The following is a 72089-nucleotide window of genomic DNA, read 5'->3' as shown; positions in this document are numbered from 1 at the left end:
ATATATTATTTCTAATCGGACACTCACAAAATATAATGTAAGCTCAGTATCAGTACAAAAATGAGCAGATTTTATTTATCTTCTTGTTCATTCCCTTCAACAGCCCAAAACATATTCCTGTTCCAGGATGGACATAAAGTCATCGCAGTGGGGGATAGCTTATATATACCAAAAGTTACTACCAAAAGTTTTTGAACAGTAAGATTTTTAATGTTTTTTTTTTTTTTTTTTTTTTTTTAATGTCTCTTCTGCTCTCCAAGCCTGCATTTATTTGATCCAACATACAGCAAAAACAGTACAATTGTGAAATATTTTGCTGTTTAAAATAACTGTTTTCTATTTTAATATATTTTAATGTAATTTATGTGATCAAAGCTAAAATTTCAGCATCATTACTCCAGTCTTTAGTGTCACACGATCCATCAGAAATCATTCTAATACACTAATTTGCTGTTCAAGAAACATTTATTATTATTTATTTATTTATTTATTTTTGAAACCATAAGTACATTTTTTCAGGATTCTTTGGTGAACATTAAAATCAGCATTTATCTGAAATAAAAAGCTTTTGTAACATTATACACTATACCATTCAAAAGCTTGGAGACAGTATAAGAAGTCGCAAGAAATGATAGAAATTAACACTTTTATTTAGCAAGGATGCTTTAAATTGATCAGAAGTGATGATAAAGACATTTATAATGTTACAAAAGATTTCTATTTCAGATAAATGCTGTTCTTCTGAACTTTCTATTCATCAAATAAACCTGAAAAAACTCCTACTCAGCTGTTTTCAACATAATAATAATAGACGTTAATAATAAAATCTGAATATTAGAATGATTTCTAAAGGATCATGTTACTGGATGACTGTAATGATGCTAAAAATTAAGCTTTAAAATGTATTTAAATAGAAAACAGTTATTTTACATTGTAAAAATATTTCAACATTTTACTGTTTTTGCAGTACTTTGGCTTAAATAAATGCAGGCTTGGTGAGAAGAACAGCCTTCTTTAAAAAAAAACAATAATCTTACTGTTCAAAAACTTTTGACTGGTAGTCCATGATATTTTGAAAACTATAAAAACATAATTATAAATGTAGAAAAAACATGTTTTATAAATATTAGATATTAATGATCGGGATATAAGATAAGTACTGTATAAAAGAAATAAGTAATTTTACTTGTAGCACCGCAGTAAAAAATGAGCACTGCTACGAAAGCATATTTTTACGTCTAAATGTCCGCTCCTCCCAGCCGTAGAGTGGCGCTGTACTCCCGCGGATAAACGTGTGGCGGCCGCTCGGCCATGTTGAAGTGTGGAGGAACTGCAGCCCGCCATTGTGTGTCTGATCTGCAGCTGTAGCGAGAGAGAGAGAGAGACACGGGCGCAAAGACTCTAAATACACACACATTTCCCGTTGACTTTAACCCGCAAACAAACGCGCAGTCTAACACACAGGCTCCGGGGAGAGAGAAATGTCAGCCAGCAGCCTTCTGGAGCAGGTAAACAGAGGCACTTTGTGAACATTGAGCAGAAGTGGCGTCGAGGCGGGTTTTTTTCTCTCTCGCAGCGCGAGTTCAGGCCTGAGCTTCATATAAACCTTCACTTATTCTCCCTCTTTCCTCTCCAAACTCACTCCTTCATGAATCACCTGGACCCAATCCAGAGACCGAAAGGCCAAGCAAACAAAGGTAGGTGAAGTGCTGCTGTGCCGTTTTTGTGCTGTAATAAGAGTCTAGAGTCCTGCTGTTAGCAGGCCGAGTGTTCACACCGACCCCGCTATTAATTCAACCAGTCAAACCTGCTTAAGACAGCCCTACGTGGAATCAAAATACAAATGGGTTTTACAGTAGACAATCTGGTTGCGTTTATTTTCTCAAATATGTGAGGAGAGCTTGTGTTTGGAGTCCACGCTTGTTAGCCGCCTAGCACACTAGTGAGGCCGAGTACAGCTGAACGCGTGACACACACTCCAGCACCTGAACACCCACCTACACTCTATTTGAATGTTGTTTTGGGGTGTTTTCTTCTAATTTAGACCTGTGGATGTCTCACATATACTTAAAATCATCATATCTATCGGTGGTCAAGAGGCAGGGGTGTAAACATGCTGCCAAGAGGAACCTGTTGAGGGGATTTTCAGCACCACACTCAGGGTATCATCCTTTCACAATCCACTTGCGTGTTGAATCACTGCGTATGACCACGTGGATATAATGTGAGAGCTTTTAGTGTTATATTTCAGTCCTTTTTTAATTTATCAGTGCATTACTGACGTGGTTTTACATACGTTATTAAATAAAGACACCTTTAATCGACACAGCGACAATAAATGGGGAAATAATAAAATGGGGCTAGTATGAGCTTAATTACTATATGTTGTGTAGATTAAAGCTTATTCTATTACATTTAAGACATTAATGACATTTAAGACTACATTGTTGTACTTATGAAGTAACTATATGGACTATAATAACTAATAATAACTAGTATGAAGATCAGCTCACAGGGTGATTTCTGATGTTCAAATAAATTAGGCTGTGATAAATGAACGTCTCTTTAGTGAAATAAAGTGACTGTACTATTAGTATTAGAGGATTTGTCTTTGCTTTGAAAATAAATGGTCAGATTGTATTGTTTAAGATTAGGTACTTTCTGTTTTTGTCTAGGTAATGTTAATTCTGACAGTGTTTTATACACATGTTGATTACAGCAGCAGGTGCGCTGACCTGATGACGTGTTTAAGTCATGTTAAATTTAAGTTAAAAGCACATGAACACCACCAAAGTTGTAGTTATGAGTGGGAAATTAAAGGGTTTTCTTTCAATTTTGAGTTTCAGTTAGTGTCAGTGAGAAAACATGGTAGACAATGGGAGCAGTGTCTGTAAACTAATTTGTTAAAATTTAAATTCCTTTTTTTATTTACAGTCAAACTAGCTATATTGCATGTGCAATATGGAATTAATATTGGCCACTTAAGGTAGAAAATGTTTAAGAATTTAACTTACAGCACTTTCCTAAATTGAAAATGGCATAAAATGCAAAAACACACCTTATGCACATTCTTTATTCATCATTTTGTTAAAAATAAACTTGCTGTATAATGTCGAAGGGCAAATCCAGCATTATGGATGTGACACACACATGCTTAGAGAATGAATGTGCTACCAATATACAGAACCATCTGTTTATACTTTAATAAACCCTTGTTTATAGAGTCTAAACATAAGAAAAATATCAGTCTATGTTTTTTATGTTAAAAAAGGGAAATAATTATGTGTTATGTGACACAAAAGGACACAGTTTTTGAGAGACTAGATACTTTGTAGGATTTCTGCTAAATAAAATGCACAGACCAGACTCAATAATACCCAACAAATAGAGAAGCGAACAATATTTTTTAATTTTGATCTCTATTTATGAGGAATATGTACTGTTATGGATGTGACAAGCCTGAAAATAGCACTTACCAGACTATGGAAAATCATGCACTAAAAATAAAAAAAAATGCTTTAAAAACTTTGAGACCTCACATGGGTATTTGAACCACCAAATGTTGACATCTATGCTATCAGTATAGTAAAAACCGTTCCAACCAAAGGGATTTGAATGCACTTGCCGTTGCAATCAGGACTTTCCAGCTTGTAAAAATTAACGTCCTTGGGGTATATGAATGCACCTTATCTAGTTTTGTGCCTTGGGAAGCTCCCACACGTTGAAAAATGTCCAGATAAAACATTCACCTTTGGTGTAATATTACAACGATCACGTCCTTTTCATTAGACTGCTGTAAAAAGGCATTGATTATGTTCTCTAAGTTTCTGTATCTTTTGCTTTCCAGTGCAAAACGGAGCTGTTACCCAAAAGGATACTTTGAACGATGATGAGTTCGAGCCTTACCTGAACGCTCAGCCTAGACAGGTAGGTCTTGTTTCAGAGCTGAACAATAGAAGGAACCCATAGAGACAAAGAGCAGGGCAATTGTTTTTGTTGCCTATTCTCTTGAGGATTCGTTATGGCCTGTAATTGCATCCTGGTCTCTGGGCTTTGTTTTCTTATTAGGGTGTCACTATGGCACTCTACGCTGCAGCCAGAGACTGTATGAGAGTTGTTTAAAGAGGTGTGTGGAGTTACTTAAGTTATCTATCATACATATTGACATGGGCAGATATTTAGTAGCTGTCTAAATTTTATTGTGTGTTGATGACTCATACGAAATTGCACAAAATGCAGTAGAGCTGTTTACCGGGAAGTGATGAAAGGTGATTAAGGGATAAAATAATTAGCAATAATTGCGTCTCTGCTCCTGTGGAGACTTTCTATAATGAAATTATTCAAATTTAAAATTCTCAGATTTGTCAGTCCTAATATATGCTGAAATAACGGTTGTTCTGGCAAAGGGTGTCTTGTGAGGAAAATGGGACACAGATGAATAAAGGGTCTAGTATTCACCCTGTCAAAGGAATGCTGGGTTCTTTTGTGGGGAATCTGTGCCACTGTTGCCCTCACAAAGCTGATTGCTGGTGTTGAAAATATGAGCAGGCTGTGTGCCTGGAGGGGGGCCTGGTTCATGACCAGTCCCAAATCATCTTCTCAAAGCTCTCTTCTCAGCATTCAACACGTCAGAGGTCTTTAGTACAAAGTTTCAGTACACTTTTGAGGTTATGGTTAGCATGGCTGAACAATAAACATGACCTGCTGACCTGAGGTCACTGTGAAAGAATTTAAGTTTTTTTTTATTTGATTTTTTTTTTTATCAATAATACAGTAAAAATGGCAAATGTTTGAAATTGCAATTTAAAATAAGAATTCTCTTCTGCTCACCAAGCCTGCATGTATTTGAAAGAAATTATAGAAATTAATACTTTTGTTTAGCACTGTTGCTTTAAATTGATCGAAAGTGGTAGACATTTATAATGTTACAAAAGATTTCTATTTCAGATAAATGCTGTTCTTCTGAACTTTCTATTCATCAGAGAAACCTGAAATAATTCTACTCAGCTGTTTTCAACAATTTTCAACTTTAAAATTACAGGAATGCATTACATTTTAAAATATACAAATAGAAAAGTTATTTAAAATGGTAAAATTATTTCAATTTTACTGTTTTTGCTGCACTTTGGATCAAATCAATGTGGGCTTGGTGAACAAAAAAGACTTTAAAAAGAATTTTGAGTGATAGTGTATAAAGTTTGCATCAATTACTGTATTGGCTAGTGAAATTTTGGCAATGCAGGTAGAAATCTGAACTTCAAGCAGAAGAAAACCTTGTTGTTAACATTGCTTTATTTTCTTTAGCTCAGTTTTCTTTCAAACCAGCAATAATGGCAAGGGAAAGTAAAGCGTGTTTAATGACAACAAAGATAATTGAAATAGTGCTGCTTCCACCCTAATGTTGTACTTGTAAATATTTTAGTCCCACATGCATTAACTTTTTAGTTGTTTGCTTTTTCTGAGTATGCTACTATTTGTGCTTAATATGAAAACTTACATATTGTTCTTGTTTTTGCAGAGCAATGCCTATACGGCCATGTCCGACTCCTACATGCCCAGTTACTACAGCCCCTCGATAGGCTTTACCTATTCGCTGAACGAAGCGGCATGGTCTACAGGCGGTGACCCCCCGATGCCTTACCTGGCCTCCTATGGACAGCTTAGCAATGGGGAGCACCACTTTCTCCCAGATGCCATGTTCGGCCAGTCCGGGGCACTGGGGAGCAACCCTTTCCTGGGACAGCACGGCTTCAACTTCTTCCCCAGTGGGATTGACTTCCCCGCCTGGGGGAACAGCAGCTCTCAGGGACAGTCCACACAGAGCTCAGGTTACAGCAGCAGTTACGCCTATGCTCCTAGCACGCTAGGAGGTGCTATGATCGACGGACAGTCTCCCTTTGCAGCCAACGAGCCGCTCAACAAGGCCGTGGGAATGAATAGCTTGGATCAGGGCATGGCGGGGCTTAAGATTGGGGCTGGGGACATGGCACCCAAAGTTGTTGGTTCTGGACTTCCTGGAGGGCCGTTGAGTCAGGTGTCTGCAGCTCCTACCATGCCTCCCGCCTCCATGGCTCCTGCAAAAACGGCGTCTTGGGCGGACATTGCCAGCAAGCCGGCCAAACCGCAGCCTAAGCTGAAAACCAAGGGCGGACTTGGTGGGACGAATCTGCCGCCGCCTCCGATCAAACATAACATGGATATTGGGACTTGGGACAACAAGGGGACTATGCCAAAACCAGCAGCCCCACAGCAGACTTCTCTGCCCACTAATGGACAGCCGCCCAATCAGTCGTCTCCGCAACCGGGTGCTACTGCCAGCGGGGTGCCGCAGCTGCCCCTCAGCAACGGACAGCTAGTGCCTCCCACTGGTCAACTCGGCCAGCACCCTCTTCCTCCAGGTGGCCAGCCTGGTGCTGTCCCACCTCCACTCTCCCAGGGCCCTCCCGCTCCCCAACCCTCCCAACCAACCCGCTGGGTGCCCCCGCGTAACCGTGCCAATGGCTTTGGGGACGCGGCGGGTGGACCTGGCCAATCCCCTCCCAATTCAGGAATGGGTGGTGTTGCTGTGCCATCAGAGCCCCACCCAGTTCTGGAGAAACTGCGCATGGTGAACAACTACAATCCCAAGGACTTTGACTGGAACCCTAAGCACGGTCGTGTCTTTATCATCAAGAGCTACTCTGAGGACGACATCCATCGCTCCATTAAGTACAATATCTGGTGCAGCACAGAACATGGCAATAAGCGTCTGGACGCTGCTTACCGTTCGCTGGCCAACAAAGGGCCGCTCTACCTGCTCTTCAGCGTGAACGGCAGCGGGCACTTCTGCGGCGTGGCCGAGATGCGCTCGCCTGTGGACTACAACACTTGTGCCGGCGTGTGGTCGCAGGACAAGTGGAAGGGCCGCTTTGATGTGCGCTGGATCTTTGTGAAGGACGTTCCCAACAGCCAACTGAGGCACATTCGTCTGGAAAACAACGAGAATAAGCCAGTGACCAACTCCCGTGACACACAGGAGGTGCCGCTGGACAAAGCTCGTCAGGTTTTGAAGATCATCGCAAGTTACAAGCACACCACTTCCATTTTTGACGACTTTTCACACTACGAGAAACGTCAGGAAGAGGAGGAGAGTGTAAAAAAGGTAATCTGCCATGGCGTTGCTCCATCTGGAATATAAATCTGATTATTTTTTTTTTTATTTTTATTTTTTTTCCTCTCCAGTTCTTCACAGAGTTCTTTTGCTGATGTCAGTTTTGAAATGTTAGGACCACTGTTGTTCAATATTTTGTCCTTTTATATATTATGAATCAGAAGTCATGCTTTATGCCTTTAGACCTAGAGTTGTTTACTTTGACTTTATCCAATTGAAGAGCATAGTAAGATTGCTTCCTCTGTCACTTTCCCATTTACATAAGGATATGCTGAATTAAAAAAAAAATGTTTGGAAAATGCAACCAAATTTTGCATATTGTTGCTACAGGTAATGGAAATGCAAATTTTATGGTTTGTTGCATAAATAGCTAAACCATAGAGAGCAAGATTATAAGTGTACCTAAGAGTCACTGTACCCCAGCTCCCTTCACATGAAAATTCAATTTATTTACTCATGTTGCTCTAAACCTGTGTGATTTTCAAGTTAAACAGACAATATTTATTTATTTTCCATTGTGTTGGCAAAATTAGGTGAAAATTTGAGAAAGAGAACTATCCCTTTTATATGGAAGCCTGTTTACCCCACTAAATAAAATAAGGTTGTTGCGACTATCTCACAATTCTGACAATTATAATTATATCACAATTGCAAGTTATAAAGTCTTTTTTGTTGTTTGTTTGTTTGTTTTTTTTTAAGAGGATCCCATACGGGGAATCTTTAAAGTGGTGACGTCATGCATGTGCATAGTACGTGTTTGGTATGTAGATGTGCGCAGTATGTTGATTTTAAAGGCAGGCACGAACAACTAGCGCACCAACTATTGGTCTGACATGCGTAATACAGCGTTTTTGCAGATGTGTAAACATGAATCATTTTGAAAATGTTGTCGTGTATACATGAAACTTTTTGAAAATGCAAGGGAAAAACTTTTACGTTTTTGACTGCATTGTTGTGTAAACGTAGCCCTAATGCACAAGTACATGTTATAAAATCAGAAAGTCAGAACTGTGAGTTTGTCCCGCAATTCTGACAATTCTACATGTTTCTTGCAAATGTGAGTTTATATCTCACGATTCTAATTTACTAACTCACAATTACATGTTATAAAGTCAGACCTGCTAGTTTTTGTCTCACAAATCTGACTTTGTCACATTTGTGAGTTTATATCTCGCAATTCTGACTTCCTTTCTCAGAATAGTGAGTTTAAATCAGAATTCTGTGGAAAAAATGTCAATTGCGAGATATAGACTCGTAATTGCGAGGAAAAAGCCAGTAATGTGAGATGAATGTCGCAATTACCTTTTCTCCTGGTTTCACAGACCAGGCTTAAGCCTAGTCCTAGACTAAAATGTAAGTCGGAGCTGTTTCTTTCTTTGAAAGAAACTTGCACTTACTGATCTTAAAATAGTAGTGGCTTTGTTTTCTCTCAAGTTGCACACCAGTAATGTTTTTTTCCTAAGGCACATTTATAAAAATTTTAAAAATGTCCTAATTGAACTATGATCTAATCCTGGCTTAGGCTGAGCCCTGTCTGTGAAACTGGGCCTTTATTTATTTTTTTTATTCAGTGGTGGAAATGGGGCTTCTATACTTTTACTGCAAGCTGTAGCGTAAGTTTAATTAAAATTAAATACAACTTAAATCTAATTTTTTTCTGTCAGCTCTTGTTGTGTGGTTGGTTTTTTTTTTTTTTTTTTTTTAAATTCAGTAGGGTGACATCTACCAATCTGAGTCCATATAAGTTTTTGGTTTGCCCAGAATGTTAGTATGTCAAATGAAAAACATGGGTTAAAACCACCTTGAGAACTTCAACCACAGGTGTGCTGGGGGTTTTGTGTTAACGTGCATCACTGCAAGAGAACATCTGTGTTTGTTTTAAGGTTTTTGGGTTTTTTTTCCTCAGCCTCATCAATTCTCAAGTTACTTGAACAACATTTTGATGTTGCATGTCTGAATTTCAGATTTGACCGAACCACCTGCATACTACAGTGTTTTGTTTGTTCTTTTTTTTTTCCCACACAAGCAAATTAGTGTGAAAACTTAGTGTGAAAGTTCTCCATATAAAGAACTACTTGAGTAAAATATGGGTGTGACCATTTATTCTGCATTTTCTTGAATAATTTAGTGTTTTTATGCTGGGTCTTTAGTGTATAGTGCGTGTATGTTTTTGGCTTGGAATTACGTGGTATACAACGCACAAATTAAGCATGTAAAGTGTATTTGTTTAGTGTGGTAAACAGCATTTCTAGAGTTACCTGACAGCACGTAATTATCTGTTAAATGAAAGCCCAGATATCCACCATTCTGCTTTGTATGGTGTCGGCACTAATAGTTTTTCTGCCATGTGATTGTGTGGTGCCGGTATTTTTAGAGAATTCATTTCTTTACCGTGGTTATGTGGACGACATGAATTACGGCTGTAAAGCTCCAGAATAGAGTTCTTATTACAGTTCTTTCTGCATATGTGGGCTGACATCACCCGTTTAGCTCACTGAATGTTTTTAGCAGGACGGTTCTTCTGTTTGAATAAGATGTAATTGCTTTATTGTGAAGTATTGCTTACTAAAATGATGCGCAACAAAGAGAACACTTTCAAGTGGGATTGTTCAGTTACATCTTTGTTTACCTTTATTGTCCTTTTCCCTAACAAATGCTGGCACTGTGATTTCCCCTCATCTCCCTACAGTGAATACAGACTTGTTTAAGATTGGCTTTGCAAACCAGAATTGTTTTAGTGTGGAACAACTGTCTGAATGAAAAAGTACAGTTTCAGAGTTTGTCCTTCAACACTCTTCAGTCTTCAGTAAATCTTAGTGGACATCATTTGTACATTTGATTTTATTAACATGTTGCAGAGGTAGTTATAATATGACTTGAGAAACCTAGCAGAGAGAACTGTAATTTCAGAAAAAAAATCAGAATTTCTGTAGTGAATATAGATTGTTTGTGGTTACGCTTGTCTTGAAAAAATGTAAACTTAAGGAATGATCACTCTCATATTCTTAATATGCAATTACTAATATACAAATGTTGTTATTCTCTGTAATTTGCATTTGAGTAATATTTTAAGAGGAATTGATTAAATGATATTTCTCTTTTGGGCAGGTGGAGGTTCAGGGGAGTGACCCATACTCCAGTAACTCCAGTCGGAGCCACTACAGAATGCAGGTGAAGCATTTTACAGATCCAGCCCTTGTTCATACTGACCTCCATCTGTCAGCATGCTTGTAAATTAGAGTTTAGAGCCCTACAAAATGTTTTTATTTTTCCCAAATTCATTGTTTTGTTTTTTTTGTTTATTATTTATTTATTTTATTTTTTTCCATTTTAGTCTTTCTGGATTTTTTTTTTTTTTTTTTTTTTTTTTTTTTTTTTAACCCCATTTAAATTTTTCTAGACCGTTTTAATGGTTAAACTAATAAATATTAATTAAAATGCATTAATTGAGATCATGAAACAGCAATTAATAAAAGGTTTAACAAACTAAGGATCTATGTAAATACATTTTATATATATATATATATATATATAATATTATTATTATTATTATTATTATTATTATTTTATTTTATTATTTTTTTATTTATTTATTTATTTTATTATTTTTTTTTTTTTTAATGAGCTGTGTATTTACTTTTTTTTTTTTTTTTTTTTTTTTTTTTTTTTTTTCTGGTGAAAAAAAAATTCTGGTAATTTTCCATCACCACTTCCTCAAAAATAATAAACTGCAAAATTGTATTCAGCATTTAAATAGAAAAAAATATTTTAAATTGTAGTAATATTTCACAATGATGCTGGTTTACTGTATTTGGTCAGATAAATGCAAATCAAGTTACCCCCAGCTTTTGATGTGTACTTCAAAAAAGACATTCTTTAATAAATATTATGTATGTTTAATGTTATTTTGGGGGGAGGGGTGCAATTTTTCTAAAAATGTTTATAAAATTTATCAGATAGTTTAAAGATCCAATGTTTTAGGGAATTTGCTTTCAAAATGTCCTCCAAGCATGTGTTGTTTACAGTTGTTTTATTCATTCTCTCTTCCAGGATCGCCAAGGACGTGTGAAGTAACAAGCACTGCTTTGGGCAAAAGACTGACAGGCCCTATTTTCTCTCCCCAATCTTACAACCAGATATTTTCAGAAATTATTTTGGGGGAAGATTTAACCAAGGATTCAAAAAGAGGAAAAAAAGAAACTAAATGAAGACTCTTCTTTGATTTCTGTTGACCTAAAAGACTTACTTCGAACTTGTAGTAAAAGAAATGACACGATTATTCATAGGACTACAATTTAATTCTATAGGATTCTAATAGTGAACCCAGTACTTCTCACTTTTTTTTTTTTTTTTTTTTTTTTTTTTGGTCCCGTTTTTGTTCTGCTGCCTCTTTCTCCTAAATTTTTTTTTTTTTTTTTTTTTTTTTTTTTTTTTTAGAAGAAAACATCTGTTTTTACAGTCCAAGCACATGGCTTTGCTTCTCTCTTACTACAATATTGAGGGTTTTTTTTTTTCTGTATTCCTTTTTTTGTTTTTTTTCTTTTAAAAAAATTGAGTTCTAGTGCCCGGATCCTGTATAGGCAGTTTCCCCCCCCTCATTTTTCTCTGTTAACCCCCTCCCTCCTCTTTACTGGAGCTGAAACCATCCAGTCAGGACGTGCAATGATCGTCGCCTTCTCAGTGGATGTTCCATTGTTGGTTAATTGGCCACTAGTCAGTACAAGTCTCATTACCTTCTGAGGAAAAAAAAAAAAAAAAGTTTACCAAGTTTCAACCAAGATTATAAAATGGAGAGAAATTGTATTTCAAAAAAAAAAATCTAATGAATGTTCAGGAATGTCCTGAGTTTTTTCTGTTCCTGTTTTGTTTTTTTTTGTGTTGGTAACAGAGGGTGTTTGGCGGGGGACAGTAAACGGAGAAGCCGATTTGTTGAGTTGAGGCTTTTGCTCATTGGATCAGTTTTATAGTGTACAAAAGGGGGCTGTGTTTGAGAGTTGTCAGCTTATTTTCCATTTACTCCTTTTCTTCTGCAAGTTAACGAAAAATTGTTGCTATGGGCTGCTCTCGTCCCGTCATTTTTTTTTTTTTTTTTTTTTTTTTTTGTTCTCGTCTTTCTCTTCCGTTTCTTAAGTCTGAGGTGGGCCTTGCACCCTCTCTTTCTCATAATCAGTTCATTAAAAATAAATGTGGTATACTCGGCAGAACTTGTGTGTTGCATTTTCCCCTTGTTTGACTAAATACTACATCATGCACTAACCTGTGTCCCAAACTGCCTGGTCCCCCTTCCACCCAGCACCTACACTCCTCTCCTACACTAGCTGCCTGCACACTTCACCCCTTCTTCTACTTTGTTCATGTCGGTGCATTAAACGACTCCTGCAAAACTGCTGGCATTTAGCAGTGTCAGAATAAAGATGCTGCACAAAGCTTTAAGTGTGGTTGCTTTCTGAAGAAGTGAATTGATAGTATGACCAATAATTAGGTTGGGCTGTTCTTATTGGCATTTTGAAGGTTTGTTTTACCTGTGTCCATTGCCATGTTTAATTTTCAAACACAATATGCCTGCCTTGTAAGAATGCCATCTTTAAAGTAAGTGTAAAGCCACCTTAATAGTGAATGAACAGTTGAGTCAAGTAGAGTTAGACATACTTTAAAAAATATATATATTGCAAATACATTAACCCATAACTTAATGCTTAAGTCAGGTCCGAAAAAAATGTGTGGTGATAAAATGCTTTGAAGATGAGACTTTGCACAAGCTGAAATGTTTTCTGATTCTCTGGTTTGACCAGCTTTTCTCACACTGACTCACCTAGGTCATATACGAAATGGTTTCGTTATTTAAAACACTGTAATATGACGTTCTTTAAAGTGTGAGTGATCGTATGGTTTTATTTAAGATGTTGATTTACTTGTTTACTTTTCAGAAGCACTTTCTTCTTCAGCCTCTCGGTGGCGCCGTTTCCATATCTACCCTGAACGTGGATACGTTTTACCCTGACGAGTGTGTAAACAAAGCTTGCGTGTTATAAATTCGCCAAATTCCTGCATAAACATTGTGTGAAAAAAAGAGTAATTTTACCTTTATCAAAGCTGCATGTCAGTATCCTAAAATCAGTGGGCTGCCTTCGACAATCTTCGACGGAAGGACAGGTTTAAGCCTAAAATGGCGGCGCTATGTGGAAATGAACATGTTTGTCCAACAGGGGGTGTTAAAACTTTATTTTTTCCCTCCTCCCTAAACTGACATGAACGAGCCGTTTGACAAAATGAAAAGAATAAGGTCGCATTTAATTTGATTTTGAAACGACGTACTTTTCATTCCGTTCATTTGTGATTATATCTACGTTTTTTAACAAATGGTCTCACCAATTTAAATTATATAACTATATCAAGTTAAAGGCATAGCTCACTCAAAAAAACAAAAAGATAATTCTGTCTTCATTTTCTCATCCTTGTGTTATTCTAAACTGTATGACGTTTTTTTCTTCTATGAAACTTTAAAATATATTTTGAGAAATGTCTCGCATGCTATTACACAAGGAAGTCATACAGTTTTAGAATGGTGATAAAACGAGTATAAAATGTTCTTTAAGATCTTTAACAATCCCTTTAAAAAGCGTCCCATAAAATAATTGACCCCATATATATTCACATGCTCAGAATAGATATGTAAATGTAATCTTATAGAAACTGGTAAAGAAATAAGCAAAATGTTTGTTTTTAGTATATAAACATTTTTCTTTTATTATTTTCACTTAAGGGAGTCACACAAAATATTGCCGTGGATTACACACTCATAAAGAATCAAACATGGTCCACACAGTGAAAATTTTGTGACCATCCTAGTTTGTATTGTATTTCAGTGTGCGCAACATTAAACCTTGCACTTTATTTTATGACTTAAAATTACAAAAGACATTTCACACTGAGTATATGACACATTTTACATTTTACTATCCAACGGTTTGGGCAATTTGTCAAGGGCCGCTGTGTCAGTGAGGTCACAGCCATCAATCAATTAAACCTTTTAATTGAAGACAGTGCGGTAGAGCTCTGCCTCCTTAAGTACTAAGTCCAAGTGTTTACAAAAAGCCTTATATGTGTATGAATCAGCTCTCGCCTGATTTGTGTATAGCTATAGTGTCTATGTATTTACGACCCTGGACCACAAAACCAGTCATAAGTAGCATGGGCATATTTGTAGCACTGTAGGGGTCAAAATGATTTTTTTATGCCATAAATCATTAGGATATTAGAGATCATGTTTCATAAGGATATTTAGAAAATTTCCTGCTGCAAATATATCAAAATGTAATTTTTGATTAGTAATATGGATTGCTAAGAACTTCGTTTGGACAACTGTAAAGGTGATTTTCTCAATATTTTCATATTTTTGCACCCTCACCCTTTCAGGCATATATTGTGCTATCCTAACAAACCGTACATCAATGGAAAGCTTGTTGAGGTAATGTACAAATCTCAGTTTTATAATATTGGCCCTTATGACTGGTTTTGTGGTCCAGGGTCACATTTGTATCTACTTTAGAGCATAAGAGATATTAAGCTATCAGTTTGGGTACTTGTGTGTTATTGTGTGATTGTGTGTGTGCGTGCATTGTTGATACTGGGGATGTTTTACGTATGAGGGGGAAATAAGATGCAGCACATGGCTCAACCTCCCGTCTGTCTATATCATGCCGCCTGAGGGGCCCTTCTCTGACCTCGGCCTCTCTCTCCCCAGGGACCCCAAAACCTCTCGGGATCCCCAGACAACAGGAAGGTGGGGAGGGGAACGGCACGTGTCTCTGAGACCGTTGAAGCGGTGTGTGTTTAAGACAGATGCAGTCTAGTCTGTCCATGTGTCTACTGTCATTCTTCTCTGAAAATAGAGCAAACCAAATTGTGTACGTGCCTTACGTTATGATTCACTTTTTTGCTGTTAAAACTGTAGGTTGCCTTAGCTTTCAAAGAAAATCAGAACCTCAAACAATTGCTTGGGAAAATTCTTATTAAACCATTTCACTTCAGCGTGAAAAAGACTAATATATAGGTTTATCTTGCCCACTTTTAGATCAATGCAGGCCACAAGAAAGTCTACAGCGATTTTCAGGCTTTTAGATCATATCCGTGTGGCCGCTGATAACAGGCTGCACCTGAATAACAAAGAGATGCAGGCCTGAACTCAATCAGTCTCGGGTTTAAGAGCAATAGATGTTGTGAATTTCCGATTTAGGTGGTTCTTGTACCCCAGACAGTATTATCGCTTTTTATCCTGCTGCCGTTGCCGTCCGGATTGTGTGCGGGGTGAGGGGCGAGGAGCGCACACTCCGTTTATCAGTGTGTTGACAGTCGAGCAGCGGCGTGCGTTCAGCGCATTATCAAGAGCGCGCCCGTGTATTTTTGCCATTAGTAACGCCTGGCCATGTCTGCAAAAGATGCAATTTACATAATAAAATCATTTCTGTACTACACCAAGGGACCGATTTATTTCAAACGAATATGTATATATGGAGGTCGAACGAAAATATGAAAGGGGGCCATTTAAATGTCCATTCAATTACATAAAATCTATTTAAAAAAGTTAAAAATAAACCAGATAAATAGGACGAATTTAAATAAAACATAAAGAAAAAAATAATCTGAATTTAGGCTAATTTATTATATACTTATGCAAAAATCTTGCACATTTAATAATGTCTAATTTACTAGATTTAAATGATCCACTTGTTTATAAGCACCGGCTGTTTGTATATTTATTTATATAGCAAAGATCCAAATTAATTTTATTCAAAATATTCATTAATTGTAATTTCGTCTTATTTTTTTTCTAAATGATGTTTTCTACTTGCTAAATCTTACGCATATTTGTCATATCTGTGCTTTTTTCCTCTTTAGAGAATTTTAAAAGACCATAGGCCTAAATGTAAAACAATAACTATTTTTTTTAAATCTTAAAAAATAAATTAACATTATTTGTTAATATCTTTTCCAGAGACGGAGTATTAGTCATACTGAACCTGTATGCTGTTTTTCGAAACTTTTTAATTCAAATGCTTTTTGTTTTATAATTAGCCTCCATTAATCTTTTAATACAAATTAAGATTATTTAACGTCTAATTTATTTGACTTCTTCGTGTTTGTTATAGGTTTGTGTTATGCAAAAGTGTGACGCGTAGCCTAAACATTGTTAAACTCCAAGGTAACGTTCTTCCTCTCAATCATATTTAATTTTAAAACATTTTTTAAATACGCAAAAATGCTATGCTGTTGTGCAAAACTGTCTTTCGTCTAGTCTGATCGACTTGTCGTTTTCTATTTGAAGTCGTCATAAGGACAAAAGTGTGGACAAGTGTGAAAAAAATAAATACGTCTAAAAGGTTTGTAAGTTGTACGACCAAAAATAGTCTTTGTAATTGTATATAAGCTTAAAACGCAGCACCAGTAACGTCTGAATGTCTGTCAGAGTGATTAATATTTGCTTTTATTGTCTTCACAGTTGTGTGTTCCGTCGACGGAAATCTAGCCTGAGGGGCAGAACCTCATCCCAGACCCTGTTTGCCTTTCTTTTGTGAGTAAAATTCATCATTAGTCATAAATAAATACGTAAACTTTGACCTCTCTAAACATCTGCGCCACGTGCCTAGAGCAGATAGGTGATTTATTACTGCCAGTTTGAAGGAATATGATTTTGAATGGCAGAAGCATGATGCTGGGCCTTGTGTGTTGGTGTTTGTGCTGTTCTCCTGTTTAAAATCTGCAGTGGCTGCTTGTAACAAACCTTAATATTACCCTACTAAAGATTTTCTTAACTTAAGGGGGTTTGTTGCAACGGGCCACTGATCTTCCTCTAAATTCACTGCGTCACAGTCGGAATTGTGAAATATTGTAGTACTTCATGGGTGATTTTTAAAGCCCATAATCCCACACTCACTACACTCCGTTTGCATATTACACTCCATTGCTTGTAATGATGGCTTGTGTTGTGAAATGTAGGTCATAACGCAACCTTTGCAGTTTTCGCCTGTTTCGCCTCTTTGCTTTTTGCCACTAAATATAATCTCATGGTTTGGGAGAGAAACAGCCATGCCTTTCGTAAGTCATTATATGCATATTAGGCCTGTGTTCATGTGTTTTTGTTTCAATTGATGAATATTCGATGGTCTATGTAAGTGTATAAAGGGATTAGCTGCTTGCATGATATCGACGTGAATCAGATTGGCAGGGGTTGGCAGTGTGATGGTGCAGTGTATTATTTTATTGTGCACGTATGATGATGAAACCACAGTTGTAGTGACCGCACTTTGTCCCGTCGATCGTTCGCTCAGGTGAGTGCTGCTGTTGGCTTCTCTCTTGGCATTCACCGCGTGCCTTAATTGTATTGAAATTAAATCAAGGTCCACTGTGAACACAAAGAGCAAAAACCCAAGTTTCCGAACGTCTTTTCCCACAAGCTCTCTCCGTTGCTCTTCTGCGGTCTGGTCTGTTCTCACGGCTAACGGTTCAGTCGTGCACTTCAGCTTCCCTCGCTGTCTGTATTTGCTCCCTATGCAGTCTGCACATCCTGTTCTCGTCCTTCAGTACAATACCACGTTTCCGTACTCATCTAAAATCCCTTTCTTCTCACCTGTCCTCCTCCTCCTGCATCTGATGTGGGCTTCGCTGGTGTTAGTGCAGTCCAAACAAGAAGTCCTAATCTTGCACAATCACACACACACACACACACACACTTACAAACGCACTATCGCACATCCTTGCGAGGATTCTCCCTGTGCGTGCGGGATTTAAATCGCATAATTCCCCTCTTCGATCGGCCTAGATGTGTGGTAAGAACAAAACATACATGACAAAGCAGCACAGTGTTTCTCATGGTCATATTTTACACACACATATACACAAAAAACATCCCATTCAAAAACATTCAGACCTCCACAATTCTAGCTGAGCCGAATGCGCGTCTTGAGAATTTACAAGAGAGAGGAGACGGAGAGATAAAGAGGATCTACCTTTTGTTGTACCCCTTCTGCAAGAAGCCCTGGCACCTGCCTTCTGTTTCATTCCAGCAGACCTTTTCCCTCTCTCGGCCAAACAAAGAGGAACAGCAAAGCTGTGAGCGAGGGATGTGCGAAGATGCAAAGCTATGCACTGCTCTCCCCCTCGTCCATTCAGCACGTCCACCGCCATGATGAGACGGCTGCCAGCATCACAATGTAAAGCTAGCGCTTCCCTATGACAGTCTGTTCTCTCCCTCTCTCCCCCCACCTCTCTCTCTGTCTTTTATTTCTCTCACTCTCTCTCAGCATACGCGCACCTATACGGCAAGTAAAAACAAGTACGGTTAAAATCACATCACATAAATGAGTTGAAGCTGACCATGACAGTTGAAATAAATGCATACGTTACAGAGAACATGTACATGTATTTAGGGAAATAATAATAATAATAATATTCCAAAACATATCAGTTACAGCCACAAGCATCAGATCACATACAACAATTACCCAGAAGCACGGTCTATTTCTTCAAAACTACTGACATTATGCTTTAGCTTCGTTCTTTTTCCTCGCATTCTCGCTCTAGCGGAGAAAACAGAAGCGTATATCCCGTTTTTTCCCGTTCTCTTAGTTCCGTCAGTTCTCGCTATTCTCCATCCAAGGGTGAACAGGGGGTCCAGCCGAAGCTCTCTGCCCCAGCTGATGCTCCTTTTCCTGGGGGCTGGAGAGCGGGATTGCAAGGGAAGATGTTCTGGGGGTGGGGTGGAGGGGGTTTAGGGGAAGAGGTAGGCAGGTAGGAAGGTTTTCACGCATGCAGGAAGGGAAAATCAGGTGCTGGGATGCCGCAGCCGCTTAAAAACCAAAACCAAAACAACAACAACAAAAAAGAGGAGTAGTATTCTCCCCCGTGAGAAAATCAGCCTGAGAAAATCCAGCAGTGCGCGCCACTAAAAAAATGCTTTTTAAAAACAAAAAAAACGAAAAGCTGAGAATGCGCATATACATATATAAACACATCATATATGTATACATATCCAGAGGAAGAGGGAAGGAGCAGGTATGCAAGGGATGAACGGTTCACACACACGGACACACACACACTGCGCTGCGCACACGCTCGGGCTACAATTTATGCTCTCCGTTTGACACCACCCCCACCTCCCTGGGCACATACATACGCGCTCACACACACACACACACGTGCGTGTAACGTCCCAGCTGATCGTGGTAGAGAGATTAGATTGTGGGGACAGCTGGCAGGGATTACACACGCAGGGGGTTGACTGAGCAGGGGAGGGGAGACCCTCTCTGACCAAGATGTATACACACACACACACACACAATAAAATGCAGGAAGAAAGTATGCAGCATCACTTTACCTAGAAATACACCAATATCACATTAATGGCTGCTATATTTGGAAATGGTAAACACACACTCATAAACTGAATGCAAGGCGCACATAGTGCGCATCTAGACGTCGAGGGTTAATGTATGGTAATACATACTGACTGCTAGGGGGTGGCGGGGTGACACAGTTGACCTTTGACCCTGGACCACTCCATCTTTTCAGGGTGATCAGCTGATTGCAAAAGGGGGGGCCGTGGGGAGGCAACCCAATATGCTCCCCTGACACTCACGCACACGCTGAGACGATACATCATGCATGATATAACACGAGCCGCTACTTCGCTAATGCGCAATATCACTGCAAATCAGCGGGACGGGGAGCTTCAAATGCAAAAGAAATTTTCATTTTAAATCGGGTTTTCTTCGTTCGTCTGCATCACACTTGATGGTGTTAAATCTGGAAGCATTTCAAAGCGTGAAACCCCAGTGAACTAGCTGTACAGAAGAGATCAATACTGTTTAGTCTTGGATTTTGAACAGCGTTTGAACTATATCTGACATTTAAATCAATTCTATGCTTCAGCATTTTCTGCTGCGGACGACTGCAAGAACATTCTGTTCTTTGAGAAAACATCATTTTAAATTTTTTTGCAAAATACTATGTAATAAACATTTCTTATGAATAGAAATAATATGAATTAACGTCATTAAGGAAATTATATACATGGAGTGTTATAATTATATTAAATGTACTCATATGCAGTCAAACCAAAAATTCTTCAAGCACCATATAATTTTTTATATTTTTTTGCTAGTGCTTGCAGGACACTATAGTTCATTTATGTAAGTTAGCATAGCGAAATAAAGTAAACTGTGACATTTTAAACCCAAAAAATTCTTCATACAGCAGGTGTTCAGTAAAACTGATAAAACTGAGAGTTGTTGTAAATATATTATTATATATTACAGTTGTCTGAATTTTTGGTTGATTGTAATCCATTACATACCTTTCTATCAAAGTTATCTGAGATTATCAAGATAAATTTGTTCTGACACAGTTTAAGTCTGAGTTCTTGTCAAATTTGACCATTTTCTAAACTACAGTGTGTCTGAATAAATTTCGGTTTGACTATAAATACATACATTTTGTATAATACTAAACGATTAACAGAATGTCATGTTTTTAATAGAGCTAAAACATAACAGAGAATATTGTGTATGTGCAAACACCTACAATTGTCTTTAAATCTGTGTGTTTGTGTGTAGCATGCTGAAAATGTGTTTTTGCTCTATTTATGTCTTTGTCAATGTGTGTATATTCCTGCTTGAGATCATTATTGTATATTTTTGCATTTTATGTTTGTATGCCCCAGGCAAATCAAACAAAAATGAAGTGTATGTAAATGGAAGAGATTAGGGCCAGTGTGTGTGTGTGTGTGTGTGTGTGTCAGCACTAGCATAGCCTGCATTCCTCCTAGCAATAGCGTCCTCTGAGTGCACTTTAATCTGTAATCTGACAGATTAGCAAATAGGAGCGTTTGAGCTGGATTATCGCCTCATTACAAATGACGAGCATCCCAGGACCTGCTCCTTCTGTGTGTGTGTGTGTGTGTGTTGGCATATTCTGTATTCTTTGTGTTTTGTGTCTGTGTGGTTGCGTGCTTTTGTGGGCTAAGAGCTTAATTTAAATACACTTCCACGATAGTGTGGGTGTTTCTTTAAAAGCAACTCCATATTCATTGCATTTGTTCACATTTTAATATTAAATGCTTAAATGCTACAGTTTTCGCATCATATTTGTAAAAAATATTTTGGTAATATTTTTTTCTGTCCTTTATGTAAAAAGGACTCGTTTTTAGCCTTCATCAAATGATTTGTTTGATTTTTATTTATTTTAATCCCAGAGTTCATATCTTGTATGGCAGCATCAGATTAAAATTTCCATCAAAAAAATAAATAAACAAAAACAAAGCAACCAGATGTTTAGTTGAAGCAGGCGGTCTTTGCGCTGCATCATTTTAAAGAGGTCACATAACAGATGGGTCGCTAAAACATCCTCACTGACGAGCCGAAATGGGACATTTACAAGATTACAAAGACTAAAGCTAAATGAGTTTAAAATCTAAACCTGCAGTATTTAAGGTTGAAAGATCATTATTTTAAACTAATGCAAGCTACAGCTTGCAAATGGGAAAAAGCAGAATGTGCACAGTTGCACGTTGTGTTGTGTTTCTTCGTTTTTTTGTGCTTTTGTGTGCTCCTGCTTTTAAAGGTATATGGGTATAATGCTGAGTTGGCCATTATATGTGTGTCTCAGGAGTGTGTGTGTGCCTATGGGCTATGCACAGATGTGTATGTGAGCGAGCACTGATGCGTGTGGGTCTGTGCAGAATGCTTGGTAGGTCGTTTGGTAAATCCGGCAGCATGTGCTATTGTGTTCGCCGCTGCACTAACATGCATGCACACTTATATAAAAGCATGAAATGCACAGACAAATGCAACAAAACACAATTTGTTGTTAAATCAGCACATAGACAATACGTTAAAGGAATAGCTCACCGGAAAATGAAATTCTTGCCGCCATTTATTCACCCTCATGTTGTTCCAAACCTGTATGACTTTCATTCTTCTGTGAAACACAAAATAAGATATTTAAAAAAAATGTTTTTCAAAATGCATTTTTCAAAACATCTGCAAAAAGTATAATTTGTTGTTAAATCAACACATAGACAATACATTAAAGGAATAGCTCACCTGAAAGTGAAAATCTTGTCACCATTTATTCACCCTCATGTTGTTCCAACCCTGTATGACTTTCATTATTCTGTGGAACACAAAAGAAAATATTAAAAATGTTTTTCAAAATGTGTTTTTCAAAATATCTGCAAAAATGCACAATTTGTTGTTACATTTACACATAGACAACACATTAAAGGGATAGTTCACCTGAAAATTAAAATCTTGCCACCATTTCTTCACCCCCATGTTGTTCCAAACCTGTATGACTTTCATTCTCCTGTGGAACACAAAAGAAGATATTTTTAAAAATGTTTTTCAAAATATCTGCAAAAAGTACAATCTGTTGTTAAATCAACACGTAGACAACACTTTAAAGGCATAGATCGCCTAAAATAAAAATCCTGATATCATTTATTCACCCTCATGTTGTTCCAGACTTGTATGATGTCGGTTTTCCGCAAAGCACAAAAGAAGATATTTTAAAGAATGCTGCAACTGTTTTTTGAAAGGCATTTTTAAAAATATATGCAACAAAATACAATTTGTTGTTAACACTTTAGTTCACCTAAAAACTTAAAATCCTGTCACCATTTATTCATGTTGTTCCAAACCAGTATGACTTTTGTCCTTCTGTGGAGCACAAAGAAAATATTTTAAAGAATGTTGCAACTGTTTTTTAAAAGGCATATTTCAAAATATCAGCAACAAAAAGTACAGTTTGTTGGTAAATCAACCCATTTAAAGGGATAGTTCAGCTAAATATTAAAATTCTGTTGCCATTCATTCCTCTTTATGTTGTTCCAAACCTGTATGACTTTCATTCTTTTATGGAATACAAAATAAGATATTTTGAAGAATGTTGCAACTGTTTTTCAAAAGGCATTTTTCAAAATATCTGCAATAAAAGTACAATTTGTTGTTAGATAGTTCACCTAAAAATTTAAATCTTGCTGCCATTTCTTGACCCTCGTATTGTTCCATACTTGTATGACTTTAATTCTTCTATGGACTATTTAAAATAAATAAATATCAAAATGCATTTTTAAAATATCTGCAAAAAGTACAATTTGTTGTTAAATCGACCCATAGACAACACTTTAAAGGCATAGATCACTTAAAAATAAAATCCTGATATAATTTATTCACCCTCATCTTGTTTCAGACTTGTATGTTGACGGCCTTCTGCGAACCAGAAAAGAAGATATTTTGAAGAATGTTGCAACTGTTCTTTGAAAGGCATTTTTCAAAATATTTGTAACAGAAATAGATTTTGTTATTAACACGTTAAAGGGATAGTTCACCTAAAAATGTAAAATCCTGTCACCATTTGTTCCAAACCAGTATGAATTTTGTTCATCTGTGGAGCACAAAGAAAATATTTTAAAGAACGCAGCAACTGTTTTTTAAAAAGGCATTTTCCAAAATATCAGCAACAAAAAGTAGTTTGTTGGTAAATCAACACATTTTAAGGAATAGTTCACCTATAAATGAAAATCCTGTTGCCATTTATTCATCTTCATGTTATTCCAAACCTGTATGACTTTCATTGTTCTGTGGAATGAAAGATATTTTAAAAAATGTTTTTCAAAAATTTAAAAAATATCTGCAACAAAATAAAATGTTTCATTAAATCAACACATAGACAACACTTTAAAGCCACAGATCACCTAAAAACAAAAATCCTGGTGTCATTTATTCACCCTGATGTTGTTTTGTGTATCTGTTATTTGAAAGGTGTTTTTCAACAAAAATACAATTTATTGTTGACACTTTAATACGATGGTTTACCTAACAACCTAAAATCCTGTCACCATTTATTCACCCTCATGCTGTTCCAAACCAGTATGACTTTTGTTCTTCTGTGGAGCACAAAAAGACATTTTTTTAAATATCTGTGACAAAAAACAAATTTTGTTGTTAAATCAACACATACACAACAATTTAAAGGGATGTATCACCTAAAAATGAAGATCCTGCTCCCATTCATTCACCTTCATGTTGTTCCAAACCTATATGACTTTTGTTCCTCTGTGAAGCACAAAAGAAAATATTTTAAAGAAAAAACTGTTTTTCAAAAGGCATTTTTCAAAATATCTGCAACAAAAAAATACAGTTTGTTGTTAAATCAACACATAGACAACAATTTAAAGGAATATATCACCTAAAAATGAAAATCCTATTGCCTTTCATTCACCTTTATCTTGTTCCAAATCTGTATGGCTTTCATTCTTCTTTGGAGAACAAAAGAAAATATTTTAAAGAATGTTGCAACTCCTTTTCAAAAGGCATTTTACAAAAGCTCTTCCTTTGTGTTCCTCAGAAGAAGACATGATGGTCACAGAATTTTTATTTTTGGCTGAACTGTGCCTTTAACACAATAGCTACTATATCGCAGTCAGGTGACGCTCAGCGATTTCCTCTTATCATATCTGTAAAATATTATCACACTGGGTGCAAAAGGCACAACGCTGCAGTGTTAATTTGTCATATAGTACCTGTATTTAGCACCACGGCTTATATTGGACTACAGTACAGGATGTGATGCTAGTTATGGCAGTGCGCAGTGCAGTCTCCAGTGTACAGCTGAAAGCGTGAGCTCTCGGTCATGAGTGCTTCATTGTGGATGGATCGATGCCCTGCTCTCCCCCTGGGTCACTGGTGTCCTCCAGTGCCCTTAATATTAGTGGCAACTTCATTAGCTCTGACCATATTGCTCTGATAGAGAGGGCTGCAAGGTTTTTGGGTTTGCTGATTAAGTAGAACTGCAGAATAGTTTTTTTATTGAAATGACATCTAATAGTGTCCCATTTTACATTTCGTTTATACCTCAGATGATTATTCGTTCTCTTTGTAGTCAAAGCTCTGGAATACGACATTTGGAATGGGATCTGGCATCTTCGGATGCTTCTTGAAATAATGATGCTCCTAGATCCTACAACATGACTAATTCCAAAAAAAAAAAGGGATGGGAACTTCTCCTTCTATCTCTGTTTCTCTCTCCCTCCCTTTTTTTCTCAGTACGCCCCAATAGTCAGCCCAGCAACAGCACACAGAAGCTCCCAAAAGCAACCCCCCCTCTCGCCGCCTCTGCATCCAGTGACCCAGTTTCCACCCCCTCTCTAAAACAAATCACTCCATGACCCACTTCTTCGTTTCGCACCACTTTAGTGTGCGCGTGTGCTCCGCAAAATTATGCATCTGTCTTCGCTCTGAGGTTCAGAGGCATTTCATCTGTGCGTTTGGTTACGGAAAAATACTGCTGGCAGTATAAAATCCCCCACATTAATAATAAACGCACAGAGAGCTGGAGATTTTTCTGCCTTCTGTATGTAACATCAGAATGTCTGATTATGTTAAGACAGTCCTTCAAGGTCATCGTTGCCTCATGACCATCTACAAACAGGATTTTAGCAATCACAATTATTTTAATCTTCCATTTTTTTTTGTGGTTCGTCGTCGGATAAGTGCGTGATTTGTAATTAAAGTACGCCGTCAACGGCTGAATTCATTTCTGATTAATGTATGTGATAATGCTCGTACTGCTGATAATAAGAACATGTCAGTAAGACTGTCAGAGGCGGCAACAGGAAGGCAAATCAATTTTGCGGCCTATTTAAGCAGAGAGACGAATGGTAATTTTTAATAATCAGCTACGCTCAGACAGTAGGTCACACATACAAACAAACTCAGTTTATAAGGATTAATAGGTAAACATTCGTAATATTCATTTGCAATGTTTCTCTGTAAAGGCAGGTGCATTGCTGTCAGAATCTGGAGTGGAGCTGATTCAGGTTTAATTCAAATGAGCAGTGGACCACGGTCATCTTTACAAATTTTCACTCAATGTGCATCATTTAGTAAAACAGGATACACATAACAGCAATTAATTTTACTTAATTAACTTCCAACAGCTCATCTCTTATTCTTTTTATTATAATTTCTTTGGTATGTCAGAAAAATATCAGTTTTATATACAACTGTCAGTTAGTAGAAATGTAGCTATGTTTATTGCCTTAAATATCAATATCAATATTTAATTTAATTAGCTAAATAGAAGCCATTATTACCCCAGTTTTTACCCCAGACTAGTTTATTTAATAATATTTTACCCCATTGTCTGTACATTATATTACATATTATATTATATTTATTATAATCTATCTTTAAACTGCATTTATATAAAAAAAATAATATTTAATAAAATAATATTATCACATTTATATTACGTTGGATAAATATTCACAATTTATAATATATTATGTAACTTTATAAAATTATTATAAATGTTTCATGGTTTCCACAAACATATTAAGCAGAACAATGACTGACTGATTTTTGAGCACCAAATCAGCATATTAGAATGATTTCTTAAGGATCATTGAAGACTAGAGTAATGGCTGCTAAAAAATTAAGCTAAATAAATAAATAAAAATACTATAAAATAAATAATAAAAAAATACATAAAACAGTTATTAAAATGTTATATTTTGCAATATTATCCAACTTAGGTGGCCCTAATGTCTATGTCCTTACATTTAAATTAATAATTTGGAACAATGCACTTATTGTGTACATACATGAATTTACATTGTACTTATATTTTTAAAATACCTGCATGTAATTACATCTATAATTCATTTGTATAGTTACATTGTTGACCCATCCCTTACACCTTAACCCATCCTTAAACCTACCCATACCACCAAACCTGTCTCTAACCTTACCTGTATCCCACCTCAATAGCAGCAAAATTGTTATGCAATACAATATGAACACAATAAGTACTTATTTTCTAATGTAAGTACGTAGTAGTTAGGGCCACTTAATATAAAGTGGGACCCCATGTTTTACTGTACTTTTGATCAAATATATGCAGCCTTGGTAAGCATAAGACACTTCAAAATCATTATATGTAATGTACATTACACACACACACACACACACACACACACACACACATCTATATCTATATCTTGCAGAAATCTGTGAAAATGTGAATAATTTTAACAAAATAAGAGAGATCATACAAAGTGCATGTTATTTTTTATTTAGTACTGTCCTGAGTAAGATATTTTACATAAAAAATGTTTACATATAGTCCACAAGACAAAAAAATAGCTGAAATTATGGAAATAACCCCCTTTAAAAGTTTGGGAAGTTTTGATCTATGACTTTGGTGAAAACTTTTGGATGTAGGATGTAGATGTCCAATTTTTTCTTATTTTGTTAAAATATCATTTTTTTCCAATTTGTAGTGCCCTTCGGAAGCAACAGAAGATACTTGCATGTTTCCCAGGAGATAAATTAAGTACAGTTTACCTTGATCTTCAAATTCAAAAGGTTTTCACCCCCAACTCTTTCCTTCTGAAGCACCAGTCAGTATTTGAACCTTTTTTAATAGTTGTGTTTGAGTCCCTCAGTTGTCCTCAGTGTGAAAAGATAGATGTCAAAATCATACAGTCACTGCTGGAAAGGGTTAAAATATACAAAAGATGCTGAAAGACTGAAGAATCTGCAGGACCTGGAGGATTTTTCTAAAGAACAGTGCTCAGTTTAACTGTTCAGAACAAACAAGTGTTAGATCGCTGTCTCCATGCCTAGACAATTAAGATCCAGCCCCGGACGCCAGATCCCACCAAAAAATATCAGTTTGTCCAGTATCAGAACAACTCGTCAGCAGAGAGGTCTAATACCCAAACCCTGTTAACAGGAGGTCTTGTCTGGTACCCAAAAATACCCAAAACACTATTAACAGTCTTCTATCAGCCAAGAAGTTGACTGAGGAAAAACCAGTGAAAGTGAAGAGCAGAAGCAGGAGATGAAGTAATGATGGTAAAAAGGAGCAGAGTTTATTGAATAGTCTTAGTTGCGTATGTCTCAATGCTCAGACTTCATCTGGAGAACACAAATTCAACAAGTATTGTTATACCAAACTGGTTCACAACAACATCCCATAAACCTTGAGTTTCCATAAACATTCCCTTGTATCTCTTATTCATGAAGCCAAACAGCCCTTGAAGCTACACAGTCATAAGTCTAAACAACAATGGAAAAAATATATATAAAAAACAACTATAATATAATATAAATGACTAATTAATTAATGAATCAATAAAATTAATATATAAATGAATATAATGATTATATGATTAAATGGAATAATAAAATGATTAATGATTATAAATGAATAAAGAATAAATGAAGAATATATAAAAAGAAAGCAAAACACAACACAAATGTATGGTTGCTCTGAGGCAAAACACACACAGCTTGCATTTGAGGATCGTCAGATCCTTCACAAGGGACTCACAAAACAAAAAAACGTAGATCATCTAGGTAACCACACACAGTATTAAGAACCCAGGGGTCCCAAATTTTTAAACGGGTTATTTTAATAATTCAAGCTGTTTTTTTGTCTTGTGGACTATACGTAAACATCTATTTTGTAAAATATCTTACTCAGGACAGTACTAAATAAAAAACAACATGCATTTTGTATGATCTCTCTTATTTTGTTAGAATCATTCACATTTTCACAGATTCTGCAAGGGGTTCCCAAACTTTCGCATGCCACTGTATATACACATATAGTTCTTGATGTAACACAGTAAATAATTTCGAAACATGCTGTTGTGCATTTGGCTGTATTATTTTATAAATAATGTTTATGCATTTCATGGCATCCTCAGTACTTCCCGTTTTTTCATTGTAACTCTTGCTCACAGTGAAAGCCCTATAGGAGACATTAAAAGCCTACAGCCACAGATTTCTGCACAAGAGCAGGGAGGAAAAGGATGACTATGAGGGGGAGGGAAGGAGGGAGGCCAGTGGCACGTGTCCAGATTAAACGTAATCCCAGCACAGGATGCCAAACAAGGCTTCAGGTGAGAAAGGAGCTCCAACGGGACCAGAAATAGGAGGGGGTGGGAGAAAAGACAGGTGGCCAGGAAGACAAGAGAAGAGGGAGAGTGAGGAGGTGTCGTTGATTTGCCATACAATATAATGATGCCCATTGGAATGGGAATAGAAGATGAATTTGAATGTATAATTGTTATTGCGTATGACTGAGGAAGTATATGATTATACGTATATGTAAAATGTATTTACATTCTTGGTCATTTTAAAGTGTGCTATGGGAATAAAGCATATTTGAAAACTTCTCTGTAACACTTTACAGTAAGGTTCCATTAGTTAGTGTTAGTTAATGTTAGTTAATCAACATAAATGAACAATAAACAATACAATTATTACAGCATTTATTAATCTTCGTATATGATGGTTAATAAAAATACAGTCATTCATTGTTAGTTCATGTTAATTAACAGTGCATTAACAGTGCATTAACTAATGTTAAGCACAAATTTTGATTTTAATAACGCATTAGTAAATGCAGAAATGAACATGAACTAACATTATTAAATGCTGTAGAAGTATTGTCCATTCTTAGTTCATGTTAACTAAAGTAGTTAACTGATGTTCACTAATGAACCTTATTGTAAAGTTTAAATAGAAAAGAAAAGTGGGATTTAAAATATGATTACAATACATTTGTGTTCAGAAAACTAAATAAATATTATCATTTTAATATTTATTAAGAAATAATGGTCAGTATGATTTTTTAGTATTTTGAAAAAAAAGTATGTTTTGCTCACAAAGACTGCATTTATTTGATAAAAATACAGTGAAATACAGTATTGTGAAATATTACTACAACTTAAAATAAATTTAAAATTACAATTTTTAATGTTTAAATGTTCAGTTTAAAACAACTATTACACTGTATATTAATATTTACAAAATAACTTTAAGATACCAGTCAAAAGTTTATGAACAGTAAGATTATTTGCTCACCAAGCCTGCATTTATTTGATCCAAAGTACAGCAAAAACATAATACAAATTATTTTAGGATTTTAGAAATCTTTTGTAATTATAAAATTTAATAATTAAAAAACAATTATTATAAATGTATTTATTATCATTTCTCAATTTAAAGCATCCTTGCTAAATAAAAGTATTTATTTCTATAATCTAATAAAAAAGTACTCTGTTTTAAATATTGATAATAATAATAATAATATAAATAAAATTTTGTCTCCTTTTTGCTTTTTTCTCAATTTAACATAAACTAAGTTAAATTTAATTACATTTAATGAATCAAATGAATTTATTGCATATACTACCAGTCAAAGGTTTTTGAACAGTAAGATTTTTTATGTTTTTTAAAAAATTCTCTTCTGCTTACCAAATCTGCATTTATTTGATCCAAAATACAGCAGAAGCAGTAATATTGTGAAATATTTTTACTATTTAAACAAACTGCTTTCTATTTGAATGTATTTTAACATTTATTCCTAAATTTTCAGCATCAGTACTCCAGTTTTCAGTGTGACAGGATTCTTCAGAAATCATTCTAATATGCTGATTTGCTGTTCAGGAAACTTTATTTTTATTTTTATTAATATTTAAAACAGTTGAGTTTAGCAAGGATGTTTTAAATTGATCAAAAGTGTTGATAAAGAGATTTATAATGTCACTAAAAAAATCTATTTCAGACAAATGCTGTTGTTCTGAACTTTCTATTTATCAAAGAGACCTGAAAAAATGCTACTCAGCTGTTTTCAACATCATTAAAATAATGTTTTTGAACAGCAAATCAGAATATTAAAATGATTTCTGAATGATCATGTGACACTGAAGACTGGAGTAATGATGCTGAAAATTTAGCTTTGATCAAAGGAATAAATTACATTTTAAAATATATATTCATATAGAAAGCTGTTCTTTTAAATAGTAAAAATATTTAACAATATTACTGCTTTTACTGTATTTTGGATCAAATAAATGCAGGCTTGGTGAGCAGAAGAGGCTTTAAAAAATATTTAAAATCTTACTGTTCAAAAACCTTTGACTGGTAGTGTATATTTAGATAATTTTAATATAAATTTCTTTCTGTGATGGCAAGGCTGAATTTTCATTCTAATATGAATTGCTGGTCAAGAAACATTTCATTAAATCATAATTTTCATAAAATTATGCTGCTTAGTATTTCTTCTGGAAACCGTGAACCATTTTTTTAGGATTCTTTAATAGAAAGTTTAAAAGAACAGCATTTATTTTACATAAAATATTTGTAACAGTCTTTACTGAAGCTTTTGATTGAGTTTTCCTGTCCACTTCCTGTGAAGCGATAAATCAGTGCAAACTTGTTTCTTATGCTGTTTGAGGTGTCCTTCAGACTGAATATTCACATCGTGCAGTTTGGAATATCATTTAATATGGCTGAAAACCTTGTGTCTGCTTCATATGGCACATATGAGCGATGCAAACATCCACAGAAAGAGAAACGTACCCAGATATGCTGAGATTGACACACGTCTCTGTAGTCTGCGCATACGGGATTATGGGGAAGCTCTAATCTGGCCATCCCATGTGGGGTAAGAGTGTCTTACTCAAGGCTGCTCCAGGGTAAAAACAGCAAGGGTGGAGGAGGAGGGGTGGATGATATCTGCTAACCAGTTAACGAGTTCACCAGCTAATCCTGAAGTGGGATTGGGTGGATCCAGCCCTGGATTGGACACAGCGGCTGCAGTGTGACCTTCACGGACACACTGATGCTACATTTCTGAGTGAGTGAGGAGGGAAAGGAAAAAAGGATTTCTTTAGTGGTGACGCAGAACCGTGATTTATTATTTTAATTAAGCATCTCACTCGAGTGAGACCAGCAAAGCCACAATTATGCTAAAACACCCAACAGCCGACTGCCTCTTTTCTTTCTCATGTTAATCAGAAAGAAATGTGTGTATGCCGGAAGCAGTCAAAGCTTAACAGCAGTCTCAAATGTGGCATAGATGTCTTCACAAAACAAATCAGTGTTTAAAACTGACCGTGCCAAAAACACTAGGCCAATCCCTTCAGAAATGGCCTTAATTAATCTCTGATTACCTCATCCTGTGAATCCATTTATCACTTGCGCTCACCCTATCTCTCTTTCAATACCTACCTATTTCACCTTCTCTTTCTTACTCTCAGTACTCATTGACAAAATCCATACATTCAGCTCTCCTGCATATTCAGAATCCTGCGATCTGAACCTCCAGCTGGTACGAGCAGCATCTGCCAAGAGCATAAATGTAAACGATCAGATGTTAATGGCCCTCTAACAGTAACAAGGAGAACGAATATAGCTGCAAATCTACCCCCCTCGTTCCTTTTGAGAGACCTCGTCTCATTTTTTTTTACAATTTTTTGCTCCAGTCCATGAGCCATCAAACAACAATTTTGTTGCCATTTAGAGAAACACCAGTTCAGCATCCCGCCACCCACTCTGAGTTCACAGACCTCAGGATAAGAATCACAAATACAAAACCACAGAAAGAGAGATTTCTTGATTGAATGCATGTCTATTTTGACAATATTCTGCACTAAAATTCCTCTGCTGATAAAGGAAACTCACAGACTGTTATGCCCACATATTACTGTTATGAGACAGAGAGTAACTGATTTTGTCTCCTTTTTGCTTTTTTCTCAATTTAACATAAACTAAGTTAAATTAGTAAAACTGTAATTTAATTACAATTTTAATTTTAATTGAATTATTACATGATATGCCAGTTAATCAAATGAATTTAATGAATTTATTGCATACACTACCAGTCAAAGGTTTTTGAACAGTAAGATTTTTTTATTTTTTTAAAAAAAATTCTCTTCTGCTCACCAAATCTGCATTGATTTGATCCAAAATACAGCAGAAGCAGTAATATTGTGAAATATTTTTACTATTTAAACAAACTGCTTTCTATTTGAATATATTTTAACATTTATTCCTAAATTTTCAGCATCAGTACTCCAGTTTTCAGTGTGACAGGATTCTTCAGAAATCATTCTAATATGCTGATTTGCTGTTCAGGAAACTTTTTTGTATTTTTATTTTTATTAATATTTAAAACAGCTGAGTTTAGCAAGGATGTTTTAAATTGATCAAAGTGATGATAAAAACATTTATAATGTTACAAAAAAATCTATTTCAGATAAATGCTGTTGTTCTGAACTTTCTATTTATCAAAGAGACCTGAAAAAATGCTACTCAGCTGTTTTCAACATCATTAAAATAATAAATGTTTTTTGAGCAGCAAATCAGAATATTAGAATGATTTTTAAAGGATCATGTGACTGGAGTGGTGATGCTAAAATTCAGCTTTGAAATCACAGGAATATATTAGATTTTAAAATATATTCAAATAGAATACAGTTATTTTAAAAAGTAAATAGTATAAAGTTTTTGCTGTATTTTGGATCAAATAAATGCAGGCTCGATGAGCAGAAGAGACTTCTTTAAAAAACATTGCAAATCTTCCTGTTCAAAAACTTTCGACTGATAGCATATATTGCGTATAAAAATAAAAATGTGCTAAAACGTATTCACCCTCAAGCCATTTAAAATTGTGGATGAGTTTGTTTCTTCATCAAAACAGATTTGGAGAAAATTGGAGAAGGAGCACTACAGCACTTGTTAACCATTGGATCCTCTGTGTGAATGGGTGCCATCAGAATGAGAGTCCAAACGGCTGATGAAACATCAGTAATTCACACTCCTTCCCATCAATTAACATTTTGTGAACAGAAAGCTGCATGTTTGTAAGAAACAAATCCATCATTAAATTAGTCCATAAACCATAATAACATTTTCTTCAATAAAAATCCACCAACATATTTGTTTTGTAGACAACGCTTGATCTGTGCATATTTCTCTCTTGATTCAGACAAGATGGCTTTTTAACTGGAGAAAACAATATTATAAATAGAAGACTTGTATTTTAGCCAGAAACAATGGTTTCCGTTGTCGTGTCAGTATCTTCTGAATTATATTGTTTGAATTCTCATTCACTCCAGAGGATCCTTTAATGAGCAAGTGATCTAATACTACATTTCTTCAAATCTTGGATGTCTTGAGGGTACATTTTTTTTAAGCAAACTCATTTTGGAGTGAACGCTTCATTATAAAAAAAAAGGCCCGATATATATGAGTATTCTGAAAGGAATGGTCATCATTTCACCTCTCTTGGTATTTAACCATCAGTATATGTTTCACAGCTTCTCACAGCTTCCATGAACCAGTGATTTCCTCCTCGGGTTTTGTTATAGCACTGCTGCTCTTGCCAGCATGCATTTGGTAATTATATCTCATTTGCACAGCAATTTTAAAGCCTCTCTTTCTGCCCTTAACACCTCTACAGGTGACACCAAACCTACTCCTTTTCTCAGATAAGAGGCTGCAATTTCAAAAGCGCAAAAAACAAATTACAACAACAAAAAAGCCCGCTTTTTGTCTTTCTTTCATCCTTCTAATCTGAACATTCCTGCTGTAAGGTTTATTAACTTTTAAAAACCTGAATAATTCCTCTTTTTTTTTGTTCATGTTCATGATGCAATGCTTACAAAATACATATCTATCTATCTATCTTGGTTGAAATGAACAGAGCGCTGTCGAGAAGCATCTGCAATCCAAACGCAAAAAAAAAAAACACACACACTTGCTGACATTACAGCTACAAATCTTGAGTAAAGTTTATGGGATTCAGTGGATCACTGGTGGTCTACATGTTAACCTTGTTTAATATTTCAGTGCAGCGAATAGATTTGACTTGAAGGGTGAAGCACAGCATACATGCTTACACAGTGAATTTAATGTTGGTTGATGACCTGAATTGACAAAATGTCTCCTTTTTCATTGCACTACTTTGAATTGAATGAGAAATTCAGCATTTAGGGAAGGCAAAGCATCCTTTTTGGACAGGGTTTAGAGGCTGTGCCTTTATTTTGACAGTTGTCACTGAATAAAGCCGCCACTGCAATGGAAGGAAATAATGCAAGTATTTACATGCACAGAAATAGCAATAATCATGATGAATGGATTCCAGATGCTAATTTTAATGTATGCAGCCGCGCGCCTCTACGACAGCACACAGATGCTCAGTTTTGCTATGCCGGCAGACGTAGTGACGGGGGTGCTGGAAGCTCATTTGCATGCCGAACTGCTATCTTAATGTGGATATTTATTTTAATTTAATTTCTTACCCGCACATACCGCACGGGAGGCTTTTGTGGCAAAGTCACATTAACCTCTGGCTAGTTAATATTCATCTGGCGAAGTCCCCCAGCACTTGATGAATATTCATGAGGTGGGCGAGGCCGTTCCCTCACTCCTCCTCCAGCTCCATGGCGCCATGTTTATTTCTGCAAGCGGGAGCGCACACGGTCATCATCATCATCCTCCTCCTCATCATCGTCCTGCAGCTCGGTCTGCGCGTGACAGTCGCTCAGCTCAATATGGCAAACAAGAGCGTTTTGCCCACCAAAGAGCGCTCTCTCAAGGGCAGGGAGGAGAAAATGGTCGTGGCAGGTAAATTCCGTCTCTCGTGAAATGCGGCTGCCACGCAGCGGGTCATGTCAAGGGACACTGATGTAAAAGCAGGTTGATTTGACACGCGTGTGTTTCTCATAGAATAAACTCTCCTGTGGCACATTACATCCGGGACATCAGGGCAGTTGAGTAGATGGCAACTTCCGTGTTCAAACAAAACCATGGTAACCGGAATACCGGCAAAATAACATTTATAGTTACTAATGTCATAATACATTCATATAAAATCTCGTTCATACACCATAAGAAGCTTCAAAGCTCTGTAATTTTGTATAATTGATTTAATAAGACTATATAAGTTACTACAGTTTTGGGATTTGAAACTTCTTATAATCTTTATTTCTTCATAACAGAACAGGTTTTTGGACAAATTGCATACAGCCTAATAAAAGAGACGTGTCACCCTATCTTGTTACCCTATTCAGGTGATAGTTTTTAGAAATATATGATATTTAGGTAACACTTTACAATGTTAATGTATAAACTAACATTAACAAACAATGAACAATACATTTATTACACTATTTATTAATCTTTGTTAATGTTAGTTAATGAAAATACAGGCGTTCATTCCGCGAAAAAAAAAAAAAAAAAAAAAACAGCATATGCTGGTAGGTATGTTTTGATGCTGGGATGCTGGTTAGGTATGTTTTGTTGCTGGTTTAAGCTGGTCTTTAGCTGGTTTATGCTTTTCCTTTGCTGGTTTATGCTGGTCCTTGACCAGCAACATGACCAGCATAAACCAGCTAAGGACCAGCTTAAACCAGCATCAAGACATACCTACCAGCATATGCTGTTTTTTTCACCAGGGTTGTTAGTTCATGTTAATTCACAGACCATTAACTAATGTTAACAAGCACAACTTTAGATTTTAATAATGCATCAGTAAATGTTGAAATTAACATTAACTAAGATTAATAAGTGCTGTAGTAGTATTGTTCATTCTTAGTTCATGTGAACTAAAGTGAGCTAATGAACCTTATTGTAAAATGTCACCGATGTTTAATATAGTTTGTGTTTCATATTGATACCAAACACATCAAAAAGTAATATGTGGTATTTAATTTTTTTTTAGTAACATTTAATAACATATTTTATATGAGTCCTCACATTAACACCATTTCCTGATAGCACACATACATCATGGAGGCATCTATTTGACGTCTGCATTTACATCTGGAAGACGTATTTTTGAGAGTGTTTTCTCATCTGCAATACGTCTATAGGACATTTCCTATCAGATGTCAAATAGACGTCTGTTAGATGTCTTTAAGATGTTTATGATTTACAATGTATGTAAAACTTACAGACATCTGTCAGCAGATGCTTTCCAGATCAAGAGATCTTTAACAGACATATTGCAGACGTACGTGTGCTATCTGGGTTGTATTTTAAAATATATACCTATACTTATTTATTTATTTACATGTATTTAGAATAAAATAACAAGATGAACAGTAGCTCAAAACTACTTCACTCTCAGTATTAATTTTGCAAATATTTGTTTTTAAATGATTAAAATGGGTAAAATTGACAAAATGGTTTAAGCATAATAAAGTCTTCTCTAAAGAATGTCTACCAAAATTCTCTCATTAATAGCATAAATGCCATAATTTGTCATTTGTGGACTTAAAAGACACTGAATTGTACAATTGACCCAGTACAATAACTATGGTACTATGTTTACTATAGTATAGTTTTAAAAAGGCAAGCGGCAAAGATGTTTTTCATTAGCATAGTGACTAAAAACAACTGACTCTTTTGGATGGTCAGTGTGATTCTCAGTGATGTCAAATATTTTTAGCATTAGCCTGGGATGCTCTGATGCTCTGATGCTCTCAGCATTAAAACTGTTCGGGATTATAAAATGTAGTGTGGTAGTGAAGCCCACATTGACTTATTTTACGTGTCTGCTATGGTTAGATGAAAAGGGTCATAAAAAATGCATCAGTCCTTGGCTTACTTGGCAGGACTGAGTTCTTTTCTTTTTAAAGTAAAACTAGGTACAGTCGGCTACCAGTAGGCACTCTCTGCTCTTGTTCCAAAAATGGTTGTGGCATTCCCTACTGTAAATAAATAAAAGTATGTAATCACCTAGCAAATAATAAACCAGGTGATTTTGTGCCTTCAGATAAAACCATGACAGTTTTGCTGGCCTGGTGCATCCTGGGAGTTCTGGTGCCCTAGCAGTGTCCAGGGGCCCATCTGTGCATTATGCGCATGAAAGCTCCGCCCCCGTCACGCATTCCCGGCCCTTCTGTCGAAGCAGCTCGCAGTCACGGCATGGCGGAAGCTTCCGGGCCTCTGCATCCATGGGGGGTGGAACAGGGTTTTGGGGAGGATGATCAAACCTTACCTGCTGTTGCCATGCTGGCACAGTTTCGGCCCAGAACAGCCTGAGAAAATGTACTGATGTCATCGCCACAGGCACGCCTCTTTATTTAAACGTCTTTATTAGCAGTCTATTTAAATGTGGTGCCTCCAAATATTCATTTCATTAGCTGTCAATGCATTGTGCACAGCGTTTGCATGCAAATCTCCTTAAAAAATGTTTATTTTTAGGGCCCGGGCACCAATGGTGCAAGGACCCTATTGGAATTGCTCAGATTCTTTATCTTTTCTCCAAAGTGAATCGCATTTTTGAGGGCCTGAATATGCTCGAAAACTCATGAAACTTTGCACATACAATAAAAGTAGTGAAAATTTACATCTGATATGGGTTTCAGAAGTGGGTGTGGCAAAATGACTCGATAGCGCCACCTATACATTTTAATGAAGTGCCCCTCGAGCTTTGTTTCACATACATGTATGAAATTCAGTAGACACATGTAACACACCAATACCTACAAAAATGCCCCCTGGTATGAAGTCCGAACCCGGAAGTCTGTTATTTTTAATTTTCTCAGGAAGTTTTGTGTCGTTTTTCCCATTTTCAGGCGTTGTGTTTAAACAGACTCCTCCAAGAGATTTAAACAGATCAACATCAAATTTGGTCAGTGTAATCTAAAACCCTTTGTCATGTTAAATTGCGAAGATCTTGAGTTTTCGTTGAAAGGCATGTCCGTGGCGGCCTGACAAATTTCGATGTTTTGCCATGAAAAAGAAAGTCGTTATAATTCAGGCATGCAATGTCCAATCTGCACCAAAATTCACATGTTTGATAAGACTCCTGTCCTGAACAAATGCCAATGACCACATTCAGTTATAGCCATAGCGCCACCTGCTGGCAACTGGAAGTGGCATGTTTTACGCTCTAACAAACTCCTCATAGAGATTTAATGACATCAACATTATATTTGGTCAGTCTACTCTAAAGGCCTTTGCGATGCTAAATGGCAAAAATCTTGAGTTTTCGTTAAAGGTCTGCTCCAAACTTCAAATGTTCGATAAGAGTTCTGACCTGAACACATCTAAAGGTCCATATTCTGTAATAATCATAGTGCCACTTGCTGGTAACAGGAAATGGCTTGTTTTACACTAACTTAAACATGCAATGTCCAATGTGCACCAAACTCCATGTTTGGTAAGAGTCCCAGCCTGAAGACATTTAAAGGCCGTTATTAAGTTTTAATCATAACGCCACCTGTTGGCAACAGGATATGTCATGCTTTGCACTAACTCAAACATACCATGTTTAATCTGCACCAAACTTCATATGTTTTATAGAAGTGCTGGCCTGAAGACACACACATGCCAATATCCAGTTATAGTCATAGCGCCACCACCTGGCAGCAGGAAGTTTGGCACATATATAAATGACTTTGACATATTTCTCCTATATTTAACACTTTAAATGCATATTGCCCACCGTTCGCTGTTTTCCTAAAGCCACCCGGTTGGTGAGCCTGGGTGTGAGGGCCCTTTCAACGCTGCTAGCAGCTTTAATTTAGTTTTATGTTTTTAGTATTGTAGTATGAGAGCAAAGCAGCTTAAGAAATAGCTTAGTAATGAATAAAGTTGGTCATTTTATTTATGATCAGTCTTGTCATACTTGTCTGTATCATTAGCATTACTTGTAATTCAAATAGGCCATATTTGGGGAAGTTATCCTTTCAGTTGTCTGTATATCCTCTGAAATGATGCACATTTTACCATTTAAAGAGCAATTTCCTCTGACCTTGGAGAAAAAAACAAGTTCTGTAAAGAGTAACTAGATGTCTGCTATTGGTTTTCCATCACCCCCCACACAGAAGTATTTAGCAGATGCTTTTTATCCAAAGCAACACAGAATACACAAATAGGAGGCTAAATCCGCCGTGAACAGGCTGTAGTTAAGAGCTTTGCTCAAGGGCACAGTGGTGACGAGTAAAACTGTAATCAAAGTAGCTCTCCAGATCCTGAGCCTCCGCTTTCCTGAGACTGAAACCTTAACCTTTGTGTTAGCAGCTGAGATTCCAAACCCCTAGATTACAATATACTACTGGCCTTTCTGTATATTATGAACTCATTTGAATCTTCATGCTGAGCAAAGCCATGTTCATCAGTGCTCCTGTGAACATTTTTACACAGCTGTTGTATGAAAACCCATCTTTTTACATCATCAAGTCATTGAGAAAGTTGACATTTGTTTGCTCAGGGTCTGAAAATACTGTTTTTCTATGACTGTATCTGTTAGCTTATGTTTTGTCTCGGGCATCAGAATGCTGGAGGTGTTCCACAGATTACGTGCACTATCTTGCAAACTGTAGCAATGAGGGGGGCCAGCCTTCACCATAGCAACCGGAAATGGTTGCTTGGATACAGGTTTGAATAGAAAGTATGGTATGAATGCATCAGCAGTCGCCTCCAGGGGACATACAGACACTTGAACTTGTCGGTGACTCCAGTGTCTCAGCTGATTCAAGTTGACCCAGCATGAGGTGGTGTTGGTGCGGTCCAGCAGAAACAGCCTTGAATGTGCAGTGTTTAACAAGAGCATGAAGACTGGTTGGTTGAAGACACTTTCATACTGAGACTGCTTTGATTTTTCCTTCATATTCAGAATCATAAACTCAGAAGGTAGGCCTACACACAGTATAGACCGTTTCTCCACAGTAGATTTGTTTATATAGTCCTGCTTGAAGACACAATTTACCCTCAAGACAATATGGTTAGGTTATGGAATCAATATTCCACCCTGCCAGGTGTTTCTATAATTGGATTACAAATAGTGAAATCATTTTCAACTGGTTCCAAACAAATCACCAGTTCTAGATTCTGTATTGAATCTGTGGTAACTCTGAGTTGTTTGAATTTTGCAGATAAGATCTGAACACAAAGACTCTAGACCCAACACCAATGATATGCATCCAACCAATCACATTGATTCATATGCCCATATTATAGAAGCACTGACAGCAGAAACACATGCTGTAATAGTCCAGGTTATCGTCAGGTCCTTGGGTCATGAGAAAGTTCTTGTGTTGAGGAATTGTGAAGGGTCAGTCCAGTGCTATGATGATGGACGGGCAGACTCCCAATTAAATTTGCAAAGAAAACATACAATACCCTGAGGAATTATGTTGCGATCTTTGCGATTTCTGATATTTAACAAGGCTATTGCTTTTTCTTCTGTTCACCGGAACACAATTCACTCCAAATTAGGTCCATTTTAGCCGAAGTTCCGGAGAAGAAAGGTCCTTTTACCAATCTCGCCGCTCCATAAAAGTCCTCTTCTGGTTCTTTTGTCAAGCTCACCCGCCTTCCTTTGCCTCACTTTCTTTTTTCCTCTTTTTCCCTTTTGTCTTCGCTGTCCTTTTTTCGGCGGAGCGGTTGGTAAGGTGTTGTGGTGTTGGCGAAGGCGTCTTTTGGCACAGTCACAGGGCACTGTTAAAGGAGGCAGACTGGCACCTCCTGGACCCATGCCAGAGCTCCTCGGGAGAAATACCCACTGCTGTGGTTGGTGTGTGAGTGTGTGAGAGAGAGATAGATAGAACAGGGAGAGAGAGAGAGGGAGAAAGGCATTATGGGAAGGTGAAGGGAGGAGGTTGGAGAGTGGTGGAGAGAGAGAAAACACTAGGTTTGGGGTGCCAGCTTTTATGGATGTTGGTTGTGTTGGCGTGTTCTTGGCCAGATTCACTTTATTCCAGTTTGTTTGTTACGTTATTTTTTTCACTCTTCACTGGATGGAGCGGCTGCGCGTTCATCTGCTGCCAAAAGGCACGAAGGAATGAAAGACAAAAAACGTGCTCCATATTTCCGCCACTCTAATCTGTTGCGCATCCCTCCTTTTATTCCTCTGCCCATTCCTGTCTTCATCACTCACTCCGAAATTCATTTGTCCTCCATTTCTCACCTTCTTTTTTTGGAAAATGTGTTTTTTTCCTTTTCTTTTCAGATCCTCCCTCGCAGAAATTAGAAATGGCATAATTGTACGCTTGGCTGGCAGGTCAGTGCCAGGTGGTCTGTTCGAACATTGTGAGATTTGGCAAATGTGACTGCAAAGGTGTGTATGTGTGTGTGATGCGCAAGTCCTCACCCCGACAAGAATAAAAGAAGCTTTGCTTGTCAAGGTGACAAAACAAGCTGCTCTTTTTATCTTGATTTGGTAGCATGGCTTTTGTCTGCCTGGTTGTCTTTGTCTCTCAGTTGTTTACATCTCATCTCATTTCCTTGTATGTTAAGCAGCGTTTCTTGTTGTTAAATGTGCTCAATGTGCAAACCAGGTTAAAGTTTCGCGAAAGAAACCAAACATATTCTTCGCAGTGCCTGTAAATAATAAAATTCATTGAGCCAACTAGTTGTCTAGTGTAGGGGTTTATTTTATTTATAGTGGCTGTGCCTCAGTTAGCATGCTGTGCTTTAGCTGTTATCTGCATGGTAAAACCCTCTCAGGGAGTTCTTGCTGCTTTAAAGATCCTCTAAAGCACTGCTGTAACAGACAGCAATACGTCTTTGTCCATTGCGTCACATCTTACTGTGCTTTTTTTGCGTGAACATCTTGTCACAAGTGTTGCATTTTTAAAACACTGGCCTTGTTTTCACCTGGTATTAGGATGTGATTTTAGTGATCCAATCACTAGTGGTCAGTGATCCAATCACAAGTGGTTTCCTTTTATTTCTTCACACCCTATATCACGAATATTGTTGACTGAACACACCCATGTTATGCAATTTCAAGTGATTGGGAAGGGAAGCAAAGTAAAATTATTTAAAAAAGCAGTCTGTGTGTTTGATTACAACGCAGCTGATTTGATACAAGTGGGTCTTTTGTGGCTGTTTAAACATATTTGAACACAGGGGCATATACGGTTTGAAAACCATCTGGTTGAATGCAATTTTGTCTTTCTCAAAATGTTTTAGATGCCTTTTACACTTTAGCATCATCCACTTGTGATTGGACATCTTAAAAGGAAGACCTGTGTGGCTTAATATAACATAAATTATGTCTCTTACTAAAATATGTAGTGAAAACCCATGAAGGATTTACGTTAATCCACATTGTTTTATACATATTTTGGACTATGGGGAGTGCCAATGTTTCGATTATTTAAAATGGTTGCGCTTTGGTGAGCTACTGGTACACTGTAAAAAATAAAAAACACAATTTGTTGAGTCAGCTTAAAATAATTTGTTACCCCGCTGCCTTAAAATTTTAAGTTCCGTCAACTAAAATAAGTTTAGTCAACTTGAAATGTTAAGTTGTACTAAGTAACAACTTAGATATTTGTGTCTGCTCAACTTAGATGGGTAAGTAACCCAGCTGCCTTAAAATTTTAAGTTGATTCAATTCAAATATCTAAGTTGTCACTTAGTATAATTTAACATTTCAAGTTGAATAAAGTGTTTTTGAGTTGACTGAACTTAAAATTGTAAGGCAGCCAGGTTACAAATAATTTTAAGTTAATTCAGCAAATTGTTTTTTACAGTGTAGGGCTGGGCGATATGGCCAAAAAAATTATCATGATAATTTTTTTCATATCAGTTGATATTGGTAATTATTATTATTATTATCACGATAAATGTCAAATTTTTGTTTCTTTTCAGTTAAACGCAGATTTTTGCTACAGTGTAAAAGTTGTAAAAACCAGATGGTTAATTGTGGCTTTAAATTATTCTTTATAGGTAGAACATGACAAACACTTTTTTGAATTCTTTACACTTTTTTCATTCATTTTTTCTTAATAAAATAAATGTCTTAATAAAAAAAACTTTTTTTCTGCATGTTTTAATGAGTAATATTGTTTCAAATCAAGAAACAGGTTTGTGTTGCCTGATAATATTAATAATAATATAACATTTTTTTGTCTCGTAGAAATACACATTTAACATTTGATAGTAGCTTGAGTTAGGATGCAGATGTAAATTTATGTTCATTATCAAAATCAGTAATATCTGTAAAAATTGTAGCAACCTCAGTTTACTATATATATATATATATATATATATATATATATATAAAGTAATTAACCATTGCTCTTCCGTAGTAGCATACATTTAGATCATGACAATAACAGTAAAACTACAAAAAGCACCTCAATACAATAGTAAAAATCCAATGGTTTCTAGGTGTTTGTATGAAAAACAGTAGTCTAAATACATTTAGTATAAATGTACACCTCAGGATATCAAGTGAAGTCCGTGCTGAGAAACTCCTTCAGTGGCTGTAGCATCATGACAAGCATCACGTCATGACATGACATCACATCTTGTCAGGATGGCATCTAGCGTTTCTTGTCTCTGCCGTTTGTAAGCTCTTTCAGTAGATGTGGTCTCCTAAAAGCCTCAAAGGTACCAGGGCTAAAGTGGAGAGAACATGAATGACAAGACATGGGTCTTTAGGAAGTTGTATTCGTCTGCATGCATCTTCGAAATCTTTTCGATTTATATTGCTTTGCTTGTTGCCCTTTGACTGAAAATTACAACCAAAAGCCGCACAATGTGGCATCGTATCAGTATTTTAGGTAGTGCCAATAGCTCAGCTATTGCAACTATTTCACATCTTTGAAATAATGGCACCCCACATCTCCAAGTCTCTATTAAATTCTGGTTTCTAGATGTGGCACAGGTCCCTCATTTAGTGTAAGTCTGTTTATGTACATCAGGAAAAAAAATGCAAGTCTAATTGCTTAGAAAAGTAGTAGCACACATCTAGCAAGCCATAAGATTTGAAGCACAAGCAGTGCCGGGATATGTTACATGCCAAAGTTTAATACTTCGCTACGCTAGGCTAACTTTCATACCAAGCTTTTGCACTTGGTAATGGACAGATTTTCAGTATTAAGGTCATTACCGTACATAGTTTAAACTTTAGGGAGATTAAAGGGGGAATGAGATGCATATTGCCCTAAATGCAGTATTGTGTGTGTTTGTTTGTGGGGCCATGACACATTTCTTCATCCATATGCTAATATTAGTGTGCTGTGTGTAAACCACTATCCTTTGCTGCCTGGAGATTTAGGTGGTAAATCACTTCAGTCTTCTTAGCTCTAATCCTCCCCACATCTGTGCCCCTTTTCTCTTCCTCTTTACTGCTCTAATTCCAGTATGGCACAGTTGGCTTCATCCATCCAACTCAGGAAACATTTTGTTTGTCCAGCTTTTTTCTCCCTTGTGGCCTAATCCATTGCAGGTTGTTCCACAGGGCTTTCAGAGAGCTGATGTTGTCTCCTTCCGATGCATTCACGTCACTCGTGGTTTGTGACCTTCTCTGGATGGTTTAGAGGTGTGTGTGTGTGTGTATGTGTGTTGGGTGGGGGGAGGTTCAGCACTGTAATCTGCTAAGTGTCTCCCACTGCAGAAACAGCAGCACTGATTCAGCTTAGCCTGAGCAGACCAGGCAAATCTGCAGTAATCCTTACTACAGAACCCAGTCTGACAGTCCCACCATCTGGAACAGCGCCACCTCGTGCATACGTACACCCCATTGATTACAGAACATTTACATTTCTGTCTTTCTGTTTCTGCAGCAAAGCACGCAGCAAATGGGAACCCCACAATGGAGCCTTTTCCTGATGGCATGGAGATGATCATGTTTGGTGAGTTTGGAGAAGATCATATTCCAGACTTCCTTGGGTGCAATTAACGTATTGCTTACTAGAGTACCACTTGTGTTGAAGTGGTGGCTCATGGGAGACATGGGTTGGAGTCCAGCCTGGGTCATGTTCGCTTCTCATTTCTCCAGCTCTCCTCTTGACTTCTTGTTTTCAAGTGTCCATAAAAATGTGGCTAAAAGCTCATTTAAATGAATCAGTTGAAATGTCACTGTCCAAACATACTAGTACTGTTCCAAGACCTAGTGAGCTGCCTAAATAGACGACTACCTAGCATAACTAAAATTGAATCCCATACAATAGCAAAGGTTCGGTGGTTGTGTTTGAAAGAAGTCTGTTATGCTCACCAAGACTGCATTTAATCAAAAATACAATAAAAATAGTGATATTGTAAAATATTGCCATTTAAAATAACTTTTTAGGGCCTGAGCACAGATAGTTCGAGGACCCTATTGGAATTGCTCAGTTTCTTCTTCTTAATTCTGAATTGCTTTTTGAGGGCATAAACATGCTCGAAAACTCATGATACTTTGCACACACGCCAAATTGGTGAAAATTTACTTCTGATATGGGTTTCAGCAGTGGGTGTGGCAAAATGGCTCAATAGCGCCACCTATAAACTTTCAACAAAGTGCCCCTCAAGCTACATTTCACGTACATGTACGAAATTCGGTAGACACATGTAACACACCAATACCTACAAAAAAGTCCCCAGGTACAATGTACGAAATCCAACAGAAAGTCTGTTATTTTTAATTTTCACATCAAGCTTTGTGCCGTTTTTGCCATTTTCAGGCATTGTATTTAAACAAACTCCTCCTAGAGATTTAAATAGATCAACACCAAATTTGGTCAGTGTAATCTTAAACCCTTTGTGACGATAAATTGCAAAGAGTTTTCATTGAAGGGCATGTTTGTGACGACCTTACAAACTTCAATGTTTAGCCATGAAACAGGTTTACAAGTTGTTATAATTCAGGCATACAGTGTCCAATCTGCACCAAAATTCACACGTTTGATAAGAGTTCTGTCCTAAACACATGGCCATGCCCATATTCAGTTATAGTCATTGCGTCACCTGCTGGCAACAGGAAGTAGCATGTTTTATGCTCTGAACAATCCCCTCCTAGAAATTTAATGACATCAATGTTATATTTGGTGAGTCTATTCTAAATGCCTTTGTAGTGTTAAATTGTGAAAATCTTGAGATTTCGTTAAAGCGTGTGTCCGTGCTGGCCTGACAAAGTTCAATGTTTCACCATGTAAAAGGAAGTTATGTTATAATTCAGGCATACAATCTCCGATCTGCCCCAAACATCACATAAGAGTGTTTGTCCAGAATCCTGGCCTGACACATCTGAAGGCCTATATGCTATTATAATCATAGCACCACCTGCTGGCAACAGGAAATGACTTGTTTTACATTAACTTAAACATGCAATGTCCAATCTGCACTAGACTTCACATGTTTAGTAAGAGTTCTGGCCTGAAGACATCTAAAGGCCAATATTCAGTTATAATCATAACGCCACCTGTTAGCAATAGAATATGCCATGTTTTACACTGACTTAAACATGCCATGTTTAGTCTGTGCCAGACTTCATATGTTTGATCAGAGTCTTGGCTTGACATCTACATGCCAATATTCAGATATAGTCATAGTGCTTCCAGCTGGCAGCAGGAAGTTTGGCACATATAAATGACTTTGACATATTAGTCCTATATTTACCACTTTAAATGCATATTTATGTGTGCGAGGGACCTTCCAAAGCTGCTTGCAGCCTTAATTTCTATTTTAATCTGTTTTAAAGGGATAGTTAACCCAAAAATGAAAATTCTGTCATTAATCACTCACCCTCATGCTTTCCAAATCTGTAAGACTGACAAGTAAGAGAAGAAATTGTTAAATAAAGTCATTATTTTGTTTTCTCTGTGCACAAAAAGTATTCTCATAGCTTTATAAAATTAAGGTTGAACCACTGATGTCACATGGAATGTCATTACTACTTTTCTGGGCCTTGAACGTGTCAGTTGAGTTGCTCTCTATTAGGGCTGTAACGATAATCGCACGATGTCGTGAGGCGTTTAGTCAATGAAGCCGGTACTTTGATTAGTAGTAAAGCTCCATCAGTGCGTTCAGCTGGCTCTGTGTATTACACAGAGCCAGCACTGAACGCACGCCAAAATCGTGATTCGATTTTGCGCGTGATTTTGGCGTAGCTTGTCAGTGCTTTACGGCTCTGTGTATTACTGCGTTACAGCCCTACTCTCTATGCAGGGTCAGAAAGCTCTCTGATTTTTTCAGAAATATCTTAATTTGTATTCTGAAAATAAATGAAGGCCTACAGGTTTGGAACGACATAGGGATGAGTAATTAATGACATAATTTTTTTTATTTTTGGGTGAACTGGGTCAAGAGAGGATTTGTAGAGGAAGCAAAAGGGACATTTTGTTAAAATTTCTGTATGTGTTGAGTGCTTTGTTCACAAAAGATTCAGATTCAGCCTCTGTCCCTTTCTGTTTAGGTATGGGCTGTTTTTGGGGAGCAGAGAGGCGCTTCTGGAGGATTCCTGGTGTGTTCTCTACACAAGTGGGTTATGCTGGGGGCTTCACACCTAATCCTACCTACCATGAAGTGTGTTCAGGTGAGTCCCAGCCAGTGTTGGGGGTAACGCATTACAAGTAATGCAAGTTACGTAATATTATTACTTTTTCCAAGTAACTAGTGAAGTAACGCATTACTTTTTAATTGACAAGAAAATATCTGAGTTACTTTTTTCAAATAAATAACGCCAGTTACTTTTCCCCCCATTTATTGATTAAAAGCTCTCCTGTCCCCATGTTGAGAGAAATCAGGAGTGAGATATTATTTTACAATAAATGTGAACATGCATTAATTCATCTCACTCACAAAAAACAGATTCAGTAATCTGAATCTGTTACGATGTAATATTACATCGTAATTACGATGTAATATTACATCGTAATTATATTACAATGTAATATTACGATTACATCGTAATATAATTACGATGATCCAATTCAACCATACTAATAAGCAAAAATTACTCAAGATAATCTAACATTTGTTTTCCTTTTTTTATATTGCTGAAGAATTGATTTTTTTTTTCTGCAGTCTACTGTACAGACATAAATTCACTTTTCTGAAAGCCTGAGGCTTTTGGTGTGAAAAGGTTTTTACATTTGCCAAAAACAGAACTTTTTATATTAAAAACAAACAAGCAAGCCCTGTCCAGATTTAAAAAATAACCCAAAAGTAAAGCAACGCATTACTTTCCATAAAAAGTAACTAAGTAACGTAATTAGTTACTTTTTTAGGGAGTAACTCAATATTTTAATGCATTACTTTTAAAAGTAACTTTCTCCAACACTGGTCCCAGTCACACAAACACAGCCAATCAAATATAGATATGCATGTGGACACATGCCCAAATACATTTTCCCCCATATCCTCACTGCTACATGCTTGTTCACCTCTGATATCAAAGAGGTCTCTGATGGCACTTTTCCCAACCATAAGTCACAAACACTAGAGCAGCAGCAGCTTCACTGTACCCAGATTAGTGCTTCGCTGCAGCCTTTACCAAAACATTCCCTTCATCTGCAGTGAACTACCCAGAGTGCACTGCTCTCTCCCAGATCTGCAGCCCTTCCCCCCTTCCTCTGTATGACCTACTTGTAGCCAGACAGTTCAGAAGAGATGAGATGGAGGGAGGGATGCAGCTGTGATGTTGCAGTTTCTGAACTGGTCCCAGTGAGAAGGTTCTGACTGCAGATCTGCAGAGGGTTGGCTCTCTCCACACTCTCACACAGGCTCTTTTAAGTGTGTAGTGTGGAGAAGACTTGAGGCTGTCAGAATTGCGTTGGGTGTTGGGGTTAATATGTAGACAGGCTTTGTTATTTGTAAGAGCAGCAAATGTATATGCACATACAGTTTTACACAATTGTTTTTGAAAGGTTTTGTCTTTGAGTGGCAGTTAAAATTTTGGACACATTTGACAGAATCGTTCTTATGATGAAGGTTTATGTTTAAATGCTTGAACGTTTTTTAGTATTCTTTAATGAATAGAAAGCTCAAAATAACAGCCTTAATTTGAAATAGAAATCTTTTGTAACAATATATACATGTCTTAATGGTCACTTTTTATCAATTTAATGCATTGTTGCTGAATAAAATTGTATGTTTGTTGCTATTGCTAAGTTCTTCACTAAATGAACACAAGAATGATATTTAATTAACAACAGTAAATTTAATTAAAAATCCCACAAATTTTTTTGTGAATGATCTAATTTCTTTTTCTGCTTTTCTCTCCAGGTTTAACAGGGCACTCGGAAGTAGTGCGAGTGGTCTTCTCTCCTAAAGACGTCAGCTTAGAGAAACTTCTCAAAGTCTTCTGGGAAAGCCATAACCCCACTCAAGGTAAACAAACACACCTATTTCCTCACATCTACACACATGCACTCACAGATGTCCATAGAAAGACCCTTGGGTACGAAATGCAGTGGTCCAAAAGTAAACGGCCTCATGAGGTTAAAACACGGCTGCATCTCTGTGTTCACACTGCCCTGTACATGTGTGTGTGTGTGTGTGTGTGCTGGATGGTCAGAATGATCTCGCGGGAATTAGAACAGCCTCAGACAGGCTATGTTAATGTGTCTGAGACCAATTCAGCCATGAGAGGAAAAGAGACATCGCGTGTGTGTGTGCATTAGTGCAAGCGTCACCTATTCCTCCAGTCCACTAGAAACAGACCCAATACTGAACGTACAGCTGATATTTGCCGTCTGTGCTGTCCTTCAGGTCCTCATTTGAGAATAAATCAACCTTGATGTCTGCCTGCGATCCAGCACTAAGCATGAGACTCAAAGTACCCAGAATATAATTACAGAAAAATTAATTCCCTCCATTCAATAAATTGGTTGAGCTGAAAGACTTGGTGTGTGTTTGATCCCAGGCAGTCTATCTCTTTCTCTCTTTCTCTTTCTTTCTTTCTTTCTTTCTTTCTTTAAAGAGAGGGAGAGACAGTCAGATAGACAGACAGACAGACAGACAGTTGGAATGACGAATTTAGAGAGAGAAGCATAGATAAGCAGTACAATAGACACACAGCCTGAATAAAAATCTATCTATCTATCTATCTATCTATCTATCATCTATCTGTCTATCTATCTATCTATCTATCTATCTATCCTTCTGTCTCTCCGTTCATCATTTCGTCCATCTGTCCGTTTGTCCATCTGTTTGTCTGTCTATTTATCTATCTATCGATCTATCTATTAACTATCTATCTATCTGTCTGTCTATCTATCTATCTATCTATCTATCTATCTGTCCTTCTGTCTCTCCATTCATCATGTTGTCCGTTTGTCCGTCTGTCTGTCTGTCTGTCTGTCCATCTATCTATCTATCTATCTATCTATCTATCTGTCTATCTATCTGTCTATCCTTCTGTCTCTCCGTTCATCATTTCGTCCGTCTGTCCGTTTGTCCATCTGTTTGTCTATCTATCTGTCTATCTATTCTTCTGTCTCTCCATTCATCATTTTGTGCGTCTGTCCATTTGTCCGTCTGTCTGTCTGTCTATCTATCCATCTGTCTATCTATCTATCCTTCTGTCTCTCCATTCATCATTTCGTCCGTCTGTCTGTTTGTCCGTCTGTCTGTCTGTCTGTCTGTCTATCTGTCTATCCATCTATCTATCTATCTATCTATCTATCTATCTATCTATCTATCTGTCTATCTGTCTATCCTTCTGTCTCTCCGTTCATCATTTCGTCCGTCTGTCCGTTTGTCTATCTGTCTATCTATCTATCTATCTATCTATCTATCTATCTGTCTATCTATCTATCTATCTATCTATCTATCCTTCTGTCTCTCCATTCATCATTTTGTGCATCTGTCCGTTTGTCTGTCTGTCTGTCTGTCTGTCTGTCTGTCTGTCTGTCTGTCTATCTATCCATCTATCTATCTATCCTTCTGTCTCTCCGTTCATCATTTCGTCCGTCTATTTGTCTGTCTGTCTGTCTGTCTATCTATCTATCTATCTATCTATCTATCTGTCTATCTGTCTGTCTATCATCTATCTGTCTGTCTGTCTGTCTTTTTATCTATCTATCTATATCTATCTATCTATCTATCCTTCTGGCTCTCCGTTCATCATTTCGTCCATTTGTCCGTCTGTCTGTCTGTCCATCTATCTATCTATCTATCCTACTCTTCACTCATCATTCCATTCATCTGTCTATCTGTCTATCTATCTGTCCTCCTCTCTGTTCATCATTCCAGTTGTCTGTCTGTCTATCTATCTATCTATCTATCTATCTATCTATCTATCTATCATCTATCCTTCTGTCTCTCCGTTCATCATTTTGTCCGTCCGTCTGTCTGTCTGTCTGTCTGTCTATCCTTCCATCTATCCTTCTGTCTCTCCATTTATCTATCTATCCGTTCATCATTCCGTCCATGTGTCTGTCTGTCTTCCTGTCTATCCTTCTGTCTCTTTGTTCATCATTCCATCTGTCCATCCATCCATCCATCCATCCATCCATCCATCCATCCCTCTATCTATCTATCTATCCATCCTTCTGTCTTTTTGTTCATCATTCCATCCATCCATCCATCCATCCATCCATCCATCCATCCATCTATCTGTCTATCTGTCTATGCTTCTGTCTCTCTGTTCATCTTTCCGACTGTCTGTCTGTCTGTCTGATGTAACAGTGTGGCTGCAGCATGAAGCTGTTGTTTGGCTCTCTGTGTTCAGTCACCCTGAAACAGAGAGAGAAGAGAGGAAGAGACACTCCTCTGAAACATTCATAAAGCCTGACCCTGAGGACCTGAAGCGCACACACACACACACACACACACACACACACTTTTCAGCTCTCCTTCGTCAGCTGTACTGTGGATCTACAGTCTCTTCTTTAATAGGTTATATGATGTCTATGGTTCCTTCAGTCAGGCCCTCTAATAACTTTCTTGTTTGTATGTATTCATCCTGGAATGTGTACAAATTCCCTTTAGGGATCAGTAATGCATGTCTGTATATCTGCCAGCTGACGACACGCCCTAAAAACTGAGTCAGAGTGTGGTTTTAAGGATGGCGGAGTGGTTTTCTACTTTGAATCTTTCATGTGTCAAATCATCGGTTTGAGCTGACATGATTACCCTGTGTTCGGTTCTGTGCCAGCTCTCTAATTCACATCATGTTCTTAAGGTGTCTGAACTTTAAAAAGTCGCCCAGGACACCATCACCCTGTCAGCCAGAGCGCCCCAGAAAGTAAAGAGCAGAAAATTACTCATAGGAGCCAGGGTTAGTTGTCAGAAATGGCCTTCAAATGTGATTAAACATCTACCTTGCTCTGTTTTCTTTTACCTATAAAAATACAAGGTATGTGCGGATACATATTTTCAAAATTGACTAATCTGTGGGTTATTTGAACAGCTGATCGACTAGCTGGTCTTAAAGGAATAGTTCACTGAAAATTTTAAATCTGTGATCATTTTCTCCGTAGAACACAAAAGAAGATATTTTGAAGAACATCGGGATCCAAACAATATTGACTTTCGTTGTGGACAAAAATATGTTTTTAAAAATATCTTCTTTTTTGTTCCACAGAATAAAAAATATGGATTTATGTCAGTGTGAGAGTGAGTAAATGATGACAAAATGCATTTTTTAAATAAACTGTCCTTTTAAGAATGTTTTGTATAATTAGACTGGCTTAGGATGATGTCTACCCAACCCGATCTGATGTGTTTCTTAGGGGGTGTTTGCATAAGATTCATTCTAGCATTAGAAAACAGGTAGACAGACTGCAATAGAATGGAACACAAAGCAGAGGTCTCAAGACACGTTTTTTAAAGCCGAAGCGTTTTTAACTTGACACTTCATCTTAAAAAGCTTTTGTATACATAGACCAGGTTTTAAAAAAATAGTGTAGACTTCAAGCAAGAGCTTGCACCCTTTTATTGTGATAAATTATAGATTGTCAACAAGCATACAGGCTAAAAAAATATAACCTTCTACTGCACAAAACCAAAAAGCCTCCCAAAAAGCCTACAGAACAAATCTAATGATCAGAGAACAGACAATTTGAAGTCTGTAATTGTCTGGAAGTAGTGGTTCTTTAAAAAGGATCAGTTTAGAGATGAGAGGTTTTTAGCCATTCTACTCAATTTAATACTTTAGAGCTTCACATAACTACACATATTTATAATTAGTTTTAAAATGAACAAGACTTTTTCGTGATTTTTTTTTTCTTCAAGGCCAAACAAAATCACACTTTTGAAATTTCCTCATACATCCCAAGTGGGCCCAAGCCCCCTATTCAACTACTGTGACCCATCTGTACCAAACACACACACTCTTATAGAATCAAGTGAGAACATGTCTTCTGAATGTATAAAACTTGCTCACCTGTATTGACATTTAAATGTGCACTAGGTTTTAAGCAACATTTCAGCATTTACTAAAGCAAAACTTGTCCCTCCACATCCCGTTTGGCATTTTTAGGCCGTGTTTCATGACCCTGCAGGAGTTTGGGTAGAGAAGCGCGATGAAGAGCATGGCCCATGTGCGTGACAGAAGTGTCAGATTGTGTTTTTTGGCGCGGCCCGCTGCGCTGCGATTGGCTACTGAGAATCGGGAACGTCTCTGTAGGCTGTTCATCCATGCATGCTTAACCCACACTCCATTTGTCCGTACCCGAACGCTCACACCGAATCAACTGTGAATCTGTGCACGTGTGCGTCTGTCATTACTCTGAATCACGGGCAAGTACAGTATGAAACTGCAAGTGTGTAAGGTTTCATTGGCTGCATACGTGCACGCTCGTTTCCGTCGTGCACAGGGACCTGTGTATTCAGCTGCTGTCTCACAGTTCAAAGGGTTCTGCTTTCAGCAGCATGATTTCGGAATCGTCCAATCACGGCTGGGATAGCAACATCCACAGCCAATTGAACGCTCCCAGCACGCTCCTCTTCGTACCCCCATCTCATACCCAGCAACACTTGCTCTGCCAGAGTCTTTAGGTCATGGTATTGCAAACGTGCGGTAGCTTCCCTATACCCTACGCTCGTTTTCTAAAAATATAGGCTGCATTTCATGCCGTCATGCAACATCTTTGGCTGTGCTGACAAAGATAGTACAGGAAGCCGAGGGAGGGGAGAGGCAAGCCGGGAAAATTGGGTTCCTGGATGGATTTGACGAACAGGAAATGACTGAAGCTAGTGTAACAATTCTATCGCCCGTGGCAAAGCGCAGAGCGAAGTGCAGCGGCGACGCACACACCAGAGAAACGCGCACACGTACACATGATCGCCTCAGCAGTTTGTTACTTCCTTGTTTAAGAAAGACCCCCCTCCTTCCCTCCCCATTCCCAGCGGACCCCAGGGCTCTCAGTCTGTCTACAGGATAACAACATCTTATCTTCTCTGTTCTCCTCTCCTCTCCTCCCCCATCCCCGGCTCCTTCTCTCCTCCATCCCTCGCTCCCCCTCACCATCATCCCATCAGCATTTCCGCAGTGACTCCTCATTCTTACCCTCCGCTTTTATCTCTTAGTCACTTTCTTCGTTCCGCCATCCCGCGCTCCCTCGTTCCGCTAACAATGAAAGGCAAGAGGGCGGGTTTCTCTCCTCCTTTGTCCTCGTTTTTCTGTCTTACCACTTTCATCTTTTATCGTGTCATGTTTTTTTCTCGATTTGCAGTATTTATGTAGCTGCTGCGTCAGAGAGATGCATTAACGCGCGGGGGAGAGACAAGATGGCTGACGCAGGCGCTCGACGTCTCTTTCAAAAGTAGCGGTTGATCTAGAATCTCCTAGGCCTGTAAACGTTAAATCCAGTTTTCCACCTGCCTTCGGTGTATAACCTGTGACTGACACCTTTGCTGTGTATACGAGCCGTGAAAAGCTAAACATCGATGTGCAAGCTAATTACGTAGCGAAGCTGTTTGCAGGATCTCTTTAATTACTCATCAACACTCTTTTTTTTGGCGATGAAAACAAAGGTTATTGGGTTCACAAACAGCATTTTGTCCACAAGCCACCAAATGGGACAAAAAGAAAAGACTGTTTTTAAATTAAGATCCCCCCCTCGTCTTTTTGGGGTTCAGTCTGCAATGGGCACGTGCCTCTCGGGGGGTGACCTCGACCCCTGCCCCTCCCCAATGAGGGGGGCTCATTACAGTTTGTCAATCAGCTATAGGGGGAGGGGCCGACAGAGGTCATTTATGGAGAATAGATGACAAACGGTTGAAGAAATGCTTTTTTTAATAAAAAAAGGGGGTGGATTTGCTAGAAAAAAAACCTAAAACATTTGTTTACTGAGGAAATAAAGAAAATGAGCTTATTTTTCAGGCATATTAGACCAATTTGGATGTTTTCTGTTGTTGTTGCTTTGTTTTTCAGCCCAATATATGTTATTGTACATACACTACTGTTAAAACGTTTAGGGTTAGTAAGGTGTTTTTGATTTTTTGAAAGAAAGAAAAAAAGAAAAAATCTTTTATTAAGCAAGGATTAATTAAATTGATCAAAAATCACAGTAAAAGACAGCAAAACAGTATTTTTCAAATAGATTCTGTTATTTTGAAGAATACTGAAAAACAAACAAGTTTCTACAAAAAGAATTATGTAGCACAACTGTTTTCAGAATTGCTAAGAATTTTAAAATATATTTGGTAACACTTTACAGTAAGGTTCATTAGTTAACTACATTAGTTGCTGACATGAAATAAGAATGAACTCTACACCATTTATCAATCTTAGTTAATATTAATTTCAACATTTACAAATGCATTATTACAATCAAAAGTTGTTTGTTAACATTAGTTAATGCACTGTGAACTAACATGAACTAACAGTGAACTAACATTAACAAAGATTAGTAATAAATGCTCATCGTTTGTTCATGTTAGTTAATACGTTAACTAACATTATCGGAAACTTCTTGCAAAGTGTTACCATATATTCAAACAGAAAACATTAATCTTAAATTGTAATAATGTTTCAGAATATTACCATTAAATGCAGCCTTGGTAAACATAAGAAACAAATACTACTCTATTCATCTCTACACTCTCGGAAAAAAGGTACAAATGCTGTCACTGGGGTAGTACCCTTTAAAAAGGTACTAAAATGCATCTTTTAAGGGTAAATAAGATACAAAGGTGACTCCAGTGACAACCTTTGTACCTTTTTTCGTTATTTTTCTTGTACTTCTTGCATGTATTTAATAGTTCCACACTGCTAGTCTAAGGACGACAGCCAGCACAACGTAAACAAAAATTAATAAGTGTCTCTTTAATGCAGCAGCATTGCTGTTTTTTATTATTTATTTAATTATATTTTGTCATTGCTTTAAAATTGTAGTAGAGTGAATGGCAAAGCAGAAAATGTAGGGGTAGAGAACAGGATTGAGATCTGGATTCAAACCTGCATCCCTGCAAGCACAATGGCTCTTACTGTCATGAACATTTGCACTACCCACTGTGCCATGGCTCTGACACTTCAGTTTTGTTTTCAGTTTTTGACCATTAGGTCTGGATACCAACAGCACCAATTTATGTTGCCATTATGTTTATTTACAGATATCAATCTAGTTTCTACAGTAATTTATAGAAAGGTCTTTTCTGCATGGAAATTAAGAATGAAAGAATTATTTGCAATGAAAAATTGGTAGATTTCTTTTTAGATTAGTTAAATGCTAGTACATACATATTAAAAATAAACACACACATATATATACAAAACATTACATTTGCAACACATTTAAAACATGTATTTTTATTTGTAAGGAGAGTGTAAGAATTTGTGTGTGTGCGAAAGAATGAGGTTGTGAGCTTGTGTGTGTATGTGTGTTGCATAAGAGGTGTAAAAATAGACCCAGCTCTGCACCATTCCTCTTAGTTGGCTGCTCTCGCACGCACACTGCTTCACCGTACCCACAGGGCACACACAACAGTGCTCTGAACAACCCCTCACACACATACACTCTCTGCATCATACACACTTAGATTCACAAACATACACACGCTCGCGCGAGCATCACACGTGCACCTTCGCACACACAAAAAGTGGACATAGTCCATCAACTTAGTAAACAAACACAATAGCCGAACTCCCTTTATAAAATACAAATATCTTACATCAGTTTGTGTCATACATTTGAGCCTCCTCAGTGGTTAGACGTTGTTTTATCAACAGTTGTTTTATCAGGAGTCCACGAGTAAAGCGATAAACTGAGATTCAGAGCCATCAGTGTGACACATGATTGACATTTTGTGTGACAGTGAAAATGTAGCTTTTGAGAGATCTCTGGTGTCAGTTCACAGGCTTCACAACACAAGCACACTGTCATGTAATTTATTCGTATGATCAAAGCTAAATTTTCAGCATCATTACTCCAGGCTTCATTGTCACATGATCCTTCGGAAATCATTCTAATATGGTAATTTGCTGTTCAAGAAACATTTTTTATTAGTATTATTATCAATATTTAAAACTGTTGAGTACATTTTCTTCAGGATTCTTTGATGAATAGTCCAAAGATCAGCATTTATCTGGAATAAAAAGCTTTTGTAACTTTATACACTACACCATTCCAAAGCTTGGAGTCAGAATAATTTTTCTTTTTCAGAAATTAGTACTTTTATTTAGCAAGGATGCTTTAAATTGATCAAAAGTGGTGATAAAGACATTTAAAATGTTACAAAAGATTTCTGTTTCAGAAACTTTCTATTCATCAAAGAAACCTGAAAAAATTGTACTTGGCTGTTTAACTAATAATAATAATAATGATAATAATAAATGCTTTTTGAGCAGCAAATCGTGATTTCTGAAGGATCATATGACTGGAGTAACAATGCTAAAAAATCAGCTTTGAAATTACAGGAATAAATTTCGTTTTAAAACATATTCAAATAGAAAACAGTTGTTTTAAATAGTAAAAATATTTTAAAATTTTACAGTTTTTGCTGTACTTTGGATCAAATAAATGCAGGCTTGGTGAGCAGAAGAGACATTAAAAATCTGAAAGAAACATTAAAAAACTTACTGTTCAAAAACTTTTGACTGGTAGTGTATGATTCATGTTCTGACGATAACCAATAAATGGCCAATATTAAAATGTTATACTCTTCTGAAAAGTTAAATCAGTCATTTTAAATGCTACGGATTAAAACATTACAACATTATATTGTATGGTATAAAAAGATATTATTTTAGAGATTTGCTATTTTAGAGTATTATTCAATTAAATTTACTGTTAAATTATAGTTTTAAAAATGAAGTTTTTAAAGAGGATTTTACATGACCTCAAAGGTCGTTTAATTAAATATCCAATATTAGCCAATACTAGAAAAGTAATAGAAGCTGATAATTAATTTGGTATTTAAGGATTTTTAAGAATGATAGCGACAATTCAGTTTTGGTGACCATTGACAAAAACACAGAGACATTGCTTTTGTGTTCTACTGAAGAAATAATATTATACATTTGGAAGGACATGGGGTAAACAAATGATGACAGTTTTAATTTTTGTGTAAACTGTCTCTTTAAGTAACATCTGTGTTTATTTCTAGAGAACTAATGTCCCTCAAGCCCTTTTCAAAAAACCTGAACAGCAATAAATATATAATTTTCATCTTATCCTTTCCATTCACCCTTTCAAATCTTTTTTTCTCCTCCTTCCTCATCATCTCTCCAGGAGAGCCACATAAGTGCTGATATTTCAAATGTCTGGATTGGTCAAAGCAGCCTTAGAGGATTGGTATCTGTCTGGATGATGCCGTGTGTGTGCTTTCACGTGCGCGTACAGCTTATTCACTCACAAGTACACATAGTAAATCTTTCCCTCCATCTAAAGCAAAGGGTGACGCTTCTTGACCTCTGCATTAACAGAAATAGTTTTCCTGCGGGAGAGCCATGTTATGGAGAGAGAGAGACTGCGTGTGACATTTATGGAGTCAGCTTCTGCCCAGCTCTCCGCTCTCACCCTGTTTGTGCGCTGACGGCGTTCTCCGCTCTCGCTTCATGTGCGGCGTTTGTGCGTTGAGAGGAGAGATTCTGTATATTATTCAGCTTGAGCAGGGAGGATCATCAATAATAACTAAGCGCCGTGATGGAGGCTGAAAAAAGAAGCTCTTCTCTGTCTCGGGTGGAGTACAGTGAGTGCTCATCGTTCCCTTTTTGTTTTTAACTCCTTTTTTACTCATATGAGAAGAGTTGGTTTAAGGGTTTTGATATATAGTGACCCTAGAAAGTATTTGACCAGTTAAGTCAAACATCTGAATGCCATTGCTATATATAACAAAATGTCAAACCAAGAGGATTTTATTTTAAAGAAACCAGAAACTCTTCACATTTCACATTAATAAGTTAACTGTGTGTTAACTGCAGATGGTTTGATATTCTGCCTGTGCAGTGGCAAGTGTTAATTAAGTGTCCAAATCCAAAATTCTTTCTAGAAACATTTTCCAGTATAACGTGGCTGTGATGACACTCAGGCCTCAGGGTCACAGGGAAGGTCAGTGACTGTCGCTTTGGCACTTTGAAGGACCGGCCAATCAGAATGCAGCACTTTGGCCTTTGAAGAGAGAGAGCTACAGAAGGCACTGCGTGGTAGAGAGCTCATGGCAAGATGGCCGATCCAGTTCTGCAGAAAGAGACAGTGAATTCACAGTGGAGGAAAATGACAAGTGAATACTGGAAAACACAAACATGTTTCCATATATTAACTAAGGGGGAAAATATTCAAAGACAAAAATATTCATATTTTCTTTTCCTTTTTTTTGCAGTAATATCAGAACGGAATTGGATGTTGCTTGCTAATATTAGAAACGTTATTTAAAAGATTGATGTATACAGTGTGTCTGACAGGATTGTGAATTTCTGTGGTGGGAGTTTTTTAAAGCATTTATATATATATGTGTGTGTGTGTGTGTGTGTATTTTTTTAGGAATGGCACAGGGGAATGATCATGGCACGCAATATCGTTCTGCCATCTACACCTACAGCCCTGAACAGCAAGAGCTGGCCATGAGAAGCAAGCATATGTACCAGGAGGTGCAGTAACTTGAAACACACACGCACACAAACAAATTTTCCACTGAATTCTGTTGCTTTTATAATGAGTTAATGATATTTTATAACCTCTACACCTATCCCCTTCAAACGCAACAATAGAACATTTTTTATTTTTAGATTTTCCTTAAGATTTCATTATTTATTACTACTTCTTAACATTTTATTACTACTTACTGTTTTTTATTTTACTTAGCTATCTAAACGAGGACGTATCATAGACTTTTATTGTTTTTAGATTGTACATACGCTACCAGTCAAAAGTTTTTGAACTGTACAATTTTTTATGTTTTTTAAAGTTCCTTCTGCTCACCAAGCCTGCATTTATTTAATCCAAAGTAAAATTTTTAAATATTTTTACTATTTAAAATAGCTGTTTTCTATTTGAATATATTTTAAAATGTAATTTATTCCTGTGATTTCAAAGCTGAATTTTCAGCATCATTACTCCAGTGTTCAGTGTCACATGATCCTTTAGAAATCATTTTAATATGCTGGATTTGTTGTTAAAGTAAATATTTTATTATCATCAATATTTAAAACAGTTAAGTATGTTTTTTTCAGGATTCTTTGATGAATAGAAAGATCCAAAGATCAGCATTTGTCTGAAATTAAAAAGCTTTTGTAACATTATACACTATACCATTCAAAAGCTTGGAATCAGTATAATTTTTTTTATAGAAATAAATACTTTTTGTATAAATAAATACGTAATGTTACAAAAGATTTCTATTTCAGATAAATGCTGTTCTTCTGAGCTTTCTATTCATCAAAGAAACCTGAAAAAATCTACTCAGCTGTTTTCAACATAATAATGCTAAAAAAGCAAATCAGAATATTAGAAAGATTTCTGAAGGATCATGTGACTGGAGTAATGATGCTAAAAATACAACTTTGAAATCACAGGAATAAATTACATTTTAAAATATGTTCAAATAAAAAACAGTTATTTTAAATAGCTAAAATATATCACAATATTACTGTTTTTGCTGTATTTTGGATTAAATAAATGCAGGATTGGTGGGCAGAAGAGACTTTTTTAAAAACATTTAAAATCTTATTGTTCAAGAACTTTTGACTGGTAATTTATATATTCATGGTTTATGTTACACTACCATTAAAAAAAACATTATTTTTATATTTGAATCATATTTACTATGCTTATTCATGGTTTACGTTAAACTACCATTCCAAAGTTTAGGGCTAGTAAAAGAAATTATTAAATAAAAATGACAGTAATGACATTTGTAACATTTCTATTTTTAAATAAGTCATTCTTTTGAACTTTCTATTCATCAAAGAATACTGAAAAATATGTATCACGGTTTCCACATATTCCACAACGATTTTCAACATTGATGATGACGATCACCAAAACAGCATATTGATATGATTTCTGAAGACTGAAGAACTGCTAAAAATTCAGTTTTGCCATCACAGGAATAAATGACATTTAAAATCTATTAAAATAAACATTTTAAATTGTAATAATATTTTACAGTATTATGGTTGTTACTATAGTTTTATTGTATTTTTGATCAAATAAATGCAGCCTTTGTGAACACCAAGTTCTTTCAAAAACCTAATAACACCAAAATTTTGAACGATAATGTACATAAATGCTTCACTCAGTTTAGTTCATAAAATAAATATATATGGTGATTTTCTTTTATTCCCCATCACATCTCCAGAAGCCCTCTTTTGTCTCATTCCCAACCTCTCTTACATTCTTTGCTGCTCTCAAACTGTCCACTGTCAAACGCTGACCGCCCACACCTGTCAGAAAGATGCGCTTGTGGATGCTCATGAACGCAGCTCATCTGGATGGCTAGACTGTTTTCCCTGTCAAACTAGCGTGATGCTGCTTTGTTTTGTGAGAAGCAGGAGCTTGGGTAACTATCACTGTGGTAACCCTTTGCTCCTCATGTCATCGGTCTTGCTTCTAGGGCTCAGATGTGATTTGGGGGTGAGGGGAATGAGGCGTGGGCAGGGAGGTTGGGTGACCCCTATTGGCCTTGGCCTTGTGCGCATCAAGGGGAAAGGTCAGGCTTGCGGGAGGCAGCTGTGGTTAAAGGGACGCAATCAGATCAGGGGACCGAAACGGACATGCTGTTGATGGCCTCAGTGACCCCACAAGCTTAAATGTACACACACACAGAAGGGGTTACACCCCACAGACTGCATGTCACTAAGGGTTAAACTGGGCTGGAACTAGGGCTGGGCATTAAAGCAATGATTATAATTATCGCAAATTAATTTTCCTCAATAAAACGATAACAACCCAGATAGCACATGTACATCTGCAAGATGTCTGTTAAAGATCACTTGATCTGGAAAGCAACTGCTGTGTACAAACATCTGACAGACGTCTGTAAGATGTCAGTTTTACATAGATGTAAATCATAAACATCTTAAAGATATCTAATAGACGTCTATTCGACATCTGATAAGAAACATCCTATAGACGTATTGCAAATGAGCAAACAATTAAAAAAATACATCTTGTAGATGTAAATGCAGATGTCAAATAGATGTCTCCGAGATGTACCTATGCTATCAGGGAAGAGTTCGATAAATGTATAATATACATTTAAGTGTTTACGATAAGTGTTTAATATAATATAAAACTGTTTATCCACTCAACTCCGCTCAGCTCAAAGTTTAAACAATGCTGTGAGATCCAGTGAAGTGCTTGAATTCAGCAAAGAATACAAACAACTCTGTGATTTAAACTAGTAAACATTTGAAGTGGATCAATACCTTTCATCAAAGTTGTCCTAAAACCAAAACAATACCCGTTCTTGTCTAAGGACAACTTTGATGGACTTTTTTGATCCACTTCAAATGTTGACTACTGTAGCTTAAAGAGCTACTGTAGTTTAAAGAGCAGATTAAACAGCACTGACAAATAGGAAAAATACTGTGCGCAATGATACTATCAGAAGGCTTTTTAATCTAAAAATTGCCATCATTTACCATGGATTTACTACAGTAATACTAACTGCAACTTGGTTTTGTGGCAGAAATGTGGGATATTCATATCAAATTTATTATATTTTTAATGTAGACGTATTAAATCCATTAAAGCTGTGACGGAATTAGGGATGTAATGGTATTTTCAATATCGTGATATCACGATATCAAAACTGTCTCGATCTTATCATGGTTACGTGACGATATGAAACGACACAATAGGTCTTCTGGGCAAAAAGTGATGTTTTTAAAATACATTTAAACTTCTTATTCTAACATAAAAGATCTTTAAAATTGTATTTTGGGCTATTATGCTTTGACAGTATCTGTCAAACAAACTAAAATCGAAAGCACACCGTGGCTTAATTCTTTCATCAAGTCTGTTTTCACTGCACGTTTCAGACTCGTGATCCGTTGTTCACGGCGCCTCAGAACGGATCCGCTTTTGTGAGTTTCGCACGCGTTTGGGAACGCAACGGCCACCAGTTAGGCCTTATTTTTGCCTTATTTTGAGTTTTAATTAAAACTCTACTGCCGTTTCCGTCAAAATAAAATCTTAAAAGTGCAGTATGAATTGCTGGGTGATGTAAACTGCAGTCCAAATTCAAAATATCTCTTTCAAATGTAGAAATCAGGAAAGCATTGTAATTTTCCTACTGTAGTGTAAAGCAAAAATAATATACCTATGAAGTATTAATTTTCATTTATTTAGCAGAGCAATTGTTTTACGATATATAGTTATTACTGTCATTGTTGTTATGATTATTACTATTATATTCTAATTTGTTTCGCTTACTAAAACACCAGCGTGAGTGTAATTTAGACTGAGAGAGTATATCACAAATAAGAAGAGGACTAAGTCCCCTTTAAAGTTCAGGTACAAGTCAATTCACTGATTTTCTTAGGAACATGGGTGGGAGCTCTTAATTTTGAACTCTCAAAGTTCATTAGATAGAATATTTCAAGCTTAAAATGTACAAAATTTTATTTTTTCCAATTCTTAAATTTGTCTTTTTTTATTTGTCTTCTTCATATTGCAATATTATCGTATCATGAGAGTTTGATATCGTTACATCCCTATACAGGATATAATAACAGTATTTTTTTGTGATTAAGATATAGCATGCATTTATACTAAATGTATTTAGATTACATTTTTTTTTATCATTATCTAAATGTGCTACTATGGAAAACCAGTGGTTCATTTTGATAAAACTCAAACAGTCAGAAAAATTACATTTCACCATATAAAAATGAGGTTGTTACCATTTTTACAAATGTTTTTGGTAATTAACATAAATTTACATCTGCATCCTTACTCAAGGTACTACCACTGTCAGCTTAAGCTACTGTGCATTTCTAAGAGACAAAAAAAGTAATATTATTAATATTGCAGGCTGTACTGCAAACTGAAGATACACGTCATCAAAGTCAGGCAACACAAACCTGTTTCAAGATTGGAAATAATATCACTCTTTTACATTTTTTTCTACAAATACATTTTTCTAAGATAAGGAAAAATGACTGGAAAAGTGCAAAGAATTCAAAAACGTGCAGTGTTTGTCATGTCCTGTTCATGAAGAGTAGTTTAAAAACACAATTAACTTAAAATCTGCCTTTAAACTTGAAAGAAATACAGATTTGAAATGTATCGTTATAATTATCAATATCGACTGATATGAAAAATGAAACCTTCAATTAAAAAATCAATCAATAAATAGATGTTTGGTAGGATTTTTAAAGAAGTCTAAACTGAGCAAGCTTCCATTTATTGAGTGTCTATCTGGAGTGTGTGAATATTGTACAACAGGTGATATGACATGCAACCTATTTTAAATGTGATTGTTAAAAGAGCAACACATCTCCCATACTTCATAGCCTTCCCCTGCATTTGATGCTTGTGCTTCTCTCCTGATCCTTCATTCTCTGAGGGCAGAGTGAATCTGAAGTGGTTTCGAAGAACGGCTCGGTTACATAAGCGGCAGTGATGAGATTAGACATGTTAGTCCAGAGACTTGTAAAAATACAGAGGAGCGTATGTGTGTTCGCATCCGTCATACTATGGAAAAGAACAGCTGATTGTCTGGCAGTGGAGAGTGAGAATTTGAAGAGGGACACTGAAATGGAAGACAGACGTGATGAGTGTGAAGAGATTGATGAGGCCTTTTTGAGGACACTTCCATCAGGTCAAATTCAGGTGATGAATCAGACACCGACATCACACGCAGACGGGAAATGAATTATTAGCGCCCATTGAGAGTTGCACTCCATCAGAGTCTCCCAAAACTCTGCCATCAGTGAGGGCAGTCAGGGAGAAGGAAATGCGGGAGCGGGAGAGGAAGAAACACTCTTTTAAGCGCCGTGGCTCGGGAGGGGAGGGGTGCTGTAATAAAATGTAGGAATTTGCAGAACATCAAAGAGTTTTTATTCAGTAGTGAAAGGCAGCGAGACGCAGGAAGATCGAGTAGAGGTACAATTCTGCTGCAGTGAAGCACTTTCTCTGAGGAGTTATTTTAGGGATTTGAATGGAAGTTTATGAATTTTCTTTGTTTATCTGCTCGTGTTATGCTGCAGACATCAACATTTTATTTATTTATTTTTTATGGTTATGTTTTGGGTGGTTGAGATTCATCTCTTCATGGCCTAGATTAAATAATGTTGAGAGATGGGTCTATTTTAAAGAAAACGTTGTTGCACAAATGTGATGTGAATATCAAAATTTCTAATCTAATGCAATTATGTTATTCTCTTAAGTTAGCACAATAATTTCTCAAAATAAAATTGTGACCCTGGACCACAAAACCAGTTAGAGCACAGGTATATTTGTAGCGATGGCCAACAATACATTTTATGGGTCAAAATGATCTTTTATGCCAAAAATCATTAGGATATTAAGTAAAGCTCATGTTCCATGAAGATATTTTGTAAAATTCCTAACGTAAATATATCAAAGCTTAATTTTGTATTAGCAATATGCATTGCTAACAACTTCATTTGGACAACTTTAAAGGCGATTTTCTCAATTTTTTTTTTTTTTTTTTTTTTTTTTTACTCAAAATTTCAAATTTCAGCCAAATAATGCATCCTAACAAAGTAATCCTAACAAACCACACATTAATTGTTATCTTACTCATTCATCTTTCAGATGATGTATAACTCTCAATTTAAAAAAAAAATTACCCTTATGACTGGTTTTGTGGTCCAGGGACGCAGATGTGTAAAATGTAACATTTTTATGTAAAAACATTTTTAATTAAACGAATAGAGCATATAGATGTAGCATACATTGATCATACATCCTTTTTTATTATTATATTTTCTATAGTCTTGTTTAAAAAAAAAAAAAAAAAAAAACAAGTTTCTTGTAAAATGTCACTTTCTCTTTGGCTCAGACCATTTTTTATTCTAATGAGTTCCAGGTGGATAAAATCCCATCTTTTTTTTTTGTTGCAATATCCAGTTTCATTCTGAAATATGTCAGTTTACAGAAGCAAAGTGGGTTTTGAACCGCATTTGACATTGACTTTAAGAATAAAGAAACCCAACGTGCTCTAGAAAATTTAGCTTTTGATCATTTTAAGCACATTAGCTGATTCTGATAATGAAAGGGCCGTATAATAATCCTAAACATAATCGTAACAGGCCTAAATAGACTGAATTTCCATTCAAAAATGCTATTCGCTAGTTCAGGTTCCCAAAAGCGCTCCACCAAAAAAAAAAAAAAAAAAAAAACTCTCTCCGTTCCATGTCATGTAATCTTACACACATAGACGCTCATGCTCTCACACTTTGATCTGTCTCCTCTCACAGGTCACATGACCCTCCGCTGCCTTATTCCCTCTCACAAAATGCAGGAACAGCCAAGGATGACAAAATGGATTCCTGACTATATCTTATGCACACACACACACACTCACGCATGTGTGGAAATGCACAGAACATGCAAAGATCAGCCTTGGCCTCTGCACTGTGGTTTTATACACTATGGCGTCTTGCTCTTGCATGTTTGCACTAAAGTGAATCACACATATATATAGATATATAGATATATATACATACACCTACACATGCTTTTCTGTTGGTGCAGCGGAATTATACAGCTTATGATATGTGGAAGGTGCTGTAGCTGTTAGCAGAGACTAAACAAGAAGCAATAAGGTAGCTCGCTAAGCTAAAACAACAGCCGTTTGTGGAATTTTGCAGTGTAGCGAAATTTTAATTTGTTCATAGAAAGAGCTGCGTTAATATGTATTATTTATGTTGCGATGTTAGAAGTAGGACAAGCTGTTGCAGTTAAAACATACTCAGACTGTGTTAACGTGCACATGTTCAGGTTTGTGAGTGTGTGTGTGTGGAATATATATATATTAAATATGAAATTAAATCTGATGGGAAAATAAAGGGATTTCTTCTTGCAAAACTGCTGTTAGTGAAGACTGGAAATATACTAGAAGATGGCTGGACTAATAATAACATGCATTGATGTAAGTGTGTGTGTGTGTGTGTGTGTGTGTGTGTTTGCGGATGCAGAAACACTTAGTGACATTAGTTGAGTCATCAGAGTCACATGAAGCATATTCAGATATGCAAATGCTTATGTAATATCTCTCTCTCTCTCTCTTTGCCTTGTCTCTCTGTCTCTCGCTCTTTCTGTCTCTCTTTGCTTGACTGTCCACAGAAATGTTCTCTTCCACCAGAGAGACACAGACCACTGAGCTTTGACAGCGCCAGCTTTCTGACACCATATCCATACACACATCACATTTTTTCCCAAATCATACTTCCTCTGATTTTAATACACAGTATTTAAAACAATTTGCAGTTTGAAGGTTCATAAACAAGGCTGAACAATATGGATTTTCATTTCTCCAGGCCCACTCAGGCAAATAAATTAGATTTGCACTTGACCTGCCAATATAGGCTTAGCACAAATGTTTTTATTTGTATTTTTTAAAAAATATAATTTTGTGTTAGAGTTTTTGTTTTTTCGTTTATTTGAACTAATGTGCTCTATGTGAACACAAGAAAAAAGCAGCTTTTGATCATTTTGATCATTTTAATGCATTCTGATAATGAAAAAAGCTGTATAATAGTTGTAAATGTAGTAGTAACTGGCCTAAATTGACTAAATGTATTTATTTATTATGGAAAAATGTTGCATTTCTTTTTATAATTGATAATATTTACAGTATTATTATTAAATTGCATGTAATCATAATTTTCTCAATTTATGCACACCTGGCTAAATGTTTTTTTTTTTGTGTGTGTGTGTGTGTTGGTCTTCCTGTTCACTGTAGCACATTTAACCATAAAATAATCCTTTAAGATAATTCTCATATTTTTTACCCTCTAAAAACATTATCTCACAGATAAAATTTAAAAAATAAAAAATACGGGAAATTTTGGCTTTATGTGTACCTATCTTTGTTTTATTGATGTCCGGGCTTCTTTTTGGATCTCATGCAGCCTCTTTTGTTAGATATGAAATTAGAAGCAGAGTAGCTGAAGCAGACTTTTGTCACCACCTAGTGGCTGAGATCTGAAACTACATGTATTTCAAAAAGGACAGTTGTGAATTGCTCAAAGCAAGCACAAAAGTGCTCTCCTCTTTCTTTCTGTTGTACATCCACCTCCCTCAGGTCTACATGTGAGCTTTAGAAATACTGTTTGATGTTCAAAGGTGTTTTGTTCTCTATGTTTGTACTAGAAAAACCTAAAGCTATTTTCTGCTGGAGTTTATGGATGCGGCCCCTAGAGGGAGACAGAACTTCATTCATGTCCCTTTGAAACCGTTTTGGACATTCTGTTTGGCTTTAACATCACACACGCACAAGAAAGAGCTGTTGCAGTTCAAAATGAGTTGCTTTTCCCTAGACACTGATCATATTTATCCTCTTCATATCAAAATGTGTCATCATTTACCTTTTCTTTTTCTATGTCTGTTTCTAGGCCCTGACTAAGAAAGGCCTGGGTGAGATTACCACAGAGATCCGAGAGCACACTGAATTTTACTATGCTGAAGACTATCACCAGCAATACCTGCACAAGGTGCCTAAAGGATACTGTGGGTTAAAGGGCACCGGTGTTACATGCTCTATTGGAGCAGAGAAAGACGAACTCTGACTCAGGGCACACAGACATTGTCTATTTTAAAGAGATAGTTCACCCAAAAATGAGCTTTATGTCATTGTTTATTCCCCTCATGTTGTTCCAAACCTGTATGACTTTACTTCTAAGAATTTCTTTCTGATATTCTTCTGCATATCATCATTAATTACCCTTATATCACGTCACCCTACCGCCATTTTGGAGAGTACCACAACTTGATTGTTGAATAAAGTTGTAATTTTATTTTTTTTGCGAAACAGAAAGTATTCTCGTAGCTTTATAAAATTACGGTTGAACTACTGATGTCACATGGACTATTTTGTTGATGTTCTTGGTACCTTTCTGGACCTTGAACGCGGTAGGACCCGTGCTGTCTGTGGAGGGTCAGAAAACTCTCAGATTTCACCAAAAATATCTTAATTTGTGTTCTGAAGACAAATGAAGGTCTTATGGGTTTGGAACAACATGAGGGTGAGTAAATCATTTTTGGGTGAACTCTTTTTACTTAAAATGAAAACCATCACAAAGCATTTTCATTACTTGAAATAAAATTAACTGTACTTAAATAAAATAGTAAAAAAAAAAAAAATTACATTTTATTTCAGGTAGGGTTTTTTTTGTTAAACTTGAAGTACTGAAATAACTGAAAATAAATAATATAATTTTAACAAAATTCAAAAAGAATAAAAACTAAGATGACAAAAACGCATAAAATTTGTTGCAACTTTAAGAATAAAATTAAAACAATATAAAAATAAATCTAATTTTAAATCCAATTCAAAATATTAGCAAAAATATAATAGAATGTCAGTTATATTAAAGTAGTTCTGCTGTAGTGCACCAAAGAAAATGCTCTTTTTCATACAATTACAATAAATGTGGACTGTAGCTTTTGAGCTTTAAAGGGATAGTTCACCCAAAAATGAAAATTCTGTCATTAATTACTCACCCCCACGCCTAAGACCTTTAACACAAATTAAGATATTTTTGATGAAATCTGAGAGTTTTCTTACCCTCCATAGACAGCAAGGGTCCTACCACATTCAAAGTCCAAAGGTACCAAAAACACTGACAAAACAGTCCATTTGACATCAGTGGTTCAACTGCAATTTTATGAAGCTACAAGTATACTTTTTGAATATTTTGTCGATGTTCTTGGTATCTTTCTGAATCTTGAGCTTGGTAGTATCCTCGTTGTCTATGGAGGGTCAGAGAGCTCTTGGATTTTATCAAAAATATCTTTATTTGTGTTCCGAAGACAAATGAAGGTCTTACTTGTTTGCCATGACACGAGGGTGAGTAATTAATGACAGAATTTTCATTTTTGGATGAACTATACCTTAACAAAGGAGGACCCTGTTTCTTACCCAAACAATTTGCACAGTTTGACGTGATCTGAGCTAACTTTGCGATCGTTGATTTAGTCACCATTTTGGACGTACTTCCAGGTCATAGTATCTACAATTCTGTAGTACAGTGACTATCCACTCTGGTGCGTTGGCTGACAGCCACAAATATACCTCAAAACACTAGATTGATTTGCGCTGAGGAGCTGTCCTGATGCACAAACATCGTAAAGAAGGTAATTCCGCAAATAACTGCAATTCCAGGATTTAAACAGAGATGGTGACAAAGAGGCAAAATTTACTTACTGCAGCTTTAAAAGAACACTCCACTTTTTTTGAAAATAGGCTCATTGTCCAACTCCCCTAGAGTTCAGCCGATCTCCGGGTCTGGCGGTAGCACTTTTAGCATAGCTTAGCATAGATCATTGAATCCGATTAGACTGACAGTATTTCGCTCAAAAATGACCATATATAATGATGATATTTTTTTTGTATTTAAAACTTGACTCTTCTGTATTTACATCATGTACGGAAAATGACGGACGGAAAATTAAAAGTTGCAATTTTCTAGGCTGAAATGGCTAGGAACTGTACTCTCATTCCAGCGTAAATAATCAAGGAACTTTGCTGCTGTACCATGAGTGCAGCAGGCGCAATGATATTACACAACACCTGAAAGTGACCGGTACTAAGTTTGTGTAGATGCAAAGTTGCGGCCAGCAGAGTTGCATAATATCATTGCACCTGCTGCACCCATGGTATGGCAGCAAGGTTCGTTGATTATTATGCTGAAATGAGAGTATAGTTCCTAGCCATATTGACCTGGAAGATCACAACTTAAAATTTTTCGTCCGTCTTTGTACACGATGTAACTACAGAAAAGTCAAGTTTTAAATAGAAAAAATATCAAAACTCTTTGGTCATTTTTG

At 36.6% G+C, this 72089-nt stretch overlaps 2 protein-coding genes across 3 annotated transcripts; both read left to right on the top strand.

Annotated features, from left to right (window-relative positions):
* Positions 1-1312: 1312 nt before the first annotated feature.
* On the top strand, positions 1313-13309 carry ythdf2 (YTH N6-methyladenosine RNA binding protein F2). The gene is made up of 6 exons (XM_051133937.1): positions 1313-1508; positions 1673-1697; positions 3848-3927; positions 5519-7141; positions 10259-10321; positions 11201-13309. Exons 1-6 carry the CDS (start codon positions 1482-1484, stop codon positions 11222-11224), a joined length of 1842 nt encoding a protein of 613 aa, XP_050989894.1. The 5' UTR covers positions 1313-1481; the 3' UTR covers positions 11225-13309.
* Positions 13310-35408: 22099 nt separating this feature from the next.
* On the top strand, positions 35409-71545 carry msrab (methionine sulfoxide reductase Ab). Of its 2 annotated transcripts, XM_051132536.1 has the most exons (7): positions 35505-35634; positions 35737-35819; positions 45543-45611; positions 48152-48271; positions 49963-50067; positions 60609-60715; positions 69656-71545. In XM_051132536.1, exons 2-7 carry the CDS (start codon positions 35789-35791, stop codon positions 69827-69829), a joined length of 606 nt encoding a protein of 201 aa, XP_050988493.1. In that variant the 5' UTR covers positions 35505-35634; positions 35737-35788; the 3' UTR covers positions 69830-71545. The 2 variants fall into 2 exon arrangements, with proteins under 2 accessions (XP_050988492.1, XP_050988493.1); XM_051132535.1 differs by lacking the exon at positions 35737-35819 and having other exon boundaries at positions 35409-35634.
* The last annotated feature ends 544 nt before the right edge of the window (positions 71546-72089 follow it).

Source organism: Labeo rohita, chromosome 17 (genome assembly GCF_022985175.1).
Source record: "Labeo rohita strain BAU-BD-2019 chromosome 17, IGBB_LRoh.1.0, whole genome shotgun sequence".
NCBI classification, from domain to species: domain Eukaryota; kingdom Metazoa; phylum Chordata; class Actinopteri; order Cypriniformes; family Cyprinidae; genus Labeo; species Labeo rohita.
Note: the sequence above shows the minus strand (reverse complement) of the source record. Positions and strands in the feature narration are given on the sequence as shown.

Bases quoted from the DNA above. Each gene is read 5' to 3' on its own strand.
- ythdf2 (XM_051133937.1), top strand. From the start codon at position 1,482: ATGTCAGCCAGCAGCCTTCTGGAGCAG. The intron at 7,142-10,258 runs GTAATCTGCCAT...TCTTTTGGGCAG, and splicing joins AGGAGGAGAGTGTAAAAAAG to GTGGAGGTTCAGGGGAGTGA. The intron at 10,322-11,200 runs GTGAAGCATTTT...TCTCTCTTCCAG, and splicing joins GGAGCCACTACAGAATGCAG to GATCGCCAAGGACGTGTGAA.
- msrab (XM_051132535.1), top strand. From the start codon at position 35,409: ATGAGGTGGGCGAGGCCGTTCCCTCACTCCTCCTCCAGCTCCATGGCG. The intron at 35,635-45,542 runs GTAAATTCCGTC...CTGTTTCTGCAG, and splicing joins GGAGAAAATGGTCGTGGCAG to CAAAGCACGCAGCAAATGGG. The intron at 60,716-69,655 runs GTGCAGTAACTT...GTCTGTTTCTAG, and splicing joins GCAAGCATATGTACCAGGAG to GCCCTGACTAAGAAAGGCCT.